The sequence below is a fragment of the Mus musculus genome, chromosome 14 (genome assembly GCF_000001635.26).
Source record: "Mus musculus strain C57BL/6J chromosome 14, GRCm38.p6 C57BL/6J".
Taxonomy (NCBI): Eukaryota; Metazoa; Chordata; class Mammalia; order Rodentia; family Muridae; genus Mus; species Mus musculus.
Genome location: NC_000080.6, coordinates 20,125,284 through 20,195,674, shown reverse-complemented (window position 1 = coordinate 20,195,674; position 70,391 = coordinate 20,125,284). Strand labels below are relative to the sequence as shown.

The 70,391-nt window shown below is 48.7% G+C and overlaps 1 protein-coding gene and 2 long non-coding RNA genes across 6 annotated transcripts; 1 reads left to right on the top strand and 2 right to left on the bottom strand.

Moving 5' to 3' along the window:
• Window positions 1-13,892: 13,892 nt before the first annotated feature.
• Window positions 13,893-55,618, top strand: Kcnk5 (potassium channel, subfamily K, member 5). Of its 2 annotated transcripts, NM_021542.4 has the most exons (5): window positions 13,893-14,408; window positions 49,063-49,174; window positions 50,553-50,719; window positions 50,872-51,040; window positions 53,218-55,617. In NM_021542.4, exons 1-5 carry the CDS (start codon window positions 14,223-14,225, stop codon window positions 54,090-54,092), a joined length of 1,509 nt encoding a protein of 502 aa, NP_067517.1. In that variant the 5' UTR covers window positions 13,893-14,222; the 3' UTR covers window positions 54,093-55,617. The 2 variants fall into 2 exon arrangements, with proteins under 2 accessions (NP_067517.1, XP_006518653.1); XM_006518590.3 differs by lacking the exons at window positions 13,893-14,408; window positions 49,063-49,174 and adding an exon at window positions 49,192-50,179 and having other exon boundaries at window positions 53,218-55,618.
• A 64-nt stretch (window positions 55,619-55,682) lies between these two features.
• Window positions 55,683-57,872, bottom strand: Gm52125. 3 transcript variants are annotated; one of them, XR_003951160.1, is made up of 4 exons: window positions 57,202-57,872; window positions 56,778-56,897; window positions 56,258-56,541; window positions 55,683-55,825 (listed from the first exon to the last, which is right to left on the bottom strand). It is a non-coding gene; the product is annotated as a predicted gene, 52125 (long non-coding RNA). The 3 variants fall into 3 exon arrangements; XR_003951159.1 differs by having other exon boundaries at window positions 56,258-56,897; XR_003951161.1 differs by having other exon boundaries at window positions 56,258-56,897; window positions 57,251-57,872.
• A 6,638-nt stretch (window positions 57,873-64,510) lies between these two features.
• Gm41104 lies at window positions 64,511-65,686 on the bottom strand. Its single transcript, XR_874391.2, has 3 exons — window positions 65,646-65,686; window positions 65,145-65,261; window positions 64,511-64,639 (listed from the first exon to the last, which is right to left on the bottom strand). It is a non-coding gene; the product is annotated as a predicted gene, 41104 (long non-coding RNA).
• Window positions 65,687-70,391: the final 4,705 nt, after the last annotated feature.

Below are 70,391 nucleotides of genomic sequence, written 5' to 3'. Positions count from 1 at the left end.
GGATTCACCATGGTGTGGCAGACATTGACTCTTTGGCAGGGTACACACTTGTGCACCACCTGCTCCACGAGGCGTTTTAAACCTGGTACATGATACGTAGTCTTGGAGAATGTCTGGATGCTGAGCTTGCTTACCCCTAAATGAGTCCACTGGTGCGTCTGTTTGATCATAGCCTCTGCTTGTCTTTATGGCAGGATTTTCTTTCCTTGGAGGTATACCACAGTCTCTTATTTTTGACTGTGGGACTTGAATCTTTGGAAATGAGGGCTAAGTCCTCTGCTACGTAGGCAAACTCGGGCTCCATTGCCAGGAGCACCAGCATTGCAGGGCCATGTCTGTAACTGCTTGTGCTTCTCAGTCTGTCATGTTGTTGCCCCTTGTTATCACGGTATCTCTCTTCTGGTGACTAGGACAGTGGATGATGTTTACCTTAGCAGGGTCCTCCCGACGTCAGTAGACTCCTCTGTTGATATATGGCCTTATGGACGTGGGAGACGTTGTGAGATAGAGACTGATCTTAGAAGGGTGGGGGTGGTAATCACTCATTAACTTCAGCAGCTATGTCCAGAGCCCACCATACTTAAAGAGCCCATGAAAATGTTCACTATTTTCAAGCGCAGAAGAACCATTAGTTAGAAGAAAATGTTTCAATGCCTAAGTTTCCAGTGTAGATCTTGTTACTGAGCCAGACTCCTTTTCATCCCCACCCTGCAGTGAGCTGACCCCTAAAGCCAGCAATGTGGGGAAAGAGAGTTTATATACTATTCATAGAGGACCAAGCATAAGGAGGGGAGCCCCAGACTCAATTTTGTCATCCCAGGATAGGGGTCCAGAAGTGCCTAGGTACCTAGGGAATGAAAAACAAAGGTTAGAAGCATGCTCTGGAATGAGGGAGGGGAGGTACCCTCTGCCTGCACTTGCCCCAAAAGACTTGCTGGTTTCCCACTAAACCCTAGTTAGACAAAGACAGTTTTAGACCTGTGGGTAGGGTTGGGCCCCATGATATCAAAAGCACATCTGTTGGTTTCTTACAGAAGTGTTGGTTCACTTGAAGGCATTGGTGACTTCCACAGGATTGAGCCATAGAAGATTATTTCCAATCCATTCCCACTCCACTCCCACCCCAACCCCCAACCCCACAAGGAAAAAACTACCAAGAACACCTAGGTGGTTGGGCCTCAGAGATCCTGTCTATGGTACAGCAGGCCTGGCTCCGCTCAGCCTTCCTCAACTTCAGCAATGTGGTCATTGGTCTCGATACTCTGGAGGCCAGACATCACCCTCAGGGGTCATTTTTCAGGTGCCTTGTTTTTTAGACAAGGTCTTTCGCTGGCCTGCGGCTTGCCAGTTGAGCTAAGCTGGCTGGTCATTGAGCCTCAGGGGAGTCACCTGTCTCTGCATCCTCAGGACTGAGATTACAAACCTACGTCACCATGTCTGCCTGGATTTTTTTATGTGGGTTTTGGGGATTAAACTAACATCCTAATGCTTGCATGGCACTTTACCGGCTGAACCAGTACCCGAGTCCAGACCTAACTAGAAAGACAGAATAGCTAAAGTGTCTGAAGAGGGTGAAGTTAATTTCATTATGGGGACATTCATGCTATCATGTTTTAAGAAGCATCCTTAATGTAGACGGGACTTGCTTAGGCAAAAATGTATGGGGCCTATCAAAAGTGCTCTCTCTCTCTCTCTCTCTCTCTCTCTCTCTCTCTCTCTCTCTCTCTCTGTGTGTGTGTGTGTGTGTGTGTGGTGTGCCAGGTGGTAGAGATGGCTTAGGGGGTAAAGGCACTTGCCACACAAGCCTGATGACCTGAGTTTGACCCCTAGGACCTACGTAAGGGAGGAAGGAGAGAACAAAGTCTATGAAGCTATCTTCTAACCTCTGCACATCACACACACACACACACACACACACACACACACACACACACACACACACACACACACACACACAAGTAAAATAAAATCAAGGGCTTGGGAGATGCCCGCCGGTCTTCCTGTTCATCCATGCAGAACTTGCTGACCTCACAGTGGCCTTGGTGGCCCCAGGCCCTTTGCTGTGATCCTCAAGGCTGATCATTTTCTCCTACAGTAGGGGGCCTCCTTGTAAATCCTGGCAATGGAAGCCACCTCCGCTCAAAGGCTTTCACGTGTCCCAGGACTCCAGGGCCAAAGTCCTGAGTATGCCAAGTTCTGTTTATTGCCTGGCTTCTTCATGGATGTTGGCAGAGGAGGCAGAAATTCCAGGAATATCAATTCCTCCTTCCTCTTGGCACCCCTTCATCCTCCTCCTCTTCCACCCCCTCCTCAAACAGTTCTCAGGCCTTTGCCCATTGGAGAACAAGTGGCCAATTGTCTCTGGGATCATAGCATCTCTAGGGAAAGGCTGCACTAGGGCCAGATGAAACTGCCACAGGCTTTGAATGTGGGATTCAATGAGGCTTGCTGGGTAAAGCCAGGGGACCAGCAGGGCAGGGAAGATAGGCTGAGGAGGAAGAGACAGATGTTAGCAGAGGGTTCTCCAGAGGGGGAGAGGCATGTGGCCATTGTCACTGAACTCCAGAAGGCAACAGGTTCTACACCACAGCAGGAAGGAATGGGGCATAGAAAACAAGGCCCCAAATCACAAAACTGTAATCTTCCCAGGAGTCTCTCATTCCTCTGGTGTCCTTCATCTTGCTAATGAACTGTTGTCACCCATTCCAAAGGACTGTCACTCCCTGGGTGAAAACCCAAAAAGCTACAGTGACCTCCTCCAGGCAGAATATTTAAACTTGGTTTTCCTTCCCATCCAGCAGTATTGGTGAAGCCTACAGATTTCTGCCTCGTATCATGTTTTTAAAGATGTAAAACAAAACACACCAGTGTTATAAAGACAACCAGACGTCGCTATAAATAAATGTCCAGGCTGGACCTAGGGATGTAGCTCAGTTGGTAGGTAGAGTGCTTGCCTTGTATACAGGAAGCACTGGGCTGGGTCCTCAGCGCTGCATAAACAGGGTGTGCCTGTTGGTGCATCCCTGTAATCTCAGCACTCTAGTGGGGACTGCAGAATTGGAGGTTCAACATTATCCTCAGCAGCACAGTGAGCTGAGGCCAGTCTGGGACACACAAAACCCTGTCTCAGAATGTATTTTATAGTTAATGGTTAAGTTGGTAAAGCACCCGTCTAGCACATGAAAGGCTCAGAATAAATCATTAGTCCTAACAAAAGAAAATATTATTTTATATACTGTAATCCTTTTTTAAAAGACTTTTATGTGTATGACTGTGTGTGTATATGTATTTATGTGCACCACATGTCTGATGCCCTGGAGCTGGAGTTACACGCTGTTGGAAGCTGCCTTATGTGTGTATACCAGAAACCTAACTAAGGTCGTCTACAAGAGCCGCCGGTGTTCTTAACCACTAAGCCATCTCTCCAGACCCATTGTTTCTGGTTTCTGAGACAGGGTGTTGGTCACAAGTGGGCTAGCCTGGAGAATGCTATGCAGCAACAGAGACCAGGGAAAATGGGCCTCAGACAAAGTGTAATGTGAAAACCAATTCTCAAAAGTTGTCCTCTCTTCGTTGTGGTGGTGCTCACCTTTAATCCTAGCACCAGAGAGACAGAGGCAAGTGGATCTTTGTGAGTTCCAGGCCAGCCTGGTCTACATGTGAGGTCTTATCTCAATAAAAATTAATTAAAAAAAAGTTATCTCTCTGACTTCCACTCTTGCACCACACATATACAAAACAAATAAAAAATTTGAAATATCTGAGGCACTGTAAACAGTTGCTCCCAAAGAGCGTTTGGCCTATGAAGCATTTTCTAGTTCTCACTGATGGCTGCTAGCAAAGAGACTGAGTCGACAGGGGCCGGTAAGAACAGGCCATCTTCAAAAGAGATGCTTCAAGTTACCCCAGAAGCTGCTCACAACAGGGCTGGAATCCTAGAGACAGGTTCCTAAGAGTCGCCTTCTTACCTGGCACTGAGTTGGGGAGGGGCCGGGTCAATGGGTTTAGGGAAACTGGACCCTTTTTGGAGTAGAGAGACCACAGGAGAAGGCAGTAGCGGCTGTGGATACTGGCCTGAATGCTTAGCCTAAGAAGAGCCCAGGGCTTGGGGCTCAGCACAGATAACCTTGAGCAAGCTATTTCCTCCCTCTAAACTTCAGTTTCCCTTATCAGCTAACACTCCCTCCTGGTGTCACCATCATCATTAAATGAAATAATATTTGTAATGAGTAAATGTTTTGCCTGACTGATCTTGTGTCTTATTTAATAAATATCTAGAGTGAACCTTATAAAACACCTCATTGTAGCCGGAGGGGTGGTTCCATGGTTAAAAATTCTCCTGAAGAGAACTGGAGTTTGGTACCCAGCACTCAAGACAGGAAGCTCACAACCACCCTAAACTCTAGCTGCAAGGAGTCTGATGTCCTCTTCAGGTCTCCGAGGACACCCACACTTATGTGGCATGCATTACAAACATATACACACAAATGAAAAATAGAACAAGTCTAAATAAATAAAATACCTTATGACAGGGACAGACAAATGTGTGTTCATTTAAATTTACCCTTTTTTCTGTTTTCCCTTTCTTCCATCCTGGAGACAGCACATTCCACCCTCCTCCCTGCCAAAGGCCTCTATAGAATCTTCCAATCAGAATCAATCTTGCAAGGAGTCAAAGGGGACAAAAAGAATAGGAATCTTGTGGACTTTAGAAATTGTGTAATATTCTAATGTGTGTGCTCACAGGTACATCCTCCACCCTACAAGTGGCCATAGAGTCATAAAGTACTCATGAAAACAGAGCTCAGACAAAAAACTTATCATGGCTTACTTATTATTGTAAACTTATCATGGCTTACTTATTATTGTAAACTTATCATATCTTACTTATTATTGTAAACTTATCATATCTTACTTATTATTGTAAAATTATTATATCTTACTTATTATTGTAACCTCTTTTAGGTTTGAAAAGAGGTCTTAGGCGGAAGGCAACGTTTGATGCAAAGAAATGACTCTTAAATGTTGGGATTCAGGACTTGATGGCCTCTGGGGAGAAAGGCTTTGGGATGTCTTTGTTATGCTACAGGAGTAGCTTCAGTTTGGGGTGGGGGTGGGTGGGCTTATAACTGAGCAGCCTTTTCTTATCTGTGGAAATTGTAAGTGAAATTCTGATATTTTTTCTTCAAGGGAAAGACTGTAAAGGACTGGGAGATGGCTTAGTGCATAAAGCTAATGCTGTGTTGGGTTGAGGATCAGGGTTCAAATCCCTAGACCTCCCATAAAAGCTAGTGGGCTTACAGAGAGGCAGAGACGGGATCCTTGTGGTAATCTGGCTGGCAGGACTAGGCCAATTGCCAACCTTTGGGTTTAGTGAGAGGCCTTGCCTTGATAATCAAATCGAAGACAACCGATGTCAGTCTCTGACCTCCACACCCACATGCTCATGAGTATACACCAACATACTTGTGAGCATACTTATACATAGGCATGCAGACCACACACACACACACACACACATTAAAGGGGGTAGGTGGACCCTTTGAAATGACAGTGAAGACCTATTGTAAATATTCAAACACAAATACTTCTGGAGAGGTGCTTGGCTCTTGCTTAGCCTGTAATAGTTTGACTGGCTCTCAGAGCAAAGGGCATGTAGCTTGACTGTTCCAAGCAGCGGAAACCCTGCCAAGGCAACGTTTACTTCATTTGATCATTGCCCCTTAGTCACACTGTTCTCCTTAATGCTTGGCTGATCCTTGCAACTTCCAGTGTCTTACCTTGAACTTGTACCATCTATTTTTCCTGGCACTTGAAAAGTTGTGGTCATTGACCAGGAATGTAGAAAGTGGACATCCTTGTCTTGCTCCCAATTTTATTGAAAATACTTTGAGGTTTTCTCCTTTTAGCAGGATGCTGGTTGTGGTCTTGTTGCCTATTGTCTTTTTTATGTTGCTTTATGACCTCCCTCCCCTTTCCCTAGATTCTTTAGGACTTTTTCATGAAGGGGTGCTGGATTTTGTCAAAGGCATTTCTGCATGAAGCACGAGAGACATTCAAAGAGGATCCCGTGGTTTCTGTCTTTGAGTCTTTTTATGTGGTGGGTTATATTTACTGATTTACATATATCAAGCCATCTCTGTGCCTCTTGGAGGAAGTCAGTTTCATCATAATAGATAATCTTTTTGTGTGTTCTTGAATTCATTCTGTAGGTATTTTATTGAGAATTTTTGTTTCTATGTTCATCGGAAAGATTGGCCAATAATCCCCCCCCCTTTTGTTGACTCTTTTTTGGTTGACCCTTTGTCTGTTTTTGGTATCAGAGTAATAATGGCTTCATAAAAAGAGTTTGAAGTGTTCCTTTCTTTCCTATTTTATGAAATAGTTTGAGGAGGAGTGGTGTTAGTTCTTCAAACATATTTTAAAAACTTTCTATGTGTACGAATGTTTTGTATGTATATGGATATGTATCTATGCAGCATGTGCATACAGTATCTTCAGAAGTCAGAAGAGGTCATTGGATCCCTTGGAATTGGAGTTAGAGATGATTGTAAGCCATCAACCACATCGGTGCTGGGATTCAAACCTGGGTCCTTTGAAAGAGTGATCAGTGTTCTTAACCGTTGAACCATCTCTCTAGCCCCCGCTTCTTCTTTCAAGGTCTTCAGATTATAAAACACATATAACATGGGCTTGGCAGATGGCTCTGTGGCTAAAAGCACTTGCAGCTCAAATGTGAAGACCTGTGTTCATAACCCCTGGGCATGGTGGCCTGTGGCTGTAAGCAGAGGACAGGACAGGGTGGGAAGATGGTGTAGGAAGCTTGCTGAGCCATCTGGTCCAGTGGAAATGGCGAGGGGCAATGAGAGGCCTCTGTTTCAAAAATGAAGGAAGAGAATAGTAGACAAAGACATCACGTGCTGACCTCTGGCCTCCATATGAACACAGGTATGTACTAATGAACATGTATGCAAACATATCACACCACACACACACACACACACACACACACACACACACACACACACACCACTGCCACCAGAACAGCTTGCTAGTGTTTTGTGATGCACAAGAGCATTAGATCTTAAAATTTTGTCATCTCGTAAAAGAAATCATAATCTCAAGCATATTGATTGTGTGGCAGTCTCTGCCTTCTTTCTTTCCAGCCCCAGGCAACTACTGTTCATTTTACTTTCAAAGAGCTTGGCTACATTGAAAACAAACAACAAACAACAAAACAAAACAAAAAAACTTTTTGGGCAGTGGTGATGCATGCCTTTAATCCCAGCACTTGGGAGGCAGAGGCAGGTGGATTTCTGAGCTCCAGGCCAGCCTGGTCTACAGAGTGAGTTCCAGAACAGCCAAGGCTACTCAGAGAAATACTGTCTCTGGAAAAAAACCCCACCCCCCCAAACCAAAAAAAAACAATCAAAAAAACCTTCCTAGGAATGGAATCCTTCAGTGTTTCTTTTGGATTTCCTTATTTCACTTGATTCAGAGTTATCAAGGTTTAAATACATTGTAGTAAGTGCCAGGATCTCCTTGTTTGAAAGCTGAGTAAATGTGTGCATACAGAGTATCTTTGCTACATCGCAAGGATGTGGCTTTGTAACCTCCCTCCCTCCCTCCCTTCCTTCTTTCCTTCCTTCCTAACTTACTTTCTTTCTTTCTTTCTTTCTTTCTTTCTTTCTTTCTTTCTTTCTTTCTTTCTTTCTTTCTTTCTTTCTTTCTTTCTTTCCCTCCCTCCCTCCCTCCCTCCCTCCCTCCCTCCCTCCCTCCCTCCCTCTCTCCCTCCCTCCCTCCCTTTCTCTCTCTCTCTCTCTCTCTCTCTCTCTCTCTCTTTCTTTCTTCTTCTCCTCCTTTTCCTTTTCTCCAGAACACAACTTTATTGCAATTTGTTTCTTCCTGGTAAATCTAAAACAAGCAGTGTGCCACTTGGTCATAGATACTGAACTCATTGTAAAAAAAAAAAAAAAGAAAGAAAGAAAATCTAATTGACAAAGAAGCAATTGGTGACACAGTATAACAGGAGAAACACCCTCACCCCCATCCCTGCCAACCAGGTTTTTTTTTTTTTTAATGAGAAATAGAGAAAGTTCATAAAATAACCAATAATTTCACAATGTAAGTTGTTTCATAAGACTTTAAATATTGTCCCACTACAACAGGAGTGAAAATAGAGTAAATGTATTGCTTATTGGCCTTCTGAGTTAATAGGACTGCTGTTTTTCTCGTCTGAGACATGGTCTTTTTCTAGCCAGGCTGTCCTGGAACTTCCTATATAGACTAGGCTAGCTTGAATTCTACAACTCTCTTGCCTTAGTTGAGCACCTGTCCTAGTTTGTTTTCTCTTTTTATGATAAGACACTGAGCAAAACCAGTTTGGGAAGGAAAGGGTTTATTTCATCTGAAAGCTTAGGGTGCACCATGAAAGGCAGTCAGAACAGGGGTTTAGGGGCAGGAACTGAAGCACAGACCATGGAAGAACACTGTTTACTGGCTTGCTTCTCATGGCTTGCTCAACCTGCTTTCTGATACAGCCTTAGACTACCACCTCAGGAATGGCATCACCCACAGGAGTCAGGTTCCTCCCACATCCATCTGTAATCAAGAATGCTCCCCACAGACTTGCCTACAGGCCAATCTGATGGAGGCATTTTCTCAGTTAACCCTCCTTTTCCCAGATCCATCTAGCTTGCAAATTGACAAAAAGCAAGCAAATAAACACAAAACAAAAGCACTAAGGTATAGGCTTTTTTTCTTTTAGAAGGAGCAACTGTTGCTTGCTACATTTTATTGTGTGTGGGGTGTGGGTTTGTGTGACCTGGTCCTCTCCTCTCACCACATGGGACCTGGAGGTTGAATTTAGGTAATCAGGTTTGGCAGCAACTACATTCATTTACTAGGCCATCTTTCTCGGTTAGTTTTTGTTTGTTTGTTTGTTGTTTTGTTTTTGTTTTTCGAGACAGGGTTTCTCTGTATAGCCCTGGCTGTACTGGAACTCACTCTGTAGACCAGGCTGGCCTTGAACTCAGAAATCCTCCTGCCTCAGCCTCCCGAGTGCTAGGATTAAAGGCGTGCGCCACCACCACCAGGCTAGTTTTTTTTTTTTTTTTTAAGGAAATAGATTTTTGGTGATTTATTTTCTTTTAAAAAGTGAATGTGTGCCGGGCATGGTAGGACCTTTTCCTATATCTCTTTTGGCTGTACTTGATCTTCAGAGGTAACTGGCAGCAATATTTTTAAAAAAGATATATTAATTTATTTTATGTATATAAGTACACTGCCGCTGTTTTTCAGACACATCAGAAGAGGGCATCATCAGATTTCATTTCAGATGGTTGTGAGCCACCATGTGATTGCTGGGATTTGAACTCAGGTCCTCTGAAATAAAGCAGTCAGTACTCTTTATTTATTTATTATTGTACATAAGTACACTCTAGCTGACTTCAGGCGCAGCAGAAGAGGGTGTCAGATCTCATTACTGGTGGTCGTGAGCCACCATGTGGTTGCGGGGATTTGAACTCAGGACCTTCAGAAGAGCAGTCAGTGCTCTTACCTGCTGAGCCATCTCCCCAGCCCCAGTCAGTGCTCTTAATCGCTGAGCCATCTCTCCAGCCCAGCAGCAATATTCTTAAACATAAATAATGATCACATTTGTTGATTCTTTCTCTTGACTACAGTGTAGAAGTGGCATGTGTTTAGTAAAATCTACATTTCCATTTTAGATCCACAGTCCCTTCCCCAGTACTGACTTGCAGCTAGGTAGACACGGGAGTCCCCCCGGGAAGCTACAGGTGCACCCCACGGCCCAGGACTGCAATCCTTCATCCACAGGCTACTTGTGCTTTCAGCTGTCTTCAGGCCATAGTGGGTTCGTTCGCCCCAACGGGTTGTGTAAGTGAAGGGGCATCGGAAGGACGCTAATGAAAGGATTATCTAGTGTTTGTTTTACCAAGAGGATAATCCAGTTGCCTATTTGCAATGAGGAAGAAACAAAACTGGGTGTGGACTCTTTGGTGGCCAGAGCCGGCCATGACCTTGGGCTGTGCAGCTCGATGTTCACTCTGCCAAGTTCTGTAAGAGGGACTCAGGCACATCGTGTGGTAGAACTGCAGCCAACTCAACTTTATTCTCACAACCCCAAAACTGCCTGTTAGGGGGCAGTACTCCAAAATGACCCTCAGTATAATCAGGGCCAGCAAGCCGGCTCAGTGGATGAAAGTGCTTGCTATGAAGCCTGAAGACCTGAGTTCAGTCTTTGGAATCTAGATGACAGAAAGAGAGCACTCACTCGTGAGAGAACTAGCATGTGATGGCTGAGGAATGTCCAGTTTATGTTAGCCATCCATCCATCTTGGCACCTGAAGCCATTTATCTCTGACTCAAGTTCCCTGCAGCTCTGATTCCTTGATGCTTTCCCAGAAGTGTACATCCTGTGACCATCTTCTTGTTATGGTGTGACTGACTCCTGATTTTGGCTTCTGTAACCTGCCCTTGCAGATACTCAAGGTCTTCATGGAGTTCTTGCCTTTAAAAACACATCCCTCCTCCCTTCTCCTGGCACATCTCGGATTTGGCTTAGAGACTGTGGCCCTGTGGGCAGTTTTAATAAATTTGGCAAATCATAATCTAAGTGGAGTCTAGAGACCTTTTTCTGGTGGTCTCAAACTTGGTAGCAAGTATGTCTGCATGCACATTCATAAAACATGCATATATACACACAAGCACCTGCACACGCATGCATGCACACACACACATCAACAAATAAAATTAATACAACTTAAACAAAAATTTAAAATACATAATCATTCTACCCCCAAATACAGACTTTTCCTTTACCTGTTCTTTTTTATTTAGACATGTCGATATTGACAAAAGCCCCTACTGGGTGCCCTACCGTTTCGAGGATAGACATAGTTCATGTAAGCAGTGTTCATGTAGCTGTGTCTGCTCCTGATCTCCTGGGGGAAGAGTGATCCAAATATGAGACTAGGGAGAGGGAAATAGAGAAGGAATACAGTCCAGTTGGAAGGAGACAAACAAGAGAGGAGAGGCAGGAGAAGAGAGAGCTAAGAAAAAGGGTGTGGGGAGATACAGAAAGGTCAGGTTGATGCTACAGATGAAGATGGACAGACAGCATCCTGGACACAGTACAGATAAAGCCAGAAAGGAAAAAGTAACAGGAGACAGAGAGACAGAAGGGAAGGACAGAGAAACTAAAAATAAAACCATTTTGAATAATGGAGCTGGAGAAATAGATTTGAATCTGAGAAATGCGTGCGCACACACATAAGGCACAGAGCTCAGTGCCCAGGTCCCATGGCTAGATGAGGAGCAGGAAGTAGTTAGATATTGAATTCCAGTGCTGAGGAGTCTGGAGAGGATGGTCTCTGGGGCCTATTGTCCAGCCAGCCTAACCCAGTCCTCCAGCTTCAGGGCAGCCGGGGCCTGTCTCAAAGAGTGAAGCTGGGGCCTCTTGCGGAGGAACTGAGTTCAGTTCCTAGCATCTACATGGAGGTTACAACTGCCTGTTCCAGGGAATCCAGTGCCCTTTCTGGCTTCCATGGGCTCCTGCACACACATGCTGCACATACACTCACAAAGGCCCACGCTGACACATAAATAAAAATAAACAAAATAAGTGGAGAATACCTAAGGAATGGCACTTGAGGCTGACCTCTGACCTCCATGCATGCATATACTGAGAGAAAGAGAGAGAGAGAGAGCACTTTGAATAAAGATCAATTCATCTTACTGTATGCTTCAGTGTGTTTTGTGAGGCAGTGAAGTGGAAATAAGGGGAGAGAGGCCCCTTTCCTTCCCAGGAAGAGTTCAGCTGCCAGGGAAGTGAAATGGCAGAGAATTTTCAGGAGAATCATGTGATCGATCGCCTAACCGCTGCTTTCCACATGTTGATTGAAGTGTTCACACCCCATGCAGCCCCCGACCTTATAACTAGGGGGGTGAGCTCCAGCCATGAAAAGGTCTGGGCATGCTTGGGACAGAAGTCTGGTGGCCCCCACAGCCAGTTGAAGGCTGTGAGATTGGGGTTCAGACCACATCGGGAATATTGGAGAGAGAAGGTGTTACAGAAAGGTAGAGAAAAATCTGTTTAGGGCAGGCAACGAGGCCTGCTGCTGTGTAGTGGAAAAGCATCATCCTGCGGCCTGGCCCAGGGCAAGCCTTGTATGGAAGTACCCTGAGGAAGGAAGCAGGCACTGGGACACAAAGTTAGAAAGCCTGAATTTTCATATATACATATATTATGTGTGTGTGTGTGTGCTCACAGAGCTCAGAAGAGGCATTGGATACTCTGGAACTGGAGTTACAGGGAAAATGAGACTCTGTCCTCTGTAATAGCTGTCAGTCTCTCTCTGTTTTTTTTTTTTTTTTTTTTTTTGGTTTTTCGAGACAGGGCTGTCAGTCTCTTAACTGACAAGCCATCTCTCCTGCCCTAGAAACCTGAGTTTTCTCGGTTTCCTGCTCAGACTTCTCCCTCAGGGCATGTTCACAATCTTCAAACAAGAGCTACAAACAATTGAAGGCCAGAGGTGGTGGCCATGTCTTTAATTCCAGCACTTGGGAAGTGTAGGGAGTGGATCTTTGTGAGTTCAAAGTCAGCTTGGTTTACATAGCGAGGTCCAGGATAACCAGAGCTACACAGGGAGACCCTATCTAAATGATTGACTGATCAGCAGTGTGGAGCCATCCTTAGCTCTGCAGATGCAGCAAGATTTCAAGAGCCACAGACAACCTTCTTGCAACTCTCGGCCTGTGACGATTAATCACCCACAGAAGGAAAAGGCCCTGGGGAGGGGGTAGTGCCAGGGACTCTGGCCTCTGTTGCATCTGCTGCCACAGAGGTCAGGGGCAGGCTGTGGCTCTGGCACACAAGTCAGCACCCCTGACTTGAGACAGTGGAGGCTGCCCAAATGGCTCTGCCTAGCTTCCATTTCTTTCCTGGAAAGTAGATCTAACGACAAACCCCCGATTACGATACAAAAACATGTCGTCTGCCCAGGGTTTATAAATGCTCAGAGAAGCAAGCAGAGTGAGGAGTAACTCAGACGAGTTTTGACAGATGTATTCACATCTTCTGCCTATTATCAAGTATTTGTTTATTTTTGAGAGAAGGTTTTACTGTGTAGCCTGGCTGGCCTAGAACTCCCTATGTAGACAAAGTTGGTATACCTCTCTAGTTGGGACTAAATGTGCACACTACCACCACACCTGGTCTGAGTGTTTATCGCTATTAACAGGCCTGTGGATAAATGCATCACCGAGTGGAAAGCATTTCTAGTCTCTCCAGTAGATATTCCAGCTGGGGTGGGTAAGGGGGAAGTGGTGTTGTAATTTTAAGCAGGCTTGGGAGTAAGGAAGAGGTCCTTGTAATGTGGGTGTGGCTGTCTGTCGCCTCTCTCAGAAGTGTCGCGAACACAGATGACCTGGGATGGGTTCTTCACCCATTTGTGGTTGGGATTAATTCCCAGTAATCCTAATTCAGATCCAATCTCCTTACTCGGGTCAGATAAGTAAGTGTGTGAGCCCCAGGAATAATTGGGGAAACATCTGGATGTGATAGTAACACTGGCAATGTATTTCTGACCTCAGCAGTAAGGTGCATGACCGTTTTAGCGAATTATATCGATTTCTAATACGCAACTGGAGTCCCGCAGACCGCAAATCCCGCGACTGTGTGGCTCCTGGAAGTCTGGTGGGGCCATGAAGCCTTGGCCTGGAGCTTGGAGAACCCGGTGTTTGGTGTAATGACTTCAGGCGCGCTGGGCGGGGCCAGGGGCGGGTTCCGAATGGACTCCACCCCTTTCAGGGTCTGGCGCGAGCGGGCGGGCTGAGAGCTGCTTAAAGAGCCCTGCGGAGGCGCGCTGGGCGTACTGTCGCGCGCGCAGAGGCGGCACACGTGTCTGCTGGTGTGGGTCCTGAGTTTCACCCTACCCTTCAGGATCGAGAGATTGGGGTGGCCCCAACCCCCTTTTGATGTGCGCTCACCCTGGCCTGTGAGAACGTGATCCACGCAGTTCCCCGCGTTCAGGGAGCCAACTTGGCCAAGCAACTGTCCCGGGAGCGGCGCGCGGGGGTACCGGGCACTGCGCATGCGGAGCTCCAAATTCAAACAGCTGTGTCCAGGGCTGCAGGACGAGTGAACCCGGAGCTGCTGGAATTAGGGGACTCTTTCTCCAGGAGGTGGCCATTCCAGAGTCATGGTGGACCGGGGTCCTTTACTCACCTCGGCCATCATATTCTACCTGGCCATCGGGGCAGCGATCTTCGAAGTGCTGGAGGAGCCACACTGGAAGGAGGCCAAGAAAAACTACTATACACAGAAACTGCATCTACTCAAGGAGTTTCCGTGCCTGAGTCAGGAGGGACTGGACAAGATCCTACAGGTGAGCCGTCGGTCGCCAGAATCCTCCACATGCATCTGAAGCTGTTGGGACTATAGCGGTATTGAAGGGGATACTCCCTCCTACAGTTTAAGACGACCCCCCACCCCCCAGTCCCAACCAGAAGTCCCTGGGTGGCGGGAGAAAATGCCTCATCAGGTGTCAGGTCGCAAAGATCTGTGTCTTTCGTCTAGGGACAGGGAGATTCCCCCACGCGCGCAGACTTGGTCAGTACCTAGTAAGTTCCGAGAGAACTTGGGGTTGACTCCAGGATGAACTGGGCCCCGCGGTGGCTTAGTGTGGGTGTGCGGGTGCCTCCCTCTTTGGAGGGAGGCTGTGGGGCGGATAAAGGAGTTTATCTTTCCTTGGAGACGCTCCCGGAGTCCGGGAGCAGAGCCGGGTGCCACCCCTCGCGTCACCACCTCCCGCTCCAGGGCCGTTGCCGCGCCCGCTCGACCTTTCTAAACTTGAATACAGCAGAGGGCCCCCAGACCTGGTGTGAGCAAAAACACACCCGCCAGTTGCTGCACTTTGAGTGGGGCAGGGAGCTCGGACATATCCTAAGTGCCTCGGAGGAAGGTCTGTGGCTGGAATGTTCGGGACGGTCCCAGGCTTCCATGAAGTCTTAGCAAGCTGAGCCATCCCTCAAGGACTCGGAATTAAGCTTTGTCAAAACAGCAGGTTGCACAAACGAACACCCAAATTCAGGTAGTGCCCTTTTAGGGAGCGAGGATAGTGTGGGTGAGGGGATGTTTCCCTGATGTTAGCTTGTGGAGTCACTTATCTGAGAATGCACACACCCAGTAGACCATTGACCTCACCATGGTAAACTTGGCTGACCATCTCAACTGGAACCTTGAGCCAACTTAGGGTCAGAGGTTCTTCTCTGTTTCTTGAGGGCTCAGCCCCAAGCATCCATCCATCCTGTTCCTGGCCTTCTAACAATAATGGTAGGATTAAACTGGAGCAGGGGTAGACTGTTCAAATCATTATAGATCTGATCGACATCAGCCCCCACTTCTTTCCACTTGTCTCATGCCTCTCACTTTCCAGCCTCATTTACCTGTTTTGTCAAATGGGAACAAACCTGTCTTCATCCTTGTCCTGCCCTGAACTATTGTACCATTGACAACTGAGAAAACCTAAACACATCCTATTGGTACTACCTCCTAATTTCAGATGGACATTCACAGAAACATTTTAGGTGCCCGAGAGATCATGGGCTCATCAGAGAGTTGCCCTCAGCAGGTTTACACCACTAGGTGTGTTGTTGCTTTTGAGTAGACCTGTCCCCTATGTTTAGGGGCTGGGCGTGGAAGGTTACGTGATAGTGATGCTAGTGGTGAGTTTCAAAAGACAGCTGTTCTTCCAGGGGGTTCTGGAAAGATCCACATACCCGTCTGCTGCATCTGGGTGTGCTGAGGAGGAAGAAGGTGGTCAGTTTGTGATAGCCCTGACAGGATCTCTGGAGGAGAGTTTTGTGTGTGTGTGTGTGTGTGTGTGTGTGTGTGTGTGTGTGTGTGTAGTTTGCTCTGGGGGCTTTGTTTAGGGGAGGGGGAGGAGAGGATGATAAGTCTCCAGCTGCCCTCGAAGTCTCCCCTCCCTGCTGCTCCTCCTCCTCCGTGGCAGGGGAAGGAAGGAAAGAATTCAAGGCTAAATGTGGGAAAATAAACTTCAAAACCCAAGGAGAAGGGGTGGGGGCAGTGTTTAGGGGCTATGCAGCCTGGTACATCTGGTGCGGTGGCTTTACAGGTCAAGTGGTTTCTGTAGGGTGTTTGAAAAAACAAAATGCCCTTTATTTTAAGGTCTTGTCTGTCAGCAGTACCTCCACCCCCAAAGTGGACAGGTAACTTTTAGAAAAAAGAATTTGAGCAACATCAGGCCAGTGTGATTTGGAGAAGATTCTAGATGCTTGCTTGAATGAACAAGGACAGTCTGTCACACACACCCTCCCCAGTGAAAAAAAGAACAACCTTGTCAACTGGGCAAGTTCCCTCTTTTCAAAGGAAAAAACCCAAGAAATGAAAATGGACCAATGAAAGCATTTGCCAGCCTCAGCTTAATCTGCAAAAATCTGCCTCTCTCGGCTTTCTGATCTGTGACTTGGGGCGCTGCCTCAGGCCTCAGGAAATTGGTTTAAGGAAAAAATGAAAACTCCAAAATCTTCCTTCTCATTCGGCTGCCTGGGTATTTTCCACCTGAGGTTCTGGGTTTTAACCCTGGTCATCACAAAGCCCCTTAGTTGAAAATTCCTGGGGTGGGAGCAGGAGGTAGCTAAGCTTGGGGGGGGGGGGGATGGGCTTACTGCTGCAAACCGTGGCTGTAGAGTCAAAAGCACAGAAAAAAAGGACGTAGCCCTTCCCTCCCCTACTTAGGCTGTGGTTGAGCTGTGCCACACAGGCTGCCTTTCAAGTGCCCTGTATCCAACCCAGGACCCCCTGGCTGTTCTTGCCTTCAAAACCGTCTGAACTCCCACTGAAGTAACAAACTGCACCTTATTGTTAGAGCTGTTTGTTTTTAAGGCAGGGTCTCAGGTAGCTCTGGCTGGCCCGGAACTCACTGTGTATCTGAGGGTGACCTTGAACTCCTGATCCTTCAACCTTCAGCTCTTATGTATGGTACCCCCACTGTGAATGCAGTGTTGGGCATGGAACCCAGGGCAAACACTCTACCCACTGAGACACATCTGCAGCTCTTACATTAGTTGCCATTAATGAATCTGTTTATTTGGTTATTTATTTATTTATGAAAGCAGGGTCTCCCTATGTAGCTCTGTCTGTCCTGGAATTGGTTCCGTGCATAGAATGTACTCACAGAGATCCGTCTACTTCTGCCTCCCAAGCTTGGGGGTTAAATAAAGATGCATATGCTCCACTGATTTTAGGGATTGAGACAGGGTCCTGGTACGAGGTGAAAGCTGCCTTTGAACTCTTAAGCACCCTGCCTCAGCCCCCTGGATGCGAGATTATAGGCATGTGCCTTGCTGTTTGGCATTACCAGATTTTTGGGTGGCTGGCTATTCTAGCTGTTTATGTATTTTCCTCTTTTTTTTTTAAACCCAGCAAGTGAAATTGGCATGTATAGTGAGTGCATCTACTGTGCTGAGCACTGTGGTTAACATTATTCTTCTGTGCAGAGGCATAAGCTGTTAGTGCTTCCTGGCTGGGGCATTTCCTCATCAAACCAGTTAACTTACCTTAGCCTTAATATCCTCATCTGCAAAATGAGCAGTTTGGTAGGGCTCCCGGTAAGAGGGTATGAATAGAAGAAGCAGGGAGCTCTTGCCGCTAGCATTTTCTGAGTTTTATGGAGTGCTCTCTGCGGACGGCGTCCTGCCAAGTACTTTACCTGCTTATTTCAGGTGCTTTATGGTGACCTCATGCTTTAAGATAAGGCAACTGACACCCAGGGAAGTTAAAGTGGCCACAAGGGCAACAGCTCCAGTCTTGGGGGTTCCCCTACAGCAATATCCACCTTTGCCAGCCCACCGCAGGAGACTTGCTGTCTCTAAGTGACCTGAGTTAATTGGTTCAGCTTGACTTTGGACTGCTGGGAAATTCTATTTTTTGTTTCCCTTGGAACAGGCACACAGTCTTCTCCAGTGTGGCTGCCTGATTGACTCGGCACTGTCTCCGTCACTGAAGCTGTGTGTACACCCTTCAGTTCTGCACAGCTGTTTTTAGAAGTCCCTCTTTCTTCTCCCTCCCGGAAAGCTGAGGACTGAGTTAAATTGACAGGCTGACAATTCATCTAAGTCTTTTAGGTAGAAGGTTAAACAAACAGTGTTATGCCTTCATACAGAGGCGTCTCAGGAGGTCAGGTCAGAGTGGAGAATAGAGAATAGTGGGGGGAGAGAGTCTTAACTTTGTGGGGTGTCCTCTCTTAGCCTAGGAAGGGTCAACAAGCTTCTTGATGGGATCATATGTCCCACTGTCTTCTGAGACTGGGATAGGGCAACAGGCCTTCTTTTCTGCCCTGGTATCCCAAAGTGAGCCCTGGCGTTCCCTGAACCCCCTCCCAGCTTCTCACCACATTCTAGGGGATTTTGGGTATACCTCCTTTCTTTTTTTTAAATTTATTTATTGTTATATGTAAGACACTGTAGCAGTATTCAGACACACCAGAAGAGGGCATCAGATCTCATTATGGATGGTTATGAGCCACCATGTGGTTGCTGGGATTTGAACTCAGGACCTTAGGAAGAACAGTCAGTGCTCTTAACCACTGAGCCATCTCTCCAGCTCCCTGGTATAACTCCTTTCATGGTTAAACCCTTAAATACATCCCAGTTTTGAAATTCTGACATCTGTTCTAACACCAACCCTCCGCCAAATTTATGAAAAAACAAAACTGTGGACTGTTTAATGACTTCAGAACAAAATGTTCAAAGCGAAGAATATTGAAAGGTTTAGAGAAAAACTTCTCTGAGCCCAGTTCAGGGGAACAGAGGGTTAATACGAGCACTCACTTTGTTTCAAGCCAAGGTGGACACTGTGAGGCTCACTGGTCTCACCCACCTTTGGTAAAAGAGTCATTAGGTCTTTTGAGCCTTGATCTAACCCTGCTTGAATTCTCACAGTCTAGAACTGCAGAGCTTCGAAGTGGGCAAATTTGTTTTTTTAAAAGGAAGACAACCCGCCCTTTATCCATCCTTCCTTCCTTCCTTCCTTCCTTCCTTCCTTCCTTCCTTCCTTCCTTCCTTCCTTCCTTCCTTCCTTCCTCTTTGAGAAAGGGTTTCTCTGTGTAGCTCTGGCTGTCCTGGAACTCACTCTGCAGACCAGGCTGGCCTGAACTGGGAGATCAGCCTGCCTCTGTCTCCAGCTGAGCCATTAAAGGACAACCATTTCTAATGGTTTGGCTTTTCTTAAGTTACACCTAAGTTGCCGGGCAATGGTGGCACACGCCTTTAATCCCAGTCCTTGGGAGGCAGAGGCAGGCAGATTTCTGAGTTCGAGGCCAGCCTGGTCTACAGAGTGAGTTCCAGGACAGCCAGGGTGGTTACACAAAGAAACCCTTTCTCGAAAAACCAAACCAAACCAAACCAAAAAACAAACAAAAAGCTACACTTAAGTTGAAGACTGAAAAAAAAAAAAACCAAGCAAACAAGAAAAGCCCCACACCAACAAAAACACCAACACTACCTCAAAAGGTCTGCCTTAGTAAACTTGTGCTGGTTAGAGCTTTACCAGTTAAAGTGAACTGTTACTAAGCTCTCTTGGGAGGTTTAGTGGAGCATTAGCATGGTTAGATGACACAGTCATGGCGAACCATCTGGGGAGAAATTCGCATGCACTGAGAGCTTGAAAGTTTGCAGGAGGTGGTGATTGTCACCTCTAAGTATTTTCCTGGGGTTTCGCCTATTTATAGACTGGTGTTTAAAAGAAACTCAGTTCCTTGGTTTTGCACATCATGCTTGGCTGGCCCTGACCTGGGGCCAAACAAAGGCCTTCATCTTGAACTTAGGGGTTTGCTGTCAAGTTGGTCTCAGCCTCTGTATTCGGTGAGTTTGTGTTTAGTGGTAGGGGGTGTACAGGAGGGAAGGGAAATGAAAACTTTGGGGAGCAGAGAGCTAGGCTTCTGAGAAAGAACCCCTAGGAGTGTCTTTATATTGGGGTGATGTAAGACGATGGCCAGAACTGGGGTGCAGCAGGGACGCTCCAGACAGAAGTGAGGTGGGTAACCATCAGGAAGCACGGGGAGAGATCTGTGTCTTCCATTGTTTGCTGAGACCCTCGGACTTGTCTGTGACCATTCCACCCTGCCCCTGCTCAGTCCTGCACAGGGTCTGAAGTGATTTGGGTTTTCATGCATTTGGAGTGTCTGCAGCCACAAGAGCAGCTCGAGGACAGGGCCTGAATCACACCACAAAAGTCTTGTTTCATGTACAACAGGTACAAACACCCTGAGAGTGGTTTCTATGGACTGTAGTGTACCTGCGTTGTGGTTCATCGTGAGGTCAAGTATAGACTTTTCCACTTGGGATGTCCCGTTAGTGCTTAGTCAGAAGGGTTTGACTTGGAGTGCTTTAGATTTTCAGAGAAAAGGATGGCCACCCTATTCAGGACTGTATGGAGTGCCGCGTGCACAGACATAGTGAACTTCTAAACTGTAAAGAATCCAAAAGACTTGTAGGGGTGGTGGTGGTGCACGCCTTTAATCCCAGCACTCAGGAAGCGGAAGTAGGAGGAGGTATCTCTGAGTTTGAGGCCAGCCTGGTCTACAGAGTGACTTCCAGGATTTGTGTAGCCAGGGCTACCCAAAGAAACTCTGTCTCAAAAAACAAACAAACAAACAAACCAAAACAAAACCTTGTACATTAGTGTGTGGGGGGTGGGGGGAAAGCACACACACACTGTGGCCACGTGGTTGAGGTCAGAGGACACAAGTTGACTCTGTTCTTCTGCCATGTGGTGAGTCCCCGGGATGAAACCCAGGCTGTCAGTCTTGGCAGCAAGTGTCTTTACCCACCCAGCCATTTCGGTGGCCCAAGAAGACCCTCCTAGAGCATTTAATGTTAGGGCTAGCTTAGTGCACAAGGTCTTAGCACATGCTAGACACGTGTACCACACCGAGTGAGGTGCTTTCTCAGCCTGAATTTATTTTTTATTTGTTTTTAGTTTTTTTAAGGCGGGGTTTCTTTATATTTTTTCTTTTTGGCTTTTTTCGAGACAGGGTTTCTCTGTATAGCCCTGGCTGTCCTGGAACTCACTTTGTAGACCAGGCTGGCCTTGAACTCAGAAATCCGCTTGTCTCTGCCTCCCGAGTGCTGGGATTAAAGGCGTGCCCGGCTAAGGCAGGGTTTCTTAATGTAGCCCTGGCTGTCCTGGAACTTGTAGGACTCTGTAGATGAAGCTGGCCGCGGATATTTTTTTAGTTATAAAAAACAAATATGGAGTCTGGAGAGCTGCTTCAGCAATTAAGAGCAAGTCTTGTTCTTGTAGAGGAGCCAAGTTCAGCCCCCAGCGCTGACGTGGCGCTGATACCTTACTTCCTAGCTTTCAAGGACACCTGCATTCATGTGATGTGCACTCACCTCCACCCAGACAGACAGACAGACAGACACACACACAGACACATACATACACATGTAATTAAAAAATAAAGAAAAGTAAATGTTAAAAAAAGTCAAATGTACTATCTTCAGCAGGTTTGAGCATCATCCAGTGCTAACGAGGTTCTCACTGTTGTGACTCAGATCTGAGTTGCTAACCCTTGCTTTTTGTAGAACCGAAACTTCCCACTAATCAGCACCTCTCCCCACCTTCTCACCCAGTCACTAGAAACCACCGTTATGCTCGTGTTTATGAAGTTGCTGCCCTCAAATCTGTTGGGTAGATGAAATCATGCAGCGTTTGTCTTTTGATGTGTAGCATGGCACCGCCGTTGGAAAACTGTATGGAGGTCCTTTAAACAGTTAAAAATAGTCCTGCCATATAATGCGCTCCTGGAGCATCTGGGCCTATATCAGCCCAGTTTATTTGCATTCTAGTTTTGCTGTGATGAGAATGGAACCTCAGGTCTGGCATATGCTAAGCAAATGCACTCTCGCCAAGCCACATCCCAACTGTCAACTGAATATTCGGTTTTACTGTCTTTTTTTTTTTGTATGTATACGGGCATTTTAACTGCATGTATGTCTGTGCATCATGTGTGTGTAGTGAATAAGGAAGGCAGCAGAGGGCCTTGCATCCCTTGGCTGGAGTTGCAGATGGTTGTGGGGTGCTACGTGGCTGCTGGGACTTAAACCCTAGTCCTTCTGGAAGAGCAGCCAGTGCACTCGACCGTTGAGCCAGCTCTCCAGCCCCTCGATGGAATATTTTCAACATGAAAGTGGGTGGGGAAGGATGGCGTGGGTCTTCCCCTTCCAAAGCCCCCAGAGAGGTATAATTTAGCACCATGGTGCTTGAGGTGCAGCCACAGGCCAGAGAGGTGAGGGTCAGATGACAGAGCCTTGTGAGTGTAGCCAAGGAATTTGAACTCCATCAAATGTTTGCCATTTTCAAGAGGGGAAGTGGATAACATTACAGAAAGTTCCCTCCTTCTTCACAGCCATTTACAACTTGCAAACAGTGGAATATTCTGACTGAAATTAAATTTCCGTAGGCCGAGCCACTCACTCTGTGAGTGTTCTGATAAGGACGCCTCCTTCCTTTCAGCTTCTGGTGAAATGGGAGTGTGGCTTTTCCCAGAAGCTCATAGTCTTTAGCCCCTTCTTCACCTCAGACCTCATTAAGGTGCCTCTTTTCCTGTGTAGGTCAGGGTCTGGGATGGTCTACCCAGACACTCCATTCCAGGCTACCTTTCCCAGCCGTCCTTCATGTCCTCTTGTGGAAAAGGACAGGATACCAAAGTTCTTCTTGAAGCCTTTTGTGAGACTTAACTCCAATCCTTAAGTAACCAAAAACCCCAATGGGCGGGTGGTGTGGGGGGCTTCTCTTGCTGGCCAGCTTTTCTGTGCAGGAAGCCTCAAAAAAAAAAAAAAAAACCAAAAAACAACTGGAGGGTCTTGAGCCCTTGAGCTCAGTCTTGCTGGGGAGAGGAAATTGCTCTGGGGGTGGCAGAGTGAGGGGAAATGCAGACTGACGTGCCGAGTGATGGGTGACAGATGGTGGAGGCCAGAGGGGAGGACACGGTTGCAGGGCCTTGGAAGTTTCACTTGCCATTTCCAGAAGTCTGCGCAAGAACCCTTTCTCTGGGGAAATCAGACTCTGAAGAAACAAAACAAACAAACAAACAACCCCAGCCTCTATCCTCAGGGAACCCTGGTCTGCAGGGGGAACAACAAGGAGCCACCAGCAGGTTGGTGTTAGTGAGCGTACCTGGAATATCCAGTAGTGCATCATGGACACATGGGTTTCTCTTCTCCAATGTAAGGAAGAAAGGGTGGCGAGTGGGTGTGGGTAGCAGGCCTGTGAGCATACTGTGGGCTCCTGCTTGCTATGCTAGGCAAGGGACTGGCCCATTTTCTGTATCTCTAGAACTATGGGCTGGGACTTACTGCTGTTCTGGATGTACACGGTAAAGTAAAGGGCTGAGGCCCACTGTCAACTAAGCCTTGGTCTTGCCCATGGTTAGTTAGTAGAGCTGGTGACTGGAGCACACAGGCATGGGCCAGGGGGAGACTGTTACTAAGAATGTCCTTGGCCAGGTGCCATCATCACCTCACAGAAAAGCAAGCAGCAGCAAAATAGAAGAGACCACCGTGATGGTCTTCACTGTCGAGTTGCCATGGCAACACACCTCTGGGTGTATCTAAGAGTGTTTCCAGAAAGGTTCAGCTGATCTGGGAAGACACCTCTGAATATAGGCAACAGCATCACATTGGGGTCCTGACTGAAGAAAAAGGCAAAAGCAAGCTGAACTCCAGCATTCACCTCTGCTTCCTGACAAAGGACACAATAGAAACAGCTGCCTCACGCTTCTGTTGTCATGACTCCCCTGCTGTGTACCCTCAAAGTGAGCTCAAATCGACCCCCTAAAAAATTATTTCTATCTGATATATATATATATATATATTGCCTGCAGGCATGCATGTGCGCCATATGCTTGTCTGGTTTCCGGTCCACAGAAGTCAAGAAGTCAGAAGAGGGCTTCAGATCTAGAACTGTACTTATGGATGGTTGTGAGCCACCATGCCGTTTCTTGGAATTGAACCTGGGGCCTCTGCAAAAGCAACAAGTGCTCTTAACTATCGAGCCATCTCTCCAGCCCTGCAGACCCTCCCTTTCTCAAGTTTTTGTTAGTTATTTTGTAACAGCAGTGAGAAAGGGGAAATGGTACCAGGAATTGGGGGAGGGGGAGTCCTTTCTGTGATAAACCTGGCCTGTAGGTCTTTGGAGCTGGTATGCATGAGGAATGTATAAGAGTTTGGAGCTACAAGCTAGAGAAGCCCGAGGATGCTTGCTGTAAGCAGAAGCTTAGTGGGCCTTCTAGATTGAGTTTGGAAGACTAGAATGCCCGTGCCTTCTGTGCCCTGATGTGATGGACTATATGCTCTTGACCTTTGAAAGGCAGAATAAGCCCATCTTCCTAAAGTTGTCAGGAGTTTGATTACAGCAACAAGAAAAGTAACAATACAACCACAGAGGTCACAGCATGTCTGAGGCCTTGTGATTGGGAGAGTGATGAAGGCTGGCACCCAGTTCTCATGCTTGGAACCACTTTGCTGTCCATTCGGCTGTGTTGATGGTTGAAGAAGCAAGAGGGAGGGAGGCTGAGAAATGGAAATATGCCACATAGACTTGGTGTCTCAGAACCTTTTGGTGCACAGGGGTAATGTAAGCATTCAGGGTGTTGATGGGTGTGACCGAGAGCAAGTTGTCTCCTCCATGGGATGCAAAAGTGGTGCTCCACTGTATCAGGGCTTACACCATACAACAGAGAACCTAAGTATCAGTTGCTCTCTGTACCCCCTTTCTCTGGGCATCTTGTTCCGTACATCCCCACAGTCCTCGTCATGCATTTTTAATCTAGAAACTGGTGTCAAAGAGGAACCCAGAAAGCCCTCCTTCATGCTGCCCACCATTGTCTACTCCTTCCCAGTCAACTCAGTTCACTCCTTGATGGTCATAATCAACGCTTGAAAATGTGACTTCTCCCTTCCAGTCTCAAGCTCCTCCTGGAGAAGCCTGGGTCCAGATAGCCTCAGGACTGTCTTCCTTAGGTGGTGGCTGTGCAGGGTTGGTGACCACATTGGACCTTCCCTAGAGACAGGACAGTATCAGCACTCTTGGGGCTCTCTTGGTGGCCAGGGCTCTTTGGTTAGGTTTGCAATATGCATTCTTTTTTCTCTTACCCATCTAAATATTTAAGCTTCCTGCTGAAATATTTAGGCAGGACTGTGTACTTCTGGCTGTTGTCACCCACTCCCCCATGCCCTGCTGTGATCTAACTGCAGCTGTTTAGCCAAGTCCTTCCTACAAAGGGGCATGTGTGTCCCAAGTCTGTGAGAACCTATGCAGGATAGTTGAAGGAAGGACTAGCTTGGCTCTATTGTGTAGCCTGGAGCCTGGTCCTGTAGGCCACCTGGAATCTTACCAGCCTCATCTCGGGGACTGCACACCTTGGGCTCCTCTAATTGTCTGAATTGACCTATACTTGAGGATGGGGAAAGGGAGCCCCTATTTGAGCCATTGTGAAGACAAAACCTGATCATAACTGTAGTCCTAGTCTTACCCTATACATTAGTTCGTGCTGTGTGACTTTGGCCAGATTTAATTACCTCATGTCCATCCATCTATGAAGAGGGATTGGAGTGCCTTTAAGTTATAAGGGCCCAACATGGCACATCTCCCTGTCCCCAGACTTGTGTGATAAGACCCAGTTCTCAAGATGTTCAGTGCGGAGGTAAGCGCTTGCTTCATGTTCCCTCGTGCCCAGGTTCTCAGTGGCATGTACCTTCTCGTGAAAGTCTGATGAGGAAGAGACCAGGCCTTTACAAAATCAAAGTGAGGTGACTTTAACCAGGTAAAGGCTTTGGTCTCTCACAGACTTTGAAAGAAATGATCAGTGTTTACAATAGTGAGATGGCCCAGTGGGGCTAGGTGCTTCCTCTCAAGCCTGATAAAACCTGGGAGAGAACTGACCCCTGAAGGTTGTCCTCCCACCTCTACATTTGTGCCGTGACTCCAACACGCCATACACAATTAAAAAAAACCTTTAAATCAATAAAAAGAGTTTATTCCTGTGCTAGATAGTGTTATGTTAACTCGACATAAGCTAGAGTCATTTGGGAAAAGAGAACATCAACTGAAAAAAATGCCTCCACCAGATGACAAGGGGACAAGCCATTGGTGCGTTGTCTTGATTGACAGTTGATGTGGGAGGGCCCAGCTCACTGTGGGTGATGTCACTCCTGGAGTGGTCCTGTGTGCTAGAAAGCTAGGTGAGCAAGCCAGTAAATGGCATCCTCCATGGCTTCTGCATTAGCTCCTGCCTCCAGGTTCCTGCCCTGACTTCCTTCAGTGATGGACAGTGACATAGAAGTATAAGTCAAATAGCCCACCCTTCTCAAATTGCTTTTGGTTGTGGTATTTTATCACAGCACTATAAACCCTAGGACAATTGCTAACCCCACCCAACCTTGCCCCTTCAAACTTGCTCACCCCCAGCTCCACCCTGCTGTGCTTTGTGTCAATGTTTCCCCAAGCTCTTCCTGGGATGCTGGATGCCCAGGTTGTGGTCGCCAAGTCCTGGTCTTCAGGTCTCTGCTGGGCGCTGGGGTTGGAGGGAGAAGCTGTGGTTTCTACTTTCAAGGAAATATCCAGGTCTCACAGCAGATAAAAAGCACGTGCTGATCGTGAAGACCCACAAGCATGAGCACACACCATATGTGTGTCTCCATCTCTGAGGATGTTGTGCCTACTCCTGGTCCTTCCTGCACCTTCAGGAATGCCTTTGGGCTGTGTTCTGGGGAAATGAGGAAGGTAAATGTAATGTGGATGGGCTGGGGTAGGCCACCTGTATGTGTGTATGCCCCTGCCCTTGTTTAATCTACAGAGCCTTGCCAGGAGGAGCTGTGAGGACAGGACTGTTTGCAGGAGAGGAGGTGCCTCTCTAGCTGATAGGGCCTGTGGTGTGACAGATCTAGACCACAGCCACATTGGATCTTTCCACCTCTTGACCTACACACAGGGAGGGAGCAGAAGTGTTTGCAGGGTGTTTCCTATCTCACCTAGGTGACGCCACCCAGTCTTCTAAAAAGCTTGCAGATGCAGGCTTTGTGCTCACCCTACCCTCCCTCCACCTTGCCTTTTCCAAGAGTCTGCAGAACCATTCATTTGACACCTTTATTCTGTCTCTTCCATGGACCCAGTACAGGAAGGGGCCCTCTCCATCCTCCTCCTCCATAGACAAATGCATGCCATCCCCTTTGTTGGATTGGAAACCAGGGCCAGCTAAGGGCCTGCCACTAAGCTGGTGGCAGAACTGTCTTGCAGGGATGTCTAACCTGTTGGCATTACGTGACATAATATGCAAATATGTGGAGCCAGATGCATAGCTCTCCTGGGATGCATGTGACCTGTGGGCTGCAGGTTGGATGTTTCTGGTTGAGAGGCAAATTTGGTCAGTGGAGCAGAACTGCTTGCAGGTGTGGCTGTGGGCCTTTCTTCACAGAGATAATTCTTAGCCCATTTCTAAACCTGCACATGTATGTTTGATATCCTTGTGTGTCTGTGCATGTTGGTGTATGTGAGTGTGCATGTGCCACCGTGAAGCCTGGGGGTTAATCCTTTCCTTTCACCTTTCTAGAGACAAGTCTTGTTCACTCCTTCGTGCAGCAGGCCAACTGGACTGTGAGCTTCTGGGAATCCTCCTGTCTCTGTCTCCCATCTCACTACTGCCTCAGGTGACCCTGTGAGGTGTGACTTGGTTTCTGGGGTCAGAACTCTGCAGCACTCCCGTGCCTTTGTAACATTGCTTTTTAAGTCACAGAGGTATTGATTATATTTTGGGGTGCAGAGCCTCCTATGTTTCGCTTCTCCTAACCTGCCCAACATGGCCCTCCCTGAGATCTGGGGGCGGGGCTTCCCTGCTGATGAGCGTTGGTGGAAGAAAGGTAAATGTTAGTGGGGAAGCTCCCAGTGGCGCAGAAAGAAGGGTGTTTTTCTGGGCCAGGCTAGATCCTGGGGCACAAGCGCTCCGACTGAGACCCACTCCCACCTCCAAACCCACTCCCCAAGGATTTTGTCCAGCATTGGGCTCAGCTCCCCGAGAATCTGCACCCAGAGAGCTGCTGGTTGGCTGGTACCTCCTGCCCATCGTGGAGGTTGCAGGAGGTGATTTACACCGAGGACCCCTCTCTTTCCCGGCAACAAAACTTAAAAACTGTAAGGCTGGAAGAGCTTCGTTATTTAAGCAGCCTCCTGGAGCCAAGGCCCAGCCCTTTAGAGAAAGTTACACAACTTTGTCTAAGACATCTGTGCTTACAAGGGGTGGGGAAGTGCAATGAAGAGCAATTACAGCTGGGGGGCAAGCAATTAAGGCAGGGAAGGCTTTGGGGGAAAGTGGCCTCAGAGGGCAGTCAGTCAGTCAAAGGTGTTACCACACCTGTCAGTGGCTCTCCAGGTCACCACCCAAGGCCTCTGGCAATAAATCCTCCCTCCCAGCGGCCTGGTGGGGTGGGAATGGGGAGGTGATCTGTTGATCTTTAGATCTTAGGATTCTTTCTGCTGATCCTAGTAGGCCTTGCAGACAGGGGGCTTGAGGTCAGCCTTCCATGGGAGGTGTTCTGCAGCCCCGCATGCCTGTAGCATGCACTTTGACAAAGACCTCTGAGGTTTATGTTGTCCCAATTCCTTTTTGAGATAGGGTCTCACTATGGTAGCCCTGGGTGGTCTTGAACTCGCTATGAAGATCTGACTGGCCTGGAACTCATTGAGCCTTCGGCCTCTAGAGTGTTGGAATTAAAGGCATGTGCTACCACCATGCCTGGTGACTTTGAGATCCACTGTTACAGATGACTTGGCAAGGGTGGCAAAGAGAGGCAGGCACACAGCAGCGATGAATGGTATGAGGTAAGGATTCTTGCACACAGTTGAATAACATAATCTGGATTACCCAGCTAAGTATCTGCTTGTACCCAGGCAAGTCTGGAGCCAGAGGGCTGCAAAGCTGCTCTTTTCAGAGACTTGCTAAGTCTACAAAGCACTCTTTGGTTTCATTTTTGTGTGTGTGTGTGTTTTGAAATAGAGTCTCAGCCCAAGCTGACTTTGAACTTGCCATATAACTAAGGATGACTTTGAACCTCTACCCCGCAGAGTGCTGGAATTGCAAGCATGTACACCACCAAGACCATTTTCATTTGGTGCTGGTCATGGAACCCAGAGCTTCATGCATGCTAGGCAAGCACTCTAGCTGAGCTACCCAGCCTTCTGCTCCACCCTCCCGGTTGCTCCTAGCTTCAGGAGTTGCCCTGAGCAATGCTCTTTGGAATTCTGATACTTCAGGTACCTTGTCCTGCTTAAATAGACAGTGTGTGTGTGTGTGTGTGTGTGTGTGTGTGTGTGTGTGTGTGTGTGTTTACCACTTTAGGCATGAAAACTTTCAAATCAGGAAAACCTTGGTTATACAAGAACTGTCAACATTACCTATACCTCCAGCTTGTTCCCTGCCCCCATTTACAACACCTCCAAGGGGCCCTTAGCCTTCATGCACCTGATCAGCCTCCTGTCCTTTGGCAAGACTGTGGGCCTGGGGACAGTCAGAAAGGACCCCATGAGAAAGAATTAAGGAGCTGGAGGGAGAGTGTAATCATTGTTTATTTGTGAAGTGTTGCCTGTCACCTCTCTCACTTAGACCCACACTTGGGACAGGCACCTCTACTTGGCCTCCCCAGGGTTAGTGACTCCTGCCCCCCACATAGGACACATAGGTTAGTGCTCCAGAGAGAATCTTTAGTCTTTTTCTCCAGTGGCTCACATGCCATTCCAGGCACAGCCCTGCCAGGGACAATTAGGTGACTTATAGTATGCTGAGGGCTGGGTGGGAGAAGAGAGCTTTATGGGTGTTTATTTTGGCCAGGGTGGCTTTGGGTCTACTATAGGGTTTGTGCTGCTCCCGTGCCCCATCCCCCAAGCAGGATGGAAGTAGGCACCTGTCCACAGACCCTGGAGTAGAATGAAGGACAGGCCCATTCCTCCCTATCATTGCTGTTCAAACAAAACTCATGTCCCCTGGGCTGTGGAATGCATCCTGCCAATGTTGGCTTTGGAAGGATGCCCTTTCCCTCCCATCATCCCTGCCCCCTCCAGAGCTGCCAAGGGGATAAGTGCTGAGCAGGCTAAGTGGGGCAGGCTGGTGTGGGAGTGTCTTGTCAGCACCCCCAAGGTAGGTAGCAGGAAGAGGGAGGTTGTCCTGATTAATAGCTTTTCCACACACACCCAGTCCCCTCTCCTAGACTCTCAACTCAGCTCTATATCCATTGGAATGGCCCAGTGAGTGGGACTCACTAGCCTGTTTGGGGAGCCTCATTTGCTGTGTGACTGGGCCAGGCCATTGCACCTCTCTGAGCCAAAGACTTGTTCACCAAGGCCATTTAAACAGGGAGTGCCAGTTGTACGATCAGTACTGGTCTAAAGGGCTGTAGGAATGAAAAGACTACTAGATGCCATGTTTCTTCCTTTGAAGTCAGTGGGGCTTAGCAGGTGCTGGGGGTCGTTAACCATACAGTGTTGGAAGCAGGTAGGAGCATTGCAAACTGTAGCTACCATAGGTCCTCCCAGTAAGGAAATGAACGCAGGTTGGGATGTTATCCCTGGCATGGTGGTATCTCCTGATGCTGGGTCTGGGGGTTACCTTCCTTTGAGCCCCATCTCTCAGTACACTGCTCTGGAGTTTTGTCATGGCCGTTTTCTTTCTCATCCTCTCCACAGGGCTCTTGATTTGTGCCCTGTTGCATCTGAAACCCAGGACCCTGTATGTAGGGTAATCATTAATGAACAACCATTAACGTTCCCCTCCGCCTCTGTCTGCCAGCAGCCCTCAAGGCTAGATGTAGTGCTGTCCCAGGTCTGTCCGTGGCAAATGTCAGTGTGCCCACCTTCAATCCAGAAGATGTCTAGGCAGGCTCTCCCCATCCAGCAAGCACCCTGCAGCCGACGGTACTCCGCCCCACCCTCATCTGTTCAGCACTCTCTTGGCTAGGACATTTTGTCTACCAGGCAGGTCCATAGGTTGCTGGTGAAGGTGTGTCAACGGCTGCCTAGGATTTTGCCTGTATTGCCCTCCCACCCCCAGCAGAGGAGGTGCAACTTTAGTGTCATGGAGGACACTTTGGGGTCCAAACCTAGAAGGTTCTTGTTGCACTGGAGATGAGCAGAGGTGTGTTGTGACATTCTTGTGAAGCTCCAAGTCATCGGGTCCCCCTGCTTGGTCTGTTGGGTGTCATTATGTATCTTTGTATTTGTTTGTGTTGAAGGCACCTGTGTTTATCGATCATCAAATTGGTATGCTTTAGCCTGTGGCGTGGCATACCCTGTCCAGACAGTATGGAAGCCCTGAAGCCTGAATTACCCGGGGCACGGTGGTTTCCACTGAGTGAATTTTTAAAAGCAGGTTTGAGGTTCAAGCCACACTTCAGGTTTACAAAAACAAGCCAGGGAATGGCTGTAAGTTTAGCACTGAGTCACGGAAACTCAATTTAAAAACAGAAGCTAGGCAGGGCCAAGCTGTGGGGACTGGGTTATTGATGGCTTTTTCTCTTTCTGCCTGCACATTTTCTGTAATGCAGTTGTATTGTGTTTATAACAAAGAACTTGATTTTTTTTTATGGCACGGAATGCACATTCACCCGTTACACACTGGCCGTTTTAAAGTATGGGGGAACACAAGGCTGGTTTTAACAGAACATCCTCTAAAGCCCCTTCAGTAGTCAGTGAACGGTGGGAGAGAGGTCTTCAGTTAAATAAAGTGTAACCTCTGGGAAGTGAGTGCTCAGAGTGACAAGAACTTTCTAAAGCCGAGTCGCCTCTGAGGACTAATGCCATTCATTAGCAGTAGAGACTCAGGGCCTGGAGCACTCAGGGTTGGAAGTTTGAGACCAGGCTGGGGAGGTGGCTCCATTGTCTTAATTGAGTTCAGATTTCCACACCCATGAGAAAAGCCAGCCACAGCAGTGTGCAGTGTGTGTCTACAGTTTCAAGGCTGAGGAAGCAGGCTGCAGAGTTCCTGGGGCTTGTCGGCCGGCCCTGCTAGCCCACAGTGAGCGCTAGGTTTATTGAGAGACCCTATCTGAAAAATAAAGGGAAAGTGATTGAGCAAGACACATGTGTGTGCACGAGTACACACACACACACATGCACGCACGCACGCACACAAAAACAAGCACACGAAGTTTAAGACTGATCACCTGACCTAGCAGGCTAAAGAAGGCACACAGCTCCATTGTACATCGAGCTGGCTCTTACCTGGGTTGCTTGGTGTCTTGCTCAGGTGAGAGGACTCTCCTGGAGGTCTGTAAACAAGTGGGGTCCTGACCTCTCTATGCCTCCAGCCCTGCCGAATTCCTTGGGGGCCCAAGAAATCTCACCGTGTGTTTGAGATTACCAGGAAACAGGATCTCAGGCGAGAGATGAAGAAGGCTGTTGTAGCCTGAGGCTTTGGTCAGCCTGACAGTCCAGGGAAGGCACATACATCCTAGGGGGAGATGCAGGTAGGGTATGTTTGATATAGATTCTACAAGTGGGATATGCTGAGATGTGCGTTTACTTCTTAATATGATATCTCTCATTGAAGCTGTTTAAACGAATAAATGAAAGTTCAGATCGCATTGCTCAGTCCTTGGCTGGATTTCAAGTACTCAGTAGCCACATGAGACTGAACCGATGAGCCTATCTCGTAGTGCAAAGTTCTGCTCGCTGGTCTGTTTTCTGTTGCTGGTAATGCAATACCACAGATGACTTTGTACTTTGTGAAGAGGTTTATTCTGGCTCAGTTCTGGCCCATGGTCAAGGGGCTGTGTCTGATGATGGGCTTCTTGTTGGCAGCATCCTGAGGTGGTGCATCATAGCCCATGCAGAAAAACAAGTATCTATGATGGTGTGGAGGGGCCCCACCCTGATGACTTTATCCAATCCTTATCCCCTCCCTTAGGCACAGCTCAGAAAGCCATAGTTGGATTAAATTTCCACCCTCTTAGCATCTCACCATGGGGATTAAATCTCAGCTTGTGAACCTTTGTGGGGGAGGGCACTTACATCATATCTAAGCCACAGGCGTACAGCACAAGGGTGCTGGTAATACCGCATATTTGAGTGTGCCTAGCCACCTTGTATTCCTGATCTAGGGAGGGCTGATAGCATATCCAAGACATCTTAGAAGATCCTAAAATGGGGAGAGGGGAGGTGAGATGGGCTTGTGCTTTAAGTGGGTGGAATCTATGGCTAAGTGATTGCCTCAGTCCTAGCTTATTCCTGTCTGGTTTGCTTTGTTTTATTTTTGAGACATATTCTTGCCATGTAGCCCAGGCTAGCTTTGGACTGGTGATCCTCCTGCTTCGTTCGGCCTCTGAGTGTTAGGATAGCAGGCGTGTGTCACCGCGCCTCGATGCCTCTCTGTCTTTGTGCCTTTGTTTCCCTGCTTCCAGCCTTTTGCTTTCCCTTGAAGGGGCCAGTATGGCTTGTTCTCTTGTTCTGTGACCTCTCTCTCTCTCTCTCTCTCTCTTTTTTTTTTTTTTTTTTTTTTTTGAGACAGGGTTTCTCTGGCCTCTGCCTCTGCCTCTGCCTCTGCCTCCCAAGTGCTGGGATTAAAGGCGTGTGCCACCACCGCCTGACTTGTTCTGGGACCTCTTGTGGTATCTTTTTGCCTAACTTCCATCTGCCAGCCTAGGCTCTACCTTTGCCTGGTAGCAGATCCTCCTGGGCAGGCAGTGGCTTGTCCTGCCTGTGTTGTGCCCCTTTCTGGGCACATGGCTGTGGCTCAGCAAAGTCGCAAATGAATCAATTGACTGTGTTCCAAGCTGCATGGGACAGGGAACAGCCGTGGCTCTGGTCCCACCTTTGGGTTACATGTGTTAAGTGATCACCCTGCATATGGGTGGGGTGCTGGTCCCTGGCTAGGCAGGCATCTGTAGCAGCCAGACACAGTTGCCCCTTTGTCCCTCCATAGAGAGGAATGGCTCAGAGTCCCCTGGGGAGAATGGACGTGTAAAGAAAGGCCTCCTGTTCTCCCATCTCTCCCTGTTTTTCCCTGGATTGACCAGAAGCCCCATGTTAGAATGGGGAGGGCCAAGGGCCCTGAAGAGGGCAGGATGAGTCATGAAGCCTGATGCTGGGTTGTAGTTCTATTATTGTTGATATTTTATGTGTATGATGTTTTGCCTGCATGTATGTCTGTGTACCTGGTCCCCCAGAAAACCTAAGAGGGGATTGGATTCCCCGAAACTGGAGTTGACAGGTGATTGTGAGCTGCCATATGGGTGCTGGGAATCAAACCCAGGTCTTTTGGAAGAGCGGCAAGTGCTGCTAACTTCCTGAGCCATCTCTCCAGCCTCTAGGGTAGTTTTTAAGTGACTCCTGTCCTAGCTCCAGCTGTCCCAGCTCCAGCCCGGGGACTCTACTTTAGCAGATGTGAGGATAGATGGCCCCTCTGGCAATTCCAAGAAAGTCCTTCCTGCTGCTCTGTTGGAAAACAGCTCACAGGAGGACATCTGCTTCTCTGTTTGACCCACAGGTGACTTGGGAATACGATGACATTTGTTCTTTCTTCTTTTGGTCATCCATGACAACACCCAGCCCCACTTTCCCCACAGCCCCTAACATGTATAGACCGCAAGTTTGTGGTTGAGGAACATCTTCCTGGCTTCATCATTGCTGTGGACCCTTTGGAAATGCTGAGAGGACTCTATTCTGTGAGCTGGCGGGAGGTGTTAGTATTTGTATTTTCTCTCTCTCTCTCTCTCTCTCTCTCTCTCTCTCTCTCTCTGGCTTTTCATGACAGGGTTTTTTTCTATGTAACCCTGGCTGTTCTGGAACTCACTCTTTAGACCAGGCTGTCCTCAAACTTAGAGATCTGCCTCCTGAGAGCTGGGACTAAAGGCGTTAAAGTTGTGTATTTTATAAATGAAGAAGTGGAAGCCATGATTGGGGGACGAGGCAATAGCTGGCATGGACAGACCTGTCTGTTTGAATGTTCACCACTCAGTAGGAAGCATGAGGTGTTGCTGGGTTCTGGGAAGGGGGATAAGGACTTAAACAATATGAGGATTAGTTTGTTTGTTGCTTTTTATGTAGCCTTGTATTTCCTTGAACTTGGGGGAACTCCTGCCTCGTTCTCCTGAGTTCTGGAGTGACGTGTGTGGCCCGTGCTGGTATGGAGGAATAAATGTTCTTGCTTAACAACACAGCGTGCACTTAGAAGGCTGAGGCAAGAAGACCACAGAACTTGGGGCCAGTCAATTGTGGGCCAGTCTGCACTACCTAGTGAGACCTTGTTTAAGAAAAACAAAATAACAAAACAAAAGTATCTACAGCTCTTGGGAGAAGGAAAGAGGACAGGGTACAAGCTGGGCAGGGTCCTGCTTACTTCTGGCCCCTAGCGTTAGCAGTAGGCCCCTGTCTTTGGTAACATTCTTGTGCTAGTCAGCGGAGGTTTCCATTTCCTGTTGCCCAGCTTGTCCCTGGTCCCTGGTTAGTGAGGGTGGGAGATTTCTTCGGCTCCTACCACAACCCTTACCTCAGCCTGGCCCATATGTCCTGGAGGGGCCCTGGCTGTGTTTTTCCATCACCTCAGTACAGAATGGCACTTTGCTTAACCTGGTCACATCCTACACTGTATTTGGCCTGTGATGATCAGTGGACAGAAGACCATTCATGCAGGGTAGACAAGCAGAGTCAGCTATTCTGGGGAGGCTCTCTGTTTTCCCACATGCCTGAGTGGTGGGGCCACTTTCCCCCACACTGGGCTCTGTATGTCATCCCTGTCATCAGAACCCCTGTGGTGAGATTTGAGAGGGAGAGCCTATTTGGGGTCATCATCCCTTGTGTCTTATCCAATGGTTTGGGGGTTGTAGGGTATCATGGTCTCAAGCTGTGACCCAAGTCTTCTAGTGGGTTGACTCTGGGTCTCAGAAGCCATTGAGGCAGAGAAAGCATTCCTCACTGTCCCTCCTCCTGACCCACAGAGTGCTGTCCGTGCTAAGATGCCTGTGCCCGGTTCCTGGCAGTTTCTTGTACAATTTATTCCAGAGAGGATGGAGGCCAGCTGTTGTCTGTCTCCAGCCAGTGACTAAAGTAGAGGAAATGGGCTTGGACCACAGCCGGGGGTGAGGTGGGGGCTGGGGGTGGGGTCAGGTTAGAGTCAGGCAATAAGGAAAGGGTTTCGTGACAGGTGGTTGGCTCCCAGAAGGAGCCAGCAGGGAGCTTTGTGCAGTTGGGGCAAGATCATGCTTGGAGCATAGATGAATGACAGCCTCTCTAGCACCCCTGTAGGCTTTTATTTTTTTAATTAGTGAAAAGGTTTACAGTTTAACCACTGGTCATCTTAAATTATAATCAGTGGTCTGCTTCAAAACCCCTTATCATCAGAAACCCAGCCTTTAAGGATGAGTGCTTAGTTATTCATTATCCAGGCTGACAGCTACAGGTAGAAGCAGGGATATGCCCGTGGGGTGGGAAAGCTTGCTACATTGTGACATTGTGAGAGACACAGTGGGACAGAGTTCAACCACACTTCTCCAGGGGTCAGGGATAAGGGCCAGGAGCCGGCATCCTCCTGGGGAGGCAGGAGCTTGGACACCCTTCTAGGCAAGAGTCCTCAGAACAGGACCGGCTGCCACCAGAACTGGGATGCTACAGGGATCTGGAAGCACTACCTCTCCTCTTCCAGGAGAACCTGAGGTAATGGTGTGCACCAAGAGACCTGTGGACCTTCAGCCAGCCACCTGGGATATCCCTCACTCAGCCCCACCCTCCCCTCCCCACCCAGTCTCTTACCTTTGGAATCTAGTTCCAAAGTCGACAAGGAATTGACTCAATGGGCCAGAACCTCTGTGTAGGGGGAAAGCCATTGGGATCTGGAACCAGGTACCACCCCCTGCACTAGTGGTGCGCCCTACCCACCTCAGCCATGAGGGCACTCACATCATGCCCCAGCAGGCAGGTATCCCAGAAACCCCATCATTCGTTGGTTAATATGGGATGCTATCCAGCAGGTTCTGCTTTGGGTTTCATAGTGTGAGTGACATCTGCCATCTCAGCACTGACCCATTCAGGCAATATTCAGAGTGAGCTAGATAAACAGATGCCCAACAGCGTGATGAAGTGTGATGAAGGACTGACTGGAAGGAGGACCGGAGAAGGTGATAGTGAAGATGAAACCCGATTGAAGGAAGATCATGAGTCCTGTGCAGGGGCCTACAGGAACACACAAGTGGAAATCCACCAAGCTGGAGCCACTGTCCCCATCTCTGCTCTTCAGGGTGGTGATGGTCAGAGGCAGTGTCTCACACAGCTGTCACTGCCCTCAGAACATAGGCCTCTCTCAGACGTTTCGATTTGTGTGTAGAAGAACCGTGGCTACATCAGTCTTTCTTCCCCAGTACCCACTTTCAGAACATGCTGGGTGCTCGGCACCGTAATTCCTATGCTAGCCCAAGTGGAATCATGGTCCTCCTAGTTCACCTGTCCTGATGTTAAGGCATGTCCCAGGTGTCCTGCTTGTGACGCGAGGGCTTGGGATGTCTGCTCCAAAGTCAGGATCTTTGCCCTTGAGTTGCTCCCAAGGGAGGGTCCCAAACTTGGCACTTGGGGGCTTTGAAGTGAACTTCTAGACACACATGTTCAGGGCAGACCTGGGCTACAGACACCGGGAAGCAAGGGTCCCAAACTTGGCACTTGGGGGCTTTGAAGTGAACTTCTAGACACACATGTTCAGGGCAGACCTGGGCTACAGACACCGGGAAGCAAGCGTGCACGCATGCACGCGGCAGGGCAGCTGAGCTGCAGGTGAGCCAGCTCTTTCCTAGGTTGTCTGCCGTGGATGGGGAGTTGACCAGTCAGCAGTTCCCACGGTGACCTCCTTTGTAGCCTGCTCAAGGTGCTGTTTTTAGAAACCTTGAGCAATGGCTTCCTGTGGTCACTCCTTCCATCTCTCCTCAAGGTCGGACTGAATTGAATAGAGTGGGGAGCCTAAGTGTACACGAACCCTAAAGTTGTAGTCAAGATTAGATAAGGGTGTGTGTCTCCTGGAGTCTTTTTTAAGCTTTACAAAAAACTTTCCTTTGACAATTCCGTACAGTGTTTTCAGTCATATCCACCGTAGCTCCCCCCCTTCTCCATAGTTCCCCCCAACATGTGGCCTGCCTGCTATCACGTCCCCCTAATTAGCGTTATCTGTGTGCACATGGGCAACCTACAGGGAGCCACAATCCCTAAGAAAAGTAATCCCTCATTCCCTAGCAGGCGTGAGCTGCCCAGCTCCTCAGCTAGGGCGGATGGGTCCTCATGAGCCATGCTGGAGTTACTGACAGACCTTGTACAGGTAACCATCGTGGCCGCGAGTCCCTGAGTGTAACAGCGTGCGCCAACCTCGAGACAGCACTTCTTGGCATTCATCTGCCTCTGACCCTCTTTTATAGTATTCTCTGCATAGTCCTTGCTCTGCTGTAGGTGACAGGTGACATTCCCCAACACAGTACCAGGGTTGACACTGGAGAATCAGGTTTTTCTGTGCAAAGGGACTCTACTCTCCCTTTGGCTTCTTATGGCTCTGCCACCAGCTTGCTTGTGTGGTTTCAACCATGTCACGGACCCCCTCAGCAGATTCCTCACGTATAAATAGTAAGAGAGGTGTCCAGGGCTCTCTGGGTATTCTGGCTCCCCTTGAAGGGTCTTGTGCTGTAGAGAGAGAGGACTGGTGTCTGCTGTATGGAGGAGCGGGAGATGCTGACTGACATATGAGCTCCTACAGTTTGATACGGGAGAGTGAGGGCACAGGACTGAAAGGCCTGCCTGTTTGTCTGGAAGAGATACATTCAACACAGGGGCTCTTCCCAGAGCCCTAAACCACCCTTGGAAGGAAACCTCTCTCGCTTGTAAAGCACATCCCAAGCCTGGTAGGCCTGTGGGGCCTAACTGAAGCCATTACCCTCTTGGCATTGGTCAGAGCAGAGAGATGCCAGGCATTTTGGGTTGTGAATTCTGGTGATGGAAAGGGATGAAGTCACAAACCCAAGGTCCAGTATATACTAGCACAGAGCAGGAACTTGGGTCACTTGGGGGAGGGCAGTGGTGGTTAATTGGGGCTCAGAGGTGCTGCAGGGAGATAAAAGATGCCCCTTTTCTTGTCTTGTTGGCCACAGGTAAGTTCTAAGAGCTTCACTCCAGAGGGCCCAGCTGGTGTGCATGTTTGGGAGGGAAGGGCCCTTTCCTGTTCCCCAAGGCCAGTTCTTGGGCAAGCAGCTGTGTTCTGTGACTGCATCCATACACAGGGACTTCCAGCCCTCCAGGTGCCCCAGCATCCTTGCTGACATTCCATCCTGAGGCTGACCTCCTCCAGCCTTTCACTATACTCCTGGCTCAGCCAGCCCCTGCCAAACTCCGCTCTACATTCATGGGAGGAGTGCTGGCTGCCAGGAACAGGGCAGGTGACCATCTCCCAGGCTGAGAACAATAGGGACAGAGGCACCTGCCTTGTTTTCTTTGTCCCTTCCAAGTGAGGACAGGGTTCCCAGGCCTGTGAAAGTCGGAAACCCAGAAGGAACTGCTAAAACCCTGCCGCTCCCTTTTGGCACAGATGTGCTCCCGGGAGTTCGAGAGAGCGTGAGACCTAGGCTGTGTCTCTGAGCGCCACAGAGCCTGCTGAGAGACAGCCCAGTGAGGGCAGCGGGGGGAATCCCAAAGCTGGGTGAGAGGACATTCACACACAAAGTGCTGACTGGGAGGGTGTGGGGGAGGAGGGGGCAGACCTTCATCCCTTGGATTCAGGGTAGCTGTTGGAAAATTGCTTGGGAGGATGGGGAAGACGATTTAGTCAGTAAATGTGGAGAACCTAGGTTCACATCCAGTACTCAAGTGGAAATCCAGGTACAGAGAGACATGCGTGCGCCTCTAATCTCAGCCCAGGGGAGGCACAGACAGGTGGATTCTCGGAGCTCTCTAGCCTCCCAGCGTAACTGAATCTGTGAGATCCGGGTTCAGCCAGAGACCTTGTCTAAAAAAGTTAAGGTGGAGAGGAACTAAGGAACACTCCAGAGGACGGTCGGTCGGTCTCTGGTCTCCACATGCACACACGTGTGCATATTCATGTTTACACAAACACACCACTTGCACATGAAAATTGGCTATGTAGTTGTTGTTAGCACCTCCTGGGAAAGCCTTTGAACCTCACTTTTCCAGTTCAGGCCCTGACTTTCTCTGGGGGCTAAGACGAAGCTAAAGGCTTCCCCTTCCCTATGTTAAGGTACTGTCCAGGTCAAGAAGCCACAGAACAGTCATTTTCCTTTGTGGTTTCACTTTCTACAATCTCTGATTACCTATGGTCAGTTGTGGTCCAGAAGTATTCAACAGAAAATTCCAGAAGTAATTCATGAACTCGAACTAACTAACTTGTGAGTCACATGATGAAAATTCATGCTCTTGGCCGCTTCCTGCCTGGGACATGAATCATCCCTTCTCATCCAGTGTATCCACACTGTGTCTGCTACCTACCCATAGCTCAGTCACTGTGTTATGTTGCCATGGTACCGGTATCATTGGTCCAAGAAATACACAGCTCCCTGTTTTCTAGCATCTACTATGCTGTCTTGGAAAACACCTGCACGGATTGTTAATGCTAACATGGATAAGTAGGATAGGTCTATAGTGTCCCAATGCATGCAGAGAGTAAATGTGTCATTTCCCACCCTCTCTCTCTCTCACCTGTGCTCCGGCTGGTTGCTTCTGCAGTGGGTGAAGGAACAGCAGGCTGGGTGGGCACTGGACATACACTCCTTCAAAGACAAAATATGAGTCTAGACAGGAAAGGGGCCTTCCCTCCAGTGTGAGCTGGGTTGAGGAAGACAGAAGGCAAACTGTTCCTGGCTATGGGGCTCCTGATGTGGGAGCTGGGCTAAGGCTCAATAAATTTCGATGCTGATAGCAATATATTTTGAACATGCTAAAGAGAAGGGGTAGGCGAGGAAAGGTGCTGGTCTGAGCAGTAGAAAACTGGTATTTTAGGAGGTTGTGGTCAGATCTTGTTTTGTAGAGAAGACGTGGGCAGAAAGGCGAAGGGTTCCTAGAGAGTCTCCGTTCTTGGTATGCTCTAACAGCCAAGCACACTGAGGAAGGAACAACGTGGTGTGGCCCTCCCCTGGGCCATCCATCATCTGTCCTCTCTGGATAAGGCAAGGCTGCTATGAGCTGGGCCTCCAGCGGGCCCAGGGAGGGAGTTGGTACTAATGGGCTCTTGCCTATACCTCGCTCTGAACTATGGCTGCCCTCTGAGCCTCACCCCAGTCACCCTGAGTTGGGGAGAAGGCAGTGAAGAAATACCAGGAATTCCTTATCCCTGCCCTATTCCCCCTGCTCGAGCTCCACAGCTCCCACTCCATGCCAGCCTGCACTAAAGGCAGCTGCTAATGTTTTTTGTTTTGTTCTGTTTTTCATTTTGCTTTGAGAGAAATTGCTTTCTTGTTGGCTTGCTTTGGTGTGTGTTTTTGAAATAGGGTCTTGGTGTCCAGGTTGGCCTTGAGCTTGTGACTCTCCTCATACTTCTCCTGGACTGTTAAGATTGTAGGTGTGTGTCACCATGGGGATTGTTTGTTTGTTTTTGGAGACAGGGTTTCACTGTGTAGCCCTGGCTGTTCTGGGATTCATCTGTACAGCAGGCTGGCCTCAAACCCACAGAAATCCTCCTGTCTGCCTCCTGAGCTTAGGGTTAAAGGTGTGTTCCATTACCACCTGACACCTTTTGGAGAATTTTTAAAATCTGTGGACACGTGTCTGCAGGGCTTGGTATTTTAAGCTTAAAGATGGTTCCTTGGACAGTGCAGCCTGGTCTTGAGAGTCCCTGCCTCACAGTGACTCTGTATTGTCAAAATCTTAGTTTCATCTAATATAAGCAAGCCTTACATCTCTTCCCAACCCCAAGTTAACATTGAGAAAATAATGCAAGAGGTAGAGTTGACTTGGCCTGGTCTGCAATGGAGATGCACGCGCGCGCGCGCGCGTGTGTGTGCGTGTGTGTGTGTGCGTGTGTGTGTGTGTGTGTGTGTGTGTGTGTGTGCTCATGTACTTGTATGTGTATGACAGCCAGAGATTAGTCTCAGAAGAAGCCCGCCTCACTGTTTGAGACTGGTCTTAGTGGTGCCCTCAGGCTCACTCACTGATGGACTAGGCTGGCTCACCAGTAAGCTCCTAGATCCTTCTGCCTCCACTTCCCCATTGAGATCACAGGCTTGCGGGACTTTTTACATAAATGATGAAGATGGAATGAGTCCAGGTTCTGTCCCATGCTTGCACCCCAAGCCCTTCACTGACCAAGTTATCTCTAGCCATTCCAAGATATTCTTATGTGTCCATAAATCCCAGTGGGGATTATCAGATTGGATGGATGCCAGCTGCTCAGCTGGGCACACTAACATTCCCTCATCTCCCACCCTGATTCCTAAGTTGCTTTGGTGTATGAAGGTTGGTTTGGGGTCTCCCTCCTTTGACCTATGCCTGTCTGTAGCTTTAAAATTTTGGCAGACGTTGTACTCAGTATGTTTACCTGGCATGTATCTAGCTGTTAACTTTTGTACAGAGAACCCCTCCATTTAACGTGGGGTCTTCATCCACCCTTGGCTTCCCACCTGGGAGGGGATTGTGTTAGAGACATGGACATGGACAGCAAGTGACTGTGAGGCCAGTGTCAGGCAGACTTTTGTTGACTGTGAAGCTTGAAACAGTAGGGGGGTGGGGAGTGAGGGATTAAGTTCAGAGAAGTTGCCATCTGTCCCCTCCTGTCCTCCACCTCACCTGGGGAGTGCAGCGCTAACCCCTATTCACCTAGACAGCCTCCTCTGTTGCTTAGTTGAATGGCAGACACACTATTAGGGATGGCCCAGAACTGGAGGCAGGGGGAGATTAGGTTCCCTTCTGAAGGTAAGGATACTTTATATGTGCCTGAGTTTCTTCCTGCCACGACACCTAACTATGGAGACGTAGTGCTTTCTCCATGTGGTCTGAGGAAGCCAAGCGATAAGAGGCTTAGGGAGAGAAAGGCTTCTCACTGCCTCCCTTCTAGGCATGGGCTGTGAACTTGTAGTCCTGTCCAGGGTTTGCCACTCCCTCCTGTCCTTTTTGTTTGTTTGTTTGATTTTTGTTTGTTTTGGGGGGTTTTTTCAAGACAGGGTTTCTCTGTGTAGCCCTGGCTGTCCTGGAACTCACTCTGTAGACCAGGCTGGCCTCGAACTCAGAAATCCTCCTGCCTCTGCCTTCCAAGTGCTGGGATTAAAGGCGTGCGCCACCACTATCTGGCTGGGCAAGTGAGTCTTTAGTGGGATCTCATGTCTACAGTGTCTGTGCTCCTGATTTAGACCAAGATAGATGAGCTAGCATGCTGATGGCAGGCACACTTGGCCAGCCCTCACGGGGGCCTGGATGCTCCTCTTGTGTTCAGAAGATGCAGGCCAAGAGCAGCCAAGTACTTTACCCAAGCCTTGTTGCTAGCCTTTGGGAGACCTTGCCCAGCTCAATCTCAGGTAGGTCCAACTGGTTCTGTGTGTAGACAGCCTGTATCTGAGATGGCTCAGCTTGTCATCGCCGCAGTGGACTGTCTGTGACTAGGGGTGAGTGCATTTGGAGAGGAGAGGTTGGCAAAGAGTCAGTGAAGCGGCCATCAGTCAGCGTGGACTTCTATACTCCCTTTCCTGCTCTCGCTATATAGCCATTGCCTTTGTGAGGGTTTCCGGAGGTGACCGGTGTCCTTCCTGCAGGAAGGACAACCTGGTTACCCCATGGGTATTCCCCTAGCGCAGCCATTGCATGCTCTGTTGCCTTTCCTCTGGCTCTTTCTGCCCCCCTAACCCTCATCCCCTCTCTAGCCTGGCTCCTTCCCTTCCCTGGGCTGGGTGCACAGTCCCGTGGCCTTCCCAAGTGCAGTGCTCAGCTCTATCCAGAACACCCACTGCTTCCCCCGATTCTGCTGGACAGAAGCCTCTGCTTTGTTGCAGATAAAACTGTTTAAAACCCAACTGCAGCCAGGTATGGTGGAGCAAGTCTTCCATCCCAGCACTGAGATGCAGGGGCAGGCGGATCTCTGTATAAACTTGAGGCCCACTTGGTCTATATAGGAAGTTCCAGACCAGCCACAACCATACAATGAGTCCCTATCTTAAAAGAATAAAGCAACTTTAGAATAATGCTCAAAGATGTTGGGGTGTGTGGGCATTTGAAGACAAATGAGCCGAGGCTGGAGTACCCCATTCTTCATTCAAATTCACTTAACAGGAACAGGCACTCAGTCGTGCGGTGACTACTCTCTGTGAGGCAGAGACCTAAGCTCCAGGAATACAAAGCCTCTTCTTGGCATTTATACTACAGGGAACTCTTTTTTTTTTCCCCCTGGTGACATTTAACATTTCCTTTGTGATTGTCTGAGGCAGTGTGTTATAAATCTGACTTCATTCTACTAACCAGCGTACCCAGTGTTCCATCTTCTCCCTCTGTACTGTAGTGGTCCTGCCTGAATTCACATCCCAGCTCTGCCACTTACCTTGGACTGGACCCTGCTTTCTTATCGTTAAAATAGGCTAAGGGTCCCTGCTTTGCAAGACCTAGCCATTCCGTGAGAGAAGTGTTTTAAGTACATGATCAGTACCTGTCCCCACACGTGCCCAACTATCACTTCAGCAGCTACACAGTTAAGAGGTGGTGTCTGGAAAAGCCACAGTAAGGAGGCTGATAATGGCTTCAGTATTTGAGGTCTTAAGCACCGTGGACAGGTGAAGTGACTTTCCAGAACAGAGGGACTGTGTGAGCACAAAGGATTAAAGAAGGGATCCAGAGGCAGCCAGTGAGAGCACGAGGGTTCTGGCTCTTGGAACACCATAGGACTGCAGTTTTCCAGGTCAGGAGTAGAGGATGGAAGAAGGGCTGTGTTCGGGAAGCCATAGGAGTCGTGGGAGAGATCAAATAGCTGCATGGATGCTTCTTAGCTGGAACCCCTGCAGTAGGCTCATGTCTTGGCCAGTTCCCCCCACCCTATGCAAAGAAAAGTCCACCTGACTGCGGTGGCGTGGTCGGTCGGTGTCTACAGGTTAGAGTGGGCGTGTGGATGTTGGCCACTAGAAGACCTGCTGGGAATGGCTGGACTGGTTTTTGGGCACTGTTTTCTCAGCTGGTGGGAAAGGTTGGAAGTGTGCATAGGTCTCCTTCCTGTGCCCTCTGTGGGGAAAGGGGGCGGGATCACCATGGTTAGGACCCAGGTGGCCCTGGGTTCTAGTCCCAGCCTTGTAGCTTTTAGTACCATGACCTCTGGCTACTTCCTTGCTATCTCAGCCTCAGACTCTCATTTGCAACGTGGAAAAAATGATAGTGTCTTCCCAGTAGAATCCTGTCCTCATTAAATGAGCTAAAAGGCACGTAAAATGCTGAGCACACCCCTTGGCTCATAGGAAGACCTCAATAAATCACGCTGGCTTTATGATGAAGGTGACAAGTAGGGAACTCGATTCCGTCCCCAAACAGGAGCCTGGCCTGGATTGTGCAGGCTCGGCTCCCTCTCTCCATCACCCTCCCAGCTTAGGAGGAAAGTGAAAATATTGTCTCTTGTGAGTTTAGGAGCCAAGTTAAAGAATACTGCAAGTGAACAGGGGCCACCTCCTCCCGTGAAAGCTGTTTCTCTAACCCCGAGAACAGGACGCCTTGTCTAACAGGGTTTGCCTGCCTCCCCCCCACAGCCCTCCCTTGACCCAGGCATGGCCCTCATCCTGGGTCAGCTCGTTTGTTCTGGGAGACTGATTCAGGCCTCTTCCTCACCCTGTGGGATCCAACCATGGCCAACTGTGCCTCTCCACCATGGCTCCACACAGTGGGAAAAAGAGTCGCTGGCCCTGAAGTTCGCATTCAGACCTCAGCTCTGTGCCAAGTGATACCTGGCAGAATCAGGAAGAGCCAGGCAGGTGATGGATGTGTCCAAGTCCAAGCAAGGGAGTGTCTGGCCACAGCGGCAGTCTTGTGCCCCATCTTGTGATCACCCCCCCCCCCCCCATCCTTGTTCCAGGTTTGGCGAAAAGCCGTGCAGCCATATTTCGGAATGGTGGGCAGGGGAAGAAACAGTAAGGGGCTCTGGGGAGCTGTGCACACCACTACCTTTTTCACCCTTCTTTTAAGACACTGTGCCTTTCCACGATTGTAGTGTTTCACGGGGTGAGGGGCTCTTAGGAGAGTGAACGCCTTCCACAGTTATCTGTCCTTGATGGGTGACTCAAGAGAACGCAACGCAAGTCACGGGGAAAGCAGGTGAGCGGCCGCTCCTGATAAGCCAGGAAGAGGGCGAGGCTGTGTGCCTCGGAGGACACCACCACCAGTGGGGTGAGGGCAGGAAGCCCGGCATTGCTATCCTCTATGCTGTCCTGATTTTTCAGTTCTTCTGTCAGGGGAATGTTTAGTACTTTCTGACTGATTTCTGAATTACCGGTGGCCTTTGAGTCAGCCTGTTTCCAGGGGAGCATTGAGGCATTATGGGTAGGGCTGTCTTGTGAATGCTATGGCATTTATTGCCTTTGGTCAGCCATCCACTTCATGCCAGTATTGTCCCCCTGTTAACCACGTGTGCAAACCTGTGAGAAGACAGATTCAATTGTTCACAACCGTACTCCCTGTCTGACATATAGTACTCCCTGTGAACACCATCTCCTAACCCTCCAGAAACTACAACTAGTCCTGAGTAGGGTCTCCTGTCCTCTGCGCCCCCATATAAACTCCTCCTGGACGATGCTCACCCCTGTACTAACCGAGTCTCAGTAGAGAATCTGCAGCGGCAGATGGTTATCCTCAAACACTTCGATGATGGCTCTCTTTGGTCTTGAGCTCATTGACTACCATGACGTGTATAGTCCGACACAGAGTTGGAACAGTGTGTTCCTTGTGGCCTGACCTTGAAACACAATGGACTAGGTGTCTCCAACTCTGGACAGGTAACACACCCTGGGATTTACTTTTTACCCCGTTTATTGATCTGTGGTCAGCGGAGACCAAGAAAGAACTCTCCCCCATTCTTGCATACTCTGTTTCGTTTTAGGTTGTCCGGTTTAAGATTTCTATCTGATAACAGGTGGGGACTTAAATGGTATTGCCTTTTCTCCCATCTGTTTAATGTCAACACTCGGGGCTCTAGACTTTCCTCATTCTCCTGCTGCAGACAGATTTTTAAAGGCTAAATAGCTGCTAAGGTGTGGCTTGGTACCCGAGCCATTTCCCAGTAAGTAGGTTCAGTCTCTCAGAATTGAAGGGAGAACCTGTTGTATGCTCCTGCTGGTCTGCAGCATCTAAGATGCTCTTACACATAGACTATGTAAGATAGTCTGCTTTCCATGGTCTCCCAAGCTTGGAATGGCAGTGGGAGGTAGGGCAGCAAGCGGCCTGTGGTCTGATGGGGTGTCGAGCGGGCATGTCATCATGGAAAATTCTTCGCCAAAGTATGCAGATCCATTTACACAGCCTCTGCTGCTTCTGCAAACTGTGCATTCCTTTGGAACCATCCATGCGTTCTCTCCTTCCCTCCAAACCTCAGTCATGCTTCGGGTGGCTTAGAATGATGGCTTCTCTACCTCTCCGTTGTTTCCACTCTCTGGTCCCTGCTGTCCTTGGCTTGGATTTTATAGGAAACTTGGCTGGGTTCCTGGTCTCTAGGCTGATGGGTCATCCCAGGGCTGACCTTGAATGACAGAACTTGAACCCCAGATTTAGAGCCCCTAATGGGTCTCTTGGGTACAGTCTCTGGCAGCTCTTGGTGTATGTAGCTCTGATACTGCTCCTTTGGTCAGATGAGTTGAGAGGTAGGCAGAGTCGGTGTTTGTAAGTGAGGCAGGTAGTGGTATGTAGAACCAGGTTTGGTATTTCTGGGAAATTCCTAGAGTAGATAATGCCTGCCCTGGGGCTTCCAACCAGTTGGAAACTGTAGGGACCGGTACGTTTGGATCACCTTGAAGTACAATTGCCACCTGTTGATCTGTCTCTGTCCCAACAATTGCTCAGCCCAGGTCAGAGAAAAGAAGGAACTCAGAGAAAAGGGAGCCTGTCACGATGAGGGACAGGATCGGGAAAGGTTGGTTTAGCTAGTTTACGTATCCTGATACGTATCCTTGGCCTCTAGGATACTGAGCTGATCTCAGTGGTCATCCTCAAGTGCAGTGGTTAAAGGCTCCTTCCCAGGTCACAGAGGGCTAAGGTATAGGGGGACATTGGAGGTACCTGTATTGAGTCTGCCCTCTTAGAGATAGGAATAGTCTCGTAGCTCTTGGAGTTCAGGCCCTGAACTCCACTTCTTGGAAACCACATGGAAACTCTTTGGGAGAGCTCCCTTCCCAGAAGCCTGGGGTGCAAGCTTTCTCAGCTCTGGGTGGTTTGAGGATATGTTTCTGTCAAATTTTCGAACCAGGTGCCTACTTCGTATATCTCCCTAGCTGTGTGGACCTGAGTAGATCATTCAACCTCCCTGATCCTCTCTGTAAAATGTTTCAGCTATATAATAAAGAACTGCTACCCACCTTGGTATCCTGGTGGTTAAATGAGGACACTTGAGATGTGTGGCTGCTGCTGGTGGTATTAGTTTGGGGCAGGGGCTCAGGTAGCCCGGCCTGGCCTTGAAGCATAATCCTGATTCCCTTCCCCCTGCTTTCTTTCTTCCTTGTTGGGTTTTGGTTTGGTTTGGTTTTTGAGACAGGGTTTCTCTGTGTAGCCCTGGCTGTCTTGGAACTTGCACTGTAGACCAATGGGGCCTGGAACTCATAGATTTACCTGTCCCTCCTCCTTAGTGCTGGGATTAAAGGCATGTGCCACCATTGGCGGGCTCCTCTGTTTCCTCGAGTGTTGGCATTACAAGTGTGTGCCACCATGCCAGGTTTATGTCATGTTTGGAATGGAGCTTAGAGTATGTATGTTTGCTAGGCAAGGTGGACTCCACCTTGGAGCTACATCTCTTGTCACTGATAAATCCTCTTGTCTCTGACCTTCTCTTTGGTTTTCTTTTTTAGGTGGTGTCTGATGCTGCGGATCAGGGTGTGGCCATCACCGGGAACCAGACTTTCAACAACTGGAACTGGCCCAATGCAATGATTTTTGCTGCCACAGTCATCACCACCATCGGTAAGTCCCCGAACACCTTCAGTACACCAAGATCCACATCCTCACTCCTCAGAACCGTACAGGAATCCAGCTTTGGTGACTGTAAGTTTCACCCTGGCCTTTTGGTTAGGAAGGACTTAGTAAGTCCCGAGTGATTGGCCATACCTATGCAACCACTTCCATAGGTCCTGATTTAGACTGTATTTTTTTTTCATTATTTCTGCATGCCTATGTGTGTGGTGTGCACACATGTGAGTGTGTGTTTGCATTTGTGTAGGCACACATATATTCGAGGATATATGTGTTTGGTGGTCCAAGGTTAACATCTAGTATCTTCTTTGATTGTTCTCTACCTTATATATTGAGATGTGGTCTCTAGCTAACCCAAAAATTCACCTAGTCTAGCTAGTTTGTTCTAGAGATCCTATGTCTGTGCCACCGTTTGTTGGGATGATAGGCCACCCACCTCACCCACCCAGCCTTTACATGGCTCCCAAGGTTCTTTATTCCATTTGGACTCTTCAAGCAGAAACACCAGAGTGGCTTGACGGGGAGAACCACACTGGTGAGATAGACTGCTTACTGCACAAAGCCCCATTGTTCTATGGTTCTGTGGCTTAACTATCTTCACCCTTTCAGGGTTGGCTGGGTTCAGCTAACAGTTCTTACGTGGGCTCTCTAGCATATGGTAGTCAAATAGTGGCTGCCCACTGGTCTGGAGTCCAGCCTGGCTTCTCCCACCTACTGTTTGACTCTTGGTGTTGACTGCTGGCTGGGGTTGAATGCTCAGAGCCTCTGCAGCTGGGCACTCGAAGGAGGAGTCTTCCAATTCAGTGCGTGAAGACAGGAAGCAGCAGTGGGCTTTTCCCGGCTCCCCCTGCCTATATCACTCTGGCCAACCACGCCACTGATACTCAGATTCACAGACTACACTTGACACGAGCGTCTTGACACTTGACACTTGACACGAGCGTCTGGGCAGAGGGATTCAGAGTGGCCATCTTTGGAGTCTGTCCTCCACACTGGGTGAGGGCAGGCATCTTTGTTTTATTTGCATAGCAGTACCCAGTGATCAGTGGAGTACCCGTGGGCCTCATGCCTGCCCACAAGGAACTCACATAATGGAGGGGACAAAGCCCCTACTGTAGAAATAATTGTATAATTGATCAGGGTCAGGGTCAGGGCATGATCAGGGGATCATACATTGATGTTACTAAAACCAGATCAGTTTATCTTAGAGTGTGTTTCTCTCAAGCTAGCATGTGTGTGTGTGTGTGTGTGTGTGTGTGTGTGTGTGTGTGTTGTTGTTGTTGTTGTTGTTGTTGTTGTTGTTGTTGTTGGAGGTGGTGGCTCCATAATCTTTGCTGTGATCCTGGCCTTACTCTATTCTCCTTCTCAGGTTATGGCAATGTGGCTCCCAAGACCCCAGCTGGGCGCCTCTTCTGTGTCTTCTACGGCCTCTTCGGGGTGCCGCTGTGCCTGACATGGATCAGTGCCCTGGGCAAGTTCTTCGGGGGACGTGCAAAGAGGTTGGGCCAGTTTCTTACCAGGAGAGGAGTGAGCCTGGTATGTTCCTAACCTTAGACACAGAGTTAAGGGGTGGGAGGGACCATGGCAGGGGAGGAGAGGTGTTGGGACAGGTGACCCTGGGCTCTGTGTCTCAGCTGGGATAGGAATCCCTTCCCACAGCTGACTTGCTTTCTCACCAACCCTGCTAGAGGAAGGCTCAGATCACGTGTACAGCCATCTTCATCGTGTGGGGTGTCCTGGTCCATCTGGTGATCCCGCCCTTTGTGTTCATGGTGACAGAAGAATGGAACTACATTGAGGGCCTCTACTATTCCTTCATCACCATCTCCACCATTGGCTTTGGGGACTTTGTGGCCGGTGAGTCCCTGCCTCCTTCCTCTGACCTCTGCCATGTCTAGTTCTAATTCAAGGCAGACCTTTGTTGGGCACCTGATAGATGTTAGTCTTTTCTCTCTCTCTCTTGCTTCTCTTATCCCATCCTCAACTCACTTGGATTCACCTTGAAGCTTACAGCAACACACACACACACACACACACACACACACTGAGCCAGGATGGCTGCCAGACAAGAGAGGCCTTCTCCCCACTGCCCTGCCCCCTCAGCCCTGCTTTCCTCCTCCTCCTCTGCTTAATCCCCACAGGCAATGAAGAGGTTCTTTGTCCGATTTGTGTAAAGGCCTGTGCCTGTCCCAGCCACCCATGCTCTGTGTCTGGTGCCTGTGGCCTGCACAGCCTCCTGGTTCCTAATCTTGAAACCATTCTGGACCAGTGTCAGCCTGTGCCCTATTGACCTGCACCTCAGCTCCCAGAGGTCACGGCGCCAGCTGCTTTGCCCAGGGGGCAGGTGGACGTCATGCCTCTGCCCCCTTTTTATGTGGAATGCAGTGAGAGGGCAGCTGAGTGGGTAGAAGGAACAGGACGCTTGCTTTAGTGAACACTCCTGACCCTTGCTTCACAGGCCTGCCTGCTGTCTGGATATAAATTTAGAGGCACAACCCTGTCGTTGTTTAGTCTCAGGGGCCCAGAGCCTGCTGAGGGGAAGGAAGCCTGTGGTATTAAGAAGTCCAGTGGTAACTTTAGGCATACTTTGGTGTTCCAGAGAGATACCAGATCCATCCTCCTATCTTAAGTGTCTGTAACAATAGCCACCAGCACATGGGACACTGTGTACTGAATCCCTCTCAGTCCTCAGGTGCCGAGCTTAGAAACCAGCCATGTGAACATGTGACATCATTGCTGCCATTCATTGTGATCAGGAGCCAATGCAGTATTGCCTTCAGAGCAAGGCACTTCCTAAGTCAGAGGCTCTGCTCCTGGCTCCAGGGAAGGTTGCAATGAGGGCTGGGGGTTTCCTCTTCCAGGCCCTTCCCTTGACTAACTTCCCACCGTGGAAGGCAGGATGCAGATAAAGCTCCAAAGGTTATTTTTAAAAATTACTTTTTTAATTATTATTTTATTTATTTGTATGGTGGGGGTTTGCACATGTGGAGGTCAGGGGACACTTTTCAGGAGTTTGTTCTCTTCTTTTACCATGTGTGTCCTGGGGGGTCAAACTCAGGTCTTCAAGCTTGGCAGCAAGCATCTTTAGCTCACTGAGCCATGTTGCCTGACCATGAAGGAAATCTTACCTAATTCTAGAAGGGAGAAGCAGCTCTGGAGCTGTGGGGTGAAGGTGGGAAAGACTTTCTAGAGTGTGTTGTCACAGAGGGGCATACAGAGTGTTGGAGCCACCAAGGACCACCAGAGAGAGGGTTACACTGAAGAGGGCCGAGCTAGGAAGGCAGGAAGGCAGGCTCCGTCTTGGAGGAGGGTAAAGACAGTTCAGAGTGGTTCTTGCCAGGTCAGTGCTTCCTGGGTCATCTCGACCCAACCATCATTCACAGTAAATCTGTTAGGCCCTCCCAGGGGCAGAGGCTGCCAGCACCCCCAATGTCGACTTTCCATTCCATTTTTAACTGTGCTGTGTGATGTGCTCACTAGCTGGGAGGAATAGAGAAAGGAGCAGAAAGATTCACACTCAGGAGCTGGTTATTCAACAGTTGCCTCAAAGAGCCCCCCTGGGGGGAGGGAGGGAGAGAGAGAGAGAGAGAGTTAGTTAGTTTTGCCTGGATGTATATCTGTGTGCCACATGTGTGCCTAGTGACAGAAAGAGGGTATCAGACTCTTGGAGTTACTAGAGTTACAGATGGTTCTAAGTAGCCGTGTTGGCACTGGGAATCGAACCTGGGTCCATCTGAGAGAACAATCAGTGCTCTTAACCATAGTGCTCTTAACCGTTAAGACAACAGCAACCCTCATGTGAATTTTGTGTAACAACCCTGACTGTCCTAGACTCACTTTGTAGACTAGGCTGGTCTCAAAACTCACAGCTGTCTACCTGCCTCTGCCTCCCAAATGTTGGGATTAAAGGTATCCACCATCACGCCTGACTCCCAGGCCCTCTTTTTTTGGACACTGGACTCTGTCTGCATGGTGTTATATCAGCCAGCACAGCTCTGGCCCTTGCTGACCCTCTGGGCTTCCTGTCTTTACAGGTGTGAACCCCAGTGCCAACTACCACGCCCTATACCGATACTTTGTGGAGCTTTGGATCTACCTGGGGCTGGCTTGGCTGTCCCTCTTTGTCAACTGGAAGGTGAGCATGTTTGTGGAAGTACACAAAGCCATTAAAAAGAGGCGGCGGCGGCGCAAGGAATCCTTTGAGAGCTCTCCACACTCCCGGAAGGCCCTACAGATGGCTGGAAGTACAGCATCCAAGGACGTCAACATCTTCAGCTTCCTATCCAAAAAGGAGGAGACCTACAATGACCTCATCAAACAGATTGGGAAGAAGGCAATGAAAACAAGTGGGGGAGGGGAGAGGGTCCCAGGACCTGGACACGGGCTGGGACCTCAAGGGGATAGACTACCCACCATCCCTGCATCCCTGGCACCTTTGGTGGTCTATTCCAAGAATCGGGTGCCCAGCTTGGAAGAGGTATCTCAGACTCTAAAAAACAAGGGACATGTGTCAAGGCCACTTGGTGAGGAGGCTGGGGCACAGGCCCCCAAGGATAGTTACCAAACCTCTGAAGTGTTTATTAACCAACTGGACCGTATCAGTGAGGAGGGAGAGCCGTGGGAAGCCCTGGACTACCACCCGCTCATCTTCCAAAATGCCAACATTACCTTTGAAAATGAAGAAACCGGCCTCTCAGACGAGGAGACCTCTAAGTCTTCTGTGGAGGACAACCTGACCTCAAAGGAGCAGCCTGAACAGGGACCCATGGCTGAGGCACCCTTGAGCAGCACGGGTGAATTCCCTTCATCCGATGAGTCCACCTTCACCAGCACCGAGTCAGAGCTCTCCGTGCCTTACGAGCAGCTGATGAACGAATACAACAAGGCAGATAACCCCAGGGGCACGTGAGGTGGGCCTGGCTCCCCACTTGCTTTCCAGTGGCTTCCTCTCACGAGGATTGTCCTGTGATGGCCAGACCCCAGGGAGAAGGCTCTGGAAATGAGATGGGGAGCCAGGGACCTGCCTTTCCTTCTGTCCTCTCCACTTGGTTGCTTCCATGGGATGTGGTGTTGGCCCAGGACAGGCCTCCGTTCTGTGGCCCAGTAGGGAGGCTGCTGTCCTGGGCCTGCCCGGCAGGTGTATTGCTGATTCAGGCACGTAGGCCGCAACACTCACCCTGGAGGTCCTGGGTTTGCTGCTTGTGTCTTCCCCCATCACTCGGTTGACTGTTGTACGGTTCTCTGAGGCCAGGAGCTTCAGCTGAGTTCACCAGTGTTAATGGGCAACGCCCTTGTGCCTTGCACTAAGCTAGACATTTGGAAGGAGGAGCTCATAAGACCCAGGTTTGGCATGTGGTTCTCGGGTGTTCTGGGAAAGCACAGATATGATGGGGTTTGGGGCCTCTCAGTACCCCAGCAGTAGCAGGACCTGCTTGCCCAAGTAGGCATCACTGCCCAGCAAGCCCCTTACTGCAAACCTCAGGGCAGGGGATGTAGGGGAGAGCTATGTGTGTCCTCTGTGTGGAGTCATGCCCACCTCAGATTCCCTCTGAACAACAACAGCAGGCCAAAGGGTCCCTGTGCCCCGAAAGTGCAGAAGAAAGATGGAGCCTCCGGATGTGGTCAGGGAGCTCAGAGATGAGGTGCAGGCCCCTCAGCCCCAGCCTAGGCACCCATACTCCCAGCCCACCGTCTCATTTCAGAGAGATTCTCTCACTGCCTCTCCCTCCTCTCTTAGTGGGGGCCAAATTGTTCTTGGCTCATAGAACTGTGAATTGAGCCCCCCCCTCCAGCCACTATATGGTATTAGCATGTGTAACTGCCAATCAATGGGCATGCGTGTGCACATTTGGGCTGGGGAGAAAAGAAAATGTGAATCTTACTGGTCCAGTTCCTAGCGAGGTCTGGGAACTAGCTGCTGTATATGTCCTTGATGCTCAGCCCACTCTGGCCTAAATGCTTTTTGTTATTAATATTTTTTAATGAACTGTTATTTTTATACCCAGAGCCAGTAAAGAACAGGGTCCCTGCCATTAGAATGGAGGTCTGTCAGGCACTCTGTTGTCCTTCCAACTCAGCTTGTCCTTTGTCAAGCCAAGGTCTAGCTACGGAGGGGCAGGCGCAGGTCTCGGGTGAGGGGCAGCTGATAACCTGCCTCAGCCCCTTCCCCTGCTGTGTGCATTTGCGGAGGGGCATATAGGGCCAGAGCCCCCACACGTTAGGACAGTGAGAGGTGTGTATCCATACCTCCACCATTATCAAAGCGGTTGTAGAGGCCACAGCAGCCTCGGTGGGGGGAAGAGCCAGGCTCCTGTGAGAGGACCTCAGCTGAATGTCCTGGCGGCACACCAACCACGCTGTGTGCATGTGCCGATGGTGAAGGCAGATGTAATTTATTTTAACATTTTTTTACAATAAAACACATGAACAAGCCCACTTGGTGTGTGGTATGTTTGCGGTGGGAGCACGGTGGGGCCGTGGGGTGGGCAAGGACAGGCTGATGTCTGTAGGTCAGAAGGATCAGTATAGAGCTGAAGTGGAGATTTAGGAGAAAAACATAAGCAAGAACATCTAGGAGCGGGGCAAAGGAGATGGTCTTCTGACTTACTCTGGCGCCGTGACAATATTCTGCCCCAAAGCAACCTGAGGAAAAGTTATTTGGCTTACATATTTCCATCATCAAGGGCAGCCAGGGCGAGAACCTGGAGGCAGGAACTATAAAAGCCATCTTTTGCTGGCTTGATTTATGACTCATTACAGCCTCATGCTTAGCCTGAGTTTTTCATACAGCCCAGGACCACCCGCCTAGGGATGGTGCTACCCACACTGGGCTGAACTCTTCTTCCTGAATTGTAATCAAAACCGTCTCCCAAGGCTGTGCCTCATTCCTCAGTGATGGCTGCCCCCCCCCCCCGCCCGCATCCCCCCCCCTTCCAGTCAGAGAGGGGCATCAACTGGACAATTAAGGCCAGGTCAGGTCAGGGAGGATGTATGGCCAAGTCTGCCCCTCACTAGCTTCCAGACACCTTTCTACAGACTTTACACCCAGTAAAACACAAAGTAACACCTTTGTACCTTACAGCAGTCCTGCCCTAGAAGCAAAGGGAGCAGGAGGCAGACAGGTGTCTGAGGCACCAAGTTGTGCAGACAGTAAAAATGGAGACGTTGGCTTTGAATCCAGGCAGCACAGTTCCTGGCTAGTCCACAGCCAATGTGCCGGGATGAGAAGATGGCTAGTGGGGTTTGATTGTTCTGACATCACTAGACGGGCCTCACAGCTCCAGCTGGGTGAATCAGAACTTTCCCAACGTAAGGAGTTTGGAAGCAGAGACATGAGCACCCTGTTTAAAACCTGTGACCTGGAAAGATGACTCATGGGTAACATTTGCCAAGTGGCCCTGACTGCAGTTTGGTCCCCAGCGTACACTTAAAAAGCCACATGAGGTGCCCAGAGCCCCAGCAGTCCCACAGTGAGATTGGAGTTGGAAACGGGAATCAGATGGATGCTTTATCCATAGCACAAGGGCAAGAGTACTGAGACCCTACCTCCAAAACAAGGTGGAAAGAGAACTACTCTGGGAAAGTCCTGGCCTACCTGTACATACATGTGCCTGGATTGGTCATTCACACCTGTGATCCAACCCGCTGTGCCATCTTCCCAGCCGCTGTGCCATTTCTATAAAGAATCCTGAGATTTGGATGGCCCAGAGTGGTCCTGGAAACAACACCGCACAGATAATGTACAGTTGAATTGAAAATCCTTCCCGTCTGCCTATTCATTTCTTCCCTCCCTCTCCTCCCTCATGCCCTCCCCCTCGGCCCACACGAGTGCACTCAGATGCATAGGTCCAAGGCTTTCTGGTTTGACTTTGTCCTTAAGATAACAGCATCGTAACGCCAACATTCTTTATTTAGCATCAGGTGGCTTCACAAACTGCCGATTGCTGTTTAAAACAGCATAGCCCTTCAGCCCCAGCAGCGCCAATTACTGTGTGCTGGAGATGGGACTTGGGGATTACCTTTCAGGGACAGAGCTGAAGGGGACACTGACAGATTATGGACACACACCGAGGAAGGCTGAGCTCTTGTCTTCCTATGCTGAGCTTAATCTGGAGCGTTCTGAAGCAGGAGGCTGGACCGAAGCTGGATAGAAGGTAGAGCAGAGCCCTGGCCAGGCTCCCCCACTTCCTGAGAGGTCTTGGACAGAGAAAGGGGGTGCTTCAGGAGTGAGGGATGGGTTGTGGAGGTGGAAGCAGTGAGCTGGCCCCAGGCTCAGAAGTCGCTGGGCACTCTGGCAGGCACAGCCCTCCCTCCATTGAAGCCACTGAATTAGCCCTAGCCTGGGGCAGTGCTCCAGATGGGCGAGATCAATAGACTCAATGGAAGTCCATGGTGCTGGTCCTCCCAGCAGCCTCTAGGTTCTGCTGCCTCCAGAAGCCAGCCTTCCAGCCCTGGCCTGAGATAGCTCCCTACTCTCCCTCAGTATCATTGCACTCTCTGCCGCCACTGTTAACTGGTCACCTGCTGTGCGCTAGGTTAGGTGTAGGCACTTCTGGTGCAGCTAGGTGTGGGACTGACAAATGGCCCTGCATCCAGGGAGCAAAAATGGTGTCTGTCCTAGTGTAGGTGGGTGATGGGTATTGATACCCCCCAAGATTTCTTTTCTAATTTTAAATTATGTGTATGTGGGTATGCACATATGTGTGCAGGTACTTGAGAAGGCCAGAAGAGAGTATCACGTCTCTTGGAGCTGGAGTTACAGGTGACTTTGAGCTGCCTGATGTGTGTGCTGGGAACGCCACAAGAGCAGTATATGCCCTTAACTGCTGAGCCTTCTCTAGCTCCTGGGACTTCAAAACAAAAACGAAACAAAACAAGAAATATTATTTTATTAATTCTTTGGGAATCCCATGCATGCATTTAACAATTTTGATTATATTTCCCCCCTCTTCCTACCCCTAATTCTTCCCAGATCTATTCCACACCCCCACCTCCTCTCCCAACTTCATAGCCTCATTTTTTAAAAACAACCCATTAAGTCCAATTTGTACAAATGGGGGGAGGGGAGCATTGGAGCAAGACAGACCTACCGGGGCCACACCTTTAAAGAAAACGGACTCTGCCTCCTTTTTAGTGACCACTTGTCAACAGCTCCTTAGTTTGGGCTGGGGGCTGGTGAGCCCATCCCCACCCGTGCTGGAAGGTTGGCTGGATTGATCTTGTGCTGTGGTTGAGTTCATGAGTGTGCTGGCCCTGTAGTGTTCATCCAAAAGATGTCGCTTGCCCCGTTCTCCCTGACCTCCAGCTCGTACAGTCTTTCTGCCCCCTCTTCCGTGATGTTCCCTGAGCCTTGGGGGAGGGGTTATGCTATAGCTGTCTCCTTTGTGGCTGAGCACTACAGAGCACTTTTTCTCTGCACTGTGGGGCTGTGATTTTTTGCATTAACCAGCATGCACTGTGTTAAAAAGCCTTAAGCTCTCTTTTATCTATGCCTTTTAATCCTAACGTGTTATTAACTTCATCTTACAAATGAAGAAGCAGAAGAGAGCAATTTTCCCCAAGTTCAAACAGCTATGAGGTGGCAGAAAACACCTGCTCAGACTTGTGTTCCTGTCCCTCACACTGCCCTCTGGCAGTTATGAATCTGATAGGGAAGACACCCCAAAGTCTGTTGGAGGTGGCGGAGGCTCTGACCTTCAAAGAGTCTGTAATCTGAGGGGGAGGGAGACCAGATATGGAGAAACCAACACGTATACTCTATCCCAGCTGCCTCTCTACCACCACCTCCTCCTCCTCCTCCTCCTCCTCCTCCTCCTTCTTCTTCTTCTTCTTTTTTTTTTTTTTTTTTTTTTTTTTTTGGTTTTTCAAGACAGGGTTTCTCTGTATAGCCCTGGCTGTCCTGGAACTCACTTTGTAGACCAGGCTGGCCTTGAACTCAGAAATCCACCTGCCTCTGCCTCCCAAGTGCTGGGATTAAAGGCGTGTGCCACCTCTCTACCTTCTTGTGAGACCCCAGAAGAATCACCATTGTTCAGGAGGACTAAACAAACAAACAAACAAACATAAGCCTGCTTGGGTGTCACCTCATCCTAGAATGGGCTTGGCAGGGGCAGGGTTGCTTGGGAAGTTTCTGAAGCCAAGGCTACCATGTGGGAAGACAGTGGGCAAGTTAGGCAGATTGCTCTGGGAGAGGTCTCCAGCAAAGACAACCTCTCTTTGGGGCGCGGGGTGGGGGTGGGGGCACCTGAAGTTTGGTCTCAGCTCTGCCCATCTGCTCTCCATGTTTGAATAACAAGTTCCTGCTTCAAACAGACAAACAAACAAACAAACAAACTAACTAACCCACTTATTTGGTGAGGGGGTGGGGACCACTCTGTCCTTGCCAAAGTCAGAAGACAACCTAGGGGACACAGACATCCTTTGTCATGTGTGTTTTGGGGATCAAACACAGGGAATCAGGATTGAGAGCAAGTGCCTTTACCTGCTGAGCTGTCTTGCTGGCCCCAGGTGCTAGTCTATGAGTCTCCACAGTGTTCCTGCTATCTAGGATCCACTCCATCACGTGCCTTTACTTTCCCAGGGGCCACCTGCTATCACCTTTCCATAGCCACCAGCCAGCCCTCTCCGAGTCTAGGCTGGGTACCTTTCCCTGTGTGGCACCGTCCCCCTCAGGAAACCACCTCTGTTCAAACTGCTGTGACCTGTTCAAGTTCCCTGTCTCCCACTCTTATGCCCTCTTCCCGGCAGAGAAGCACTCGCTGGTGGTACTGAAGACTGGGTTAGTCATGTGTGTATTCCCACCAGGGCTTAAATACATGTGGATGGTCTCTGCTTTCTGATATTTGAAAACTGCAGGGTGAATGCCCCCCCCCCCCACGCCCCGGATCCCATACTTCTCATTGGCAGTTCTGTCCCTCTGTTCCTGAAGCAGAGGCCAGACCAGGATCAAATCTTGTTCCACGAGGGCGAGTTCCAACAAAGCCAGGTGGATGAACTTGAGGGACCTTGTGGCAGACTGAGGTGGCCTGATGAGTCACCTCATCTTATGCCAAGTCATCTGAGTCTAGAGGGCAGGGCCAGGACACAGCATACCTGATTTCTCCCACCTGAGAGCATTGTTACTGCAAACCTCTTTTATACATCTCCGCATCTTTACCTCTCTGTGTTTCCAGATGATTCGAAACAGAGTTCCCATGGCCCCCAAATTCTTCCTTTCCGGCCATCTTTTCAGGCTGGAGTATCTCTTCCGTCGTTAGCCCCACACAACTGTACTGGTCTCTTGGTTTACAAAGCCCTTTCACACCCTTTGCTATGTGGAGATTGCTCAACAAATTGAAGCAAACAGGTGTAGTGTTTTATAGCCCAACTGAAGGGCTTTTTACAAGTTAGGAAATCTGGTACTTTGGTTTGGGGCCTAGAAGAGCAAGGCCTCGGGCAAGGTCAGAAGTAGCAGACATGGAGGTGGGGGGTGATGATGGAGAAAAGAGAAGGGGCAGCAGAGATTTACTTCTAAAACATTATTTTAAGTTTCTAGTGCTCTCTCTCTCTCTCCCCCCTCCCTCTCTTTCCCTCTCTCTCCTTCTTCCTCCCTCTCTCTCCCCTCTCTCTGTATATGTGTGTGTGAGAGAGGGGGCAGAGTGAGCGATCGAGGGAGCGAGCAAATGTGTATGTGTGTACCACATGTGTGTGGATGGCTGAAGCCAGAAGACATTGTCAGAGCCCCTGGAGCTGGAGTTGCAGGCGATTGTGAACTACCCAACGTGGTGCTAGAAACAGAATTCAGGACTCCCCCCCCCCCCCCCCCCCGCCTGCCCCAAGAGCTCTTAACTGTCAAGCCATCTTCCCAGCCTGGAGTTGTACTTTTGATCCAGTCATGCTGGGTGAAGCCAGAGCTCCATCCTGCTAGGGCACTTGTGTGAAGCCATAGTCAGACATTGCCCACAGGCAGGTTTCTCTGAAGGACAGTGCCTACTTCCAGTGCTTGAGAAGGGCCCCAGGGAAACTGTCCCTTACCTTCCTCACACACGATGGGTGGAACACCCTGTACCGGCCAGATGCCTCAGATAAGCATCGCCCCCCCTGCTGACTTGTTAGCAATGAGAACTGGCTACGTCCATCAACAAAAGAAGCCCCCTTAAATGTGGCTAATTTTTATGTGTTTGCTTGTTTCGCAGTTCTGGGGAGAGGAGGTCTAAAACTGAACAGCCCACCTAGCTATTTTGGTCTATAAACAGAGAGGTGATTTCTGTTCCTTTGGACATATAATAGGAAGACCTGATGCTTCTGTCCTCTGGGGGAAGATCGCAATCTAAGAAATCCAAGTACCTTGAGACCCAAGCAATAAAGAAGCCCAACTCCAATCATGTGACCACATGGACAAATTAGACAACATCTTAAACACCCCAGCCCTAGGCAACATTTCAAAGTACATAGCCAGCCATCCTATAAATTGCAGACTTATGAGGAAATAAATGACAGCTGTTGTAGTGAGTGTGTGTTGCTACAACAACAATCTGTTTGTTTTGCTACACAAAATGCCTGAGATGGAGTACTTTATAAAGAAAAGAGGCTTGCTCACCTCAGTGATGGGGATCTCAGGGCATAGTAATGGAATGGGCTTCTTCTGGTGAGGGCTTCAAGGTGGATAGCATCACATGAGAAGGAGGTGGAGAGAGAGAGAGGGAGAGGGGGAGAGGGAGAGAGGGAGAGAGAGAGAGGGAGAGAGAGAGAGAGAGAGAGAGAGAGAGAGAGAGAGAGCACACCAAGGGAAAATGAGAGCAAGCCAAGAAAGCTGAACTTAATTTTTTTTTTTTTTTGAAATAAGGTTGGTCTTGAACCACCATTGAGCCAAGGGTCACCCTGACCTACCTATTCTCCTGCCTCTACCTTTTGCCCATATGCTTGCTACCTTGCAGTTTAAAGGATGCCTGCATTGAACCCAGGGCTTTATGCATTTTAGCCAAGGACTCAACCAATTGAGCTATATCCTCAGACCCTGAATTTGATTTTTTTTTAAAAGATTTATTTATTTATTATATGTAAGTACACTGTAGCTGTCTTCAGACACTCCAGAAGAGGGTGTCAGATCTCATTACGGATGTTTGTGAGCCACCATGTGATTGCTGGGATTTGAACTCAGGACCTTTGGAAGAGCAGTCAGTGCTCTTACCCACTGAGCCATCTCTCCAGCCCCTGAATTTGATTTTTTGTTTTGTTTTGTTTTGTTTTTTTGAGACAGGGTTTCTCTGTATAGCCCTGGCTGACCTGGAACTAACTCTGTAGACCAGGATGGCCTGGAACTCAGAAATCCACCTGCCTCTGCCTCCCAAGTGCTGGGACTGAATTTGATTTTTTAACAGTCTGCCATTGGGATAACCACTACACACTCACAAAACAGGCTTGAATTCCTTCCCAGGATGGTGCTCTCAAAGGCCCAATAACCTTTACTAGACTCTACTGTTATAGGATATTTGAATCTGTTTATAGTTAGGGTGTGGTTCAGCCTTTAGTATGCATCTTTAATCCCAAACAATGAAGGTAAAATTAGTTTGTAAAAGGAAACACCCATATTTGAAAGTGATGTCTAATCGAGTGGCAGACAAAGTGATGAATCAGAGAAAGATTTGACAGACTAGGATATGCCCAACTCTCAAGAGAAGAGAGAGGAAAGGGAAACTACTTCAGGAGAGACAGGCAGCACACTAAGAAGAGAATATAGTACAAGAACACAGTAGTATATGTGGAGACATTTCAGTAGAGTTCAGAAGGAGAGCAGAGCAGCACAGAGAGGGAGAAAGAGGCAGTTTTACCAGGAGAATTTTACAGAGACAGGTTGAAGAGAGAACAAGGTAGACATAGGTAGAGACAGAATGAGCAAAAGAATGGGAAGGAACCAGAAAGTTAGAAAGATTGCTAGAGTTAGTTTGAGGTCAAGCAGAACAATTCAGAGGTCAAGAGAAAAGCCAGACTGGATAAGTCGGGGGGGGGGGGGGGAGGAGTTTGAGTAAGGTCAACTGAGTTGAACCAGCCAGTCAGAGGAGAAAAAAAAAAAAAGAAGGGTTAGCTTATTCAGCAGTAAGTCTCAGAGACTGAAAACATTCTAGGCCTAGATTAGATTATACAGAGACTAGAAGCTTCCAAGACTAGGCCTAGGTTAGCAGACTGAGGCAGTAAGCCTCCAAAGCAACAATTACAACAGGTGAATAAAATATACCTTTACACTCCCTCTTAACGATTCTATCACCTTCAACATAATTACACTAGGGACCAAGCCACCAGCTCAGGAGTCTTTGGTAGATAACCTGTATGATGGTCTGAGACATTTGCTGTGCTTATCCCAAGCAAATGGCTGTCTGCTGGGCTATGGAGAAGGTTCTGAGGTACAGAGACAGCCCAGCACCTACCACAACTACACTAAAATGTGAAGCAGTGAGGCATGGGGCTGGAGAGATTGTTCAGTGTTTCAGAGCACTTGCTTTTACAGAGAACCCAGGCTTTGTTCCCAGCATCCACATGGTGGCTCAGAATTACCTGTAATTCTAGTTCCAGGGGATCTGATTTCCTCTCCTGGCCTTCAAGGGCTCCTTCAAACACATGCTACATATAAACTCATGTAGCACACATAAATACACACACATTCTAAAACTTGTAAAGTGAACCACCTTTTGGGTATACTTGAGCCAAAAAGCACCGGCTACCCCAACTCGAAAACTCTGTCCTTAGATGCAACAAAGCTGAGACCAGATATTATTCTTGTCCAATGTCTTTTCCTCGGATGTTGAAGATCCATCTGTTTCCAGTTCTCCAGACCTCTGTGCTCTCTGTTAAATGTGTTAGGAGGTCTGGAGTCTGTGATTATCTAGGCAGGTGATGTTAATAGCCATTTCTGCTTATGTAAAGATGCCTCACTGTCTTACGGATTGTCTTAGTCAGTGTTCTATTGCTGTGAGGAGACACCACAACCAGGGTAACACTTATAAAGGAAAGCATTTAATTGGGGCTTGCTTACAGTTTCAGAGGTTTAGTCCACTATCATCATGGCAGGGAGCTTGGTAGCACTTAGGCAGACATGGTGCTGGAAAAGTAGCTGAGAATTTTATATCCAGATCTGCGGGCAGCAGGAAGAGAGAGACAGTGAATGGGACCTGGCTGAGGCTTTAGAAACCTAAAAGCTGCCCCCCCCCACACCAGTGACACACTTCCTCTAACAAGGTCACACCTCCCAATCCTTCTAAGTAGTGCCTCTCCCTATGATTAAACATTCAAATTATAAGCCTATGGGAGGCCATTCTTATTCAACCCCCAACATGAATGTTACCTTGCTGGCACGAGTGAAGATATCTCAAAGAAATACTTGCCAGGCATCTGACTATTGAAACAACAGTCCTCAAGAAATTGGAACTTTACGTTGGAAGAAGGAACAGGTTGGCACCATACAAACAGAAGGAAACTTGTCTTCTGGAAAGAGATTTACAACTGAGCTGAGCCTTGGTTGTTAGGGCTGCTGAGGCCTAGGCTCTGTCTCCAACAATTGTGGTAGCAACTCCATCCAGTCACTATTGTTTATGAACACCATCTCACTTAAGCACCCACCATACTGTATGAGGCTGCTGTTATTATCCTCAACTAAGAACTGAGGCTCAAAGTCACACAGCTCCAGAGAGGCAGAGAGCCCAGGTTCTCATCTGAGAACTCCAAGCTTGTGTTATTTGACTTTACATGGCGGGCACAACTCACCTGCTCCAAAGCAAGGGTGCACTGAGACAGTGATCTTCCCACAAGTCACAGCCACACTCCATAGAGTGTGTAAAGCCAGTGAGTTGGAACCAGCATCCCAGCCCAGCTTAGCAGTGATGACAACTCAAGACTCACAGGGTGGGGGTGGGGGTGGGGGTGGGGGACTCGTGCAGATAGCTCAGTTGCCGTCCAAGCAGGGACCTTAGTTCACTTCCCCAGTACTCACATAAAAAGCCTGACTCAGCAATGTGCATCTGTCATCCCAGTACTGGGCAGGCAGAGACAGGACTTGATTCTCAGCAAGTCCAGACAAATCCATGAGCTCCTAGTTCAGTAAGAGACCCTGTCTCAAAATATAAAGTGGTTTCAGACTGGAAAATTGGCTCTGTGGATAAGGCACATACTGATCATCCAGAGGATACAAGTTCACTTCCCAGCACCCAGTTAGTGGTTCTGCATTGCCTTCTAACTCCAGCTCTAGGGGGATCTGACACTATAGGAGTAAAACACACACACACACACACACACACACCCCAAAATCACACTAGGGGTTTTCTGGGCTCTGGCTTAGAAAGGTCCTGATGAAGAAGCAATGGAGGAAGGATCAGAAATACCCAAGCCCTGGGAACCCCTGGCTGAAGGACTCAGGGGTCACATATTTGTGTTTCTTGTATTCCTGCCAAGCCATCCTGCCTGTGTTTCCCCCTGCATTGAAATGCATGTTTACCCCTTCATTCTCTGATTCCTTCACCTGCAGCTCTGGCCAGCTGACCTGCTCTGCCAGGGCTGTTGACATCACACACCCCAGAGCAGATGACCTGTGTTTGTTAAAGTTGCCTAGGACACCTGATGTTGGTGATTGAGAAGGAAGGAGAATCTCTCTCTCTCTCTCTCTCTCTCTCTCTCTCTCTCTCTCTCTCTCTCTCTCTCTCTCTCTCTCCACTCAGATCTCTATCCTCAACAGTCTCAGCAGTTCACTTCCTGAGAAAAGACTCTAATCCAGGAGCCTGGAGTCCACTTATATCAGCTCACGGAAGTCAAATGGTTTGCTTTTCAGAACCTTTCCAAACTGGTTATCAAACTAGCCCCTTAAAGAAAAAAAGAACGGAATAAAAGAAAACTAAACCACAGGGCTGAGAAGCAGCTCAATGGTAGGACTGATTAGAGTTTGAGGCCCAGCTGCCCCATAAAAAGAAAACTGTGTGTGATTGCTCATCCTTGCAACCCTGGGACTGGGAGATGGAGATTCCTGAGGTCCCTGGCCTAATGGATGAGTTCCTGTCCAGCGAGAGACCCTGTCTCCAGAAACAAGGTAGCCAACACATGAGGAATGTCAGCTAAGGCTGAGCTCTTGTTTCCACATGCATGCACACCCATGGGCTTCCACACCTGCATGCACGAGTGTGTGGACACTGTGTCACAAACTACTACCAAGACTGGACACAGGAAGTCATCTTAGCATTGGGAAGTTGAAGCAGGATTATAAATGTAAGGCCATCTGGGATATATGTATCAAGATCCTGTCTCAAAAAATTAAATTGAATTATATAAGTATGTAATTAAGCTGTGCTGGCTGCCAGTTTTCCATCAAGCTGAGGTAATGCTATGTCAATGCTATAGGCAAAAGGCACACACACCCTGATGAGTCTGTGAAGATGTTGTGATTGGCATCTGACAGCTTAAAAGGATTGTTTGGATATTTGGTGCCCATGACTGTGGTGTGACAGGTGACACACGTTGACGGCTCTAGGCTGTCATGGCTCCTCAGTCCCACCCCAGAATCCTCTCATCTGAACCAGGATAGTACCACCAGCCATGTTATCAGGCGTTCTACCACACACCCACCTGCCATGCCTATGAATCCGGAGTCTCATGCAAAGCTCTGACCCTAGCAGGTGCAGCTACTTTGACGTATCTCAAAACTGGGTCCTTAGAGAATTTTCTTGTGCAAAGATCATTGAAGAGACTCAAATGAACTTAGGATGGTATAGTTCAGAGGCCTCGGCTCTTTACAAGGGGACTTAGGGAAAAGGTCTTTTCCCCTGTGTGTGTGCATGTATGTGTGTGTGTGTCTGTCTGTCTGTCAGTCAGTCAGTTAGTCTGTCTGTCTGTGTCTGAGTGCGAGGTGGAGGTAGAGAGAGAAGTTGGAACGTGGGGGTCAGGGAACAACCTGGGGATGACTCAGGTCATCAGGCTTGGCTGCTTTGATCTGCTAGGCCACCTAGGGAGTAAAGATTTTCCCATAGCCAGCCTATGGAATCATGCATTTTGAAGGACCCATCGAAAGTGTTACATTGTAGTTCTGGTTCTCCAAGAAGCAGATGCCTGTGGTGACGGGTGAGAGACTGGGTGTGCCGCTGTTTTATTGCACTTCAGGTTGAACTCCAAGAACTGCGGAGACACCCTAGAGTTCTGTGCAGACAAAGGGAAGCCTAATAGCCTACGGCTGCTGAGATGTCCTCCAGGCAAAGGGGGAAAGAGGGGCCCCTTGCCCGTGCTTTGCCCCCTCCTGGTATGTTCACTGCCTTGCCAATAGTCACCAATGGCCTGAGCAGAGCCTTGGGGTTGGGTTTGAGAGCTTTGACCAGTACTTGGAAATCTCTGGGGAGTGTTTTAATGACCACTGTTATAGGGGAGCAGAAAGCATGGTCATAAAAAGTCAGATAGGAAGGGATGGGGAGATGGCTCAGTAAAGTGTTTGCCACACATACAAGAGGACCTAGCATACCCAAAAGTCTTGCCCTACAGGGAATACCAAAAACCTATCACGGTAAAGAAACTTGGTGCACTGAAATTCAGTTTGCACTCAACCCACGACAGTAAGTACTGATCTTCTGCCATTGAAGTTGCTCAGACTAAGAGTAGGTGTTTACCTATTGCAGAAGTTGACAAGTTGAACTCAAAGGTCTCACTCAACTGTGTGACCCTGAGTTTCCACCGCGGGTCGGGAGGGGGTATTTTAAGATTGTTTTCGCTCCTTCTTGGCACTCAGTGCCCCAGGCTTGACACTTGGCAAGGAAGCTTGTACCTCTAGGGACAGCTGTGAAGCAGCACCGCAAACAAAGGGTACCAGAAAATTCCTGCTGCCCCCTCCCCACCTGGGCATGCGCACATCCCACAGAGGGAGAGTGGCAGGACTATGGAACAATGGGAGCCTATGAGTCACGAGGTAAGACCGGATGGAGTTTCTCTAGCAAGGCTCCCTCTAGCCGCCGGAGGAGCTGACGCAGGCCCCTGACAGGCGGCAACTGGAATAACCGCTGATTCCCAGTCTTGCCCTGTATGGTCTGGACTTTTTATCCTTTTAGATCAACTTTTATTTTTAGCAAAGCTATAGCTATAAACATTTTCAGATAGTCAAATTCTACTACACAATGGGAAATAGCAGCCGCCTTCCTCACCTTTTCCAAACACCAGTCCCAGAGGCCCTTTCCTTTATATTTCCAAGGTTTAGCTTTTTCTTTTTAGCCCCTCCTTACTTTTCTAGGCAACATCTAGCTCCTGTTTAAAAAGAATTCCCACAATCGTTTTAAAAACTGTATTCATTTAGTGTGTATGTGTGCGTCTGCGTGCAGGCATGGGCACCTTGTACATGCAGGTACCTGCAGAGGTCAGAAGAGGGCATCCGGCTCCCTGGGAGTGGAGTTACAGGCAGTTGTGATGTGGGTGCTTGGAGAAACCAGGCCCTCTGGAAGAGCATCAAGTGTTCTTAGTTTCCCAGCCGCCTTCTCTCCAGCTTCCTGCAGTTGTCTTTTTTTATTGTGCTTCAGTTAGTATAGGTTCGCTTCCTATGCTGAGGGCTGGGCATGTGGCTCAGTGCTTACCTTACCTGGCATGTGTGATACTCTGGCTTCATTTCCCACCATAAAAAAAAACTATGCAGCTACTTTTGGATCAGATTTAAGGCCCACTCCACAAGATTAAACTCATACCCAACGCCATTCTCGTACTGACAACCTGTAACTAGACAGGTCATAGAACATGGTACTATTATTCTGTTGAATGAATATAAGCCAATCCCTAATGACCTATCATTATAGCAATAGATCAGTGCATCTCTCACTCAGTACTTAGCTGAGATGTGTCTATTTGCAGTAGATGTTGACTAACACAGTGACCTACAACTGGCCAAGATGCAGAGAATAAGAGTGTAGAATGTCCAGCCCTAAATGCAACATTGTATGCATTGCCTCCTCCAAAGACTCAGAGATCATTGCAAAAGGGGAGGAAAGCACAAGAGGCAGAGGTGGTGGGTTACTGCAAGAAAACTGTCTTCTAGACACAACAATGCAGATGCCCATAAGAATGCACAGTGGCTGTGTCAGCACGCACAAACCTGTGCAAGCCCAAGAACCCCAACATGGAGAAGGGAATTTGGTCATGAGCCCCACCCTTAGACAAGGAGCTATTGGCTAGTTGCTAGCGAAGGAAAGGTCAGTTTTCTCTAAGAGTGCAGCCCCTGGTAAATCGACTGTGCTCTAGTGGCCACATATATGAGTGTGCTTGGGTAGCACACAGTGACATTGATGGGAACAAAAAGACAGAAATTGGGGGAGAGGTTAAGGGGTGGATCTGGGAAGACGTGGCTGAGGGAGATTAAGTATGAACAAAACTTTTTGTGAGAAATTCTCAAAGAGCAATTAAAATATTTAAACAAAAGAAAGCAGAGTTGGGGCTGTTGAGACGGCGATGAAAAGGTGCTAGTTGGCAAGCCTTAAGACTCATTCAATTCAACTCGCAGGACCTACATAGTAGTAGGAGAAAGCTGACCCTTACAAGCTGCTAACTGACACACACACACACACACACACACACCCTAAACACTGGCACACAAAATAAGTTACAATGTAATAAAAAATACAAATGAAGTAAAATAGATACAAAACCACAAAGAGGTAGCCCCATTCTATCCCTAATATACACACCCTTGGATTCTTTAGCCGATATAGTAAGATGTTAATTTATGGGTAGATCTTAATTCAGTGTTTATATTATTATTAATATGGATATTACAAAAAACCTGGAGTTACACCCTCTTCCTCCCTTCTCCCAGGACATTTTCTTCTCCCTGCCTTTTCTGTTTGCTAGGATCTGTATGTTCCTACCACTCATTCACTCCCCGTGTCCTGATGCAGTTGGTTGTAAAGCTCTTAAAATGGTTATCTATCAGTCCCGTTCATTTTTTCCATATAAACATCTCTTCTAGCCTCTATGATCTTTCTGCTCTCAGCTGGATATTTCTCTCTGGGTTTGTTTTGTACCTAACTGCCCTAGAACATCCCTTCACCATTAACTGGGAATTCTCTTTGTCTCTTTCTCCCATTATAGCCTGTTTTCAGAACCCAATGCTTCTTGTCTTTCTTCCTTCCTAGTTTGATGGGGTACTCTCTGAAACAGTTCTCTGAACAATGATGTAGGGAGGTAAAATTAATTTTTAATTACATTGTGTGTGTGTGTGTGTGCCTGTATGTAG

Coding starts and splice junctions, on each gene's coding strand:
- Kcnk5 (NM_021542.4), top strand. CDS start 14,223: ATGGTGGACCGGGGTCCTTTACTCACCTCGGCCATCATATTCTACCTG. Junction 49,175..50,552: donor CACAGTCATCACCACCATCG/GTAAGTCCCCGA, acceptor TCTCCTTCTCAG/GTTATGGCAATGTGGCTCCC. Junction 50,720..50,871: donor CCAGGAGAGGAGTGAGCCTG/GTATGTTCCTAA, acceptor CAACCCTGCTAG/AGGAAGGCTCAGATCACGTG.